At 36.9% G+C, this 69943-nt stretch overlaps 7 protein-coding genes and 1 long non-coding RNA gene across 11 annotated transcripts; 5 read left to right on the plus strand and 3 right to left on the minus strand.

Annotated features, from left to right (window-relative positions):
- Positions 1–352: 352 nt before the first annotated feature.
- Positions 353–15434, plus strand: LOC121259922 (histone-lysine N-methyltransferase ATXR7). 2 transcript variants are annotated; one of them, XM_041161732.1, is made up of 19 exons: positions 353–527; positions 649–837; positions 943–1504; positions 1685–1801; positions 2659–2982; positions 3066–3416; positions 3504–3818; positions 4014–4496; positions 4579–4984; positions 5078–5212; positions 5368–5789; positions 5901–6023; positions 6138–6218; positions 6617–6670; positions 6787–6938; positions 7216–7259; positions 7342–7396; positions 10969–11150; positions 12381–15434. In XM_041161732.1, the coding sequence occupies exons 2-16, from the start codon at positions 665–667 to the stop codon at positions 7235–7237; spliced, it is 3720 nt and encodes a 1239-aa protein (XP_041017666.1). In that variant the 5' UTR covers positions 353–527; positions 649–664; the 3' UTR covers positions 7238–7259; positions 7342–7396; positions 10969–11150; positions 12381–15434. The 2 variants fall into 2 exon arrangements, with proteins under 2 accessions (XP_041017666.1, XP_041017667.1); XM_041161733.1 differs by having other exon boundaries at positions 5078–5206.
- A 2287-nt stretch (positions 15435–17721) lies between these two features.
- LOC121259923 (uncharacterized protein At1g76660) lies at positions 17722–21879 on the plus strand. Its single transcript, XM_041161734.1, has 3 exons — positions 17722–18399; positions 19529–20705; positions 21418–21879. Exons 1-3 carry the CDS (start codon positions 18361–18363, stop codon positions 21630–21632), a joined length of 1431 nt encoding a protein of 476 aa, XP_041017668.1. The 5' UTR covers positions 17722–18360; the 3' UTR covers positions 21633–21879.
- Positions 21880–23484: 1605 nt separating this feature from the next.
- Positions 23485–28759, minus strand: LOC121259924 (histone deacetylase 19-like). Of its 3 annotated transcripts, XM_041161736.1 has the most exons (7): positions 28599–28759; positions 27356–27886; positions 25450–25890; positions 24556–24786; positions 24146–24216; positions 24006–24063; positions 23485–23846 (listed from the first exon to the last, which is right to left on the minus strand). In XM_041161736.1, exons 2-7 carry the CDS (start codon positions 27881–27883, stop codon positions 23751–23753), a joined length of 1425 nt encoding a protein of 474 aa, XP_041017670.1. In that variant the 5' UTR covers positions 27884–27886; positions 28599–28759; the 3' UTR covers positions 23485–23750. The 3 variants fall into 3 exon arrangements, with proteins under 3 accessions (XP_041017670.1, XP_041017672.1, XP_041017671.1); XM_041161738.1 differs by lacking the exon at positions 24556–24786; XM_041161737.1 differs by lacking the exons at positions 23485–23846; positions 24006–24063; positions 24146–24216 and adding an exon at positions 24223–24394 and having other exon boundaries at positions 24431–24786.
- Positions 28760–30348: 1589 nt separating this feature from the next.
- LOC121259925 lies at positions 30349–33450 on the minus strand. Its single transcript, XR_005939653.1, has 4 exons — positions 33319–33450; positions 31301–31399; positions 30855–31147; positions 30349–30432 (listed from the first exon to the last, which is right to left on the minus strand). It is a non-coding gene; the product is annotated as an uncharacterized LOC121259925 (long non-coding RNA).
- A 6781-nt stretch (positions 33451–40231) lies between these two features.
- LOC121259926 (putative calcium-binding protein CML19) lies at positions 40232–41279 on the plus strand. Its single transcript, XM_041161739.1, has one exon. It carries the CDS (start codon positions 40517–40519, stop codon positions 41099–41101), a length of 585 nt encoding a protein of 194 aa, XP_041017673.1. The 5' UTR covers positions 40232–40516; the 3' UTR covers positions 41102–41279.
- A 211-nt stretch (positions 41280–41490) lies between these two features.
- Positions 41491–46674, minus strand: LOC121259927 (UPF0047 protein YjbQ-like). The gene is made up of 7 exons (XM_041161740.1): positions 46287–46674; positions 45677–45737; positions 45492–45586; positions 45375–45408; positions 45198–45252; positions 45062–45104; positions 41491–41765 (listed from the first exon to the last, which is right to left on the minus strand). Exons 1-7 carry the CDS (start codon positions 46494–46496, stop codon positions 41694–41696), a joined length of 570 nt encoding a protein of 189 aa, XP_041017674.1. The 5' UTR covers positions 46497–46674; the 3' UTR covers positions 41491–41693.
- A 2695-nt stretch (positions 46675–49369) lies between these two features.
- Positions 49370–54750, plus strand: LOC121259930 (alkaline phosphatase D). The gene is made up of 9 exons (XM_041161747.1): positions 49370–49825; positions 50582–50809; positions 50975–51096; positions 51370–51430; positions 51683–51823; positions 52602–52709; positions 52941–53169; positions 53282–53533; positions 54413–54750. The coding sequence occupies exons 1-9, from the start codon at positions 49715–49717 to the stop codon at positions 54493–54495; spliced, it is 1335 nt and encodes a 444-aa protein (XP_041017681.1). The 5' UTR covers positions 49370–49714; the 3' UTR covers positions 54496–54750.
- Positions 54751–55074: 324 nt separating this feature from the next.
- On the plus strand, positions 55075–57579 carry LOC121259928 (protein LYK5). The gene has a single exon (XM_041161741.1). The coding sequence runs from the start codon at positions 55271–55273 to the stop codon at positions 57230–57232; it is 1962 nt and encodes a 653-aa protein (XP_041017675.1). The 5' UTR covers positions 55075–55270; the 3' UTR covers positions 57233–57579.
- Positions 57580–69943: the final 12364 nt, after the last annotated feature.

Genomic DNA, 69943 nt, shown 5'->3' on the forward strand with positions numbered 1-69943 from the left:
TTTTATTCTCCTTCTATTTGGGCTCAATGTTTCCAAGATCCGTACGAACCTAAGTAGAATATTGGGCCAAACATAAATAAATCCTTAAACTGGAATCTCAATAGTATTTTTAAATTTTTTTTTTTTGAAATCTCAATACTATTTGATTTCGTCGACTTAACTCAATAGCTTAGGAAAAAAAAAAAACTCAATAGCTTTTTAGATAAAGATGGATTGGGCACGAGTTTACGATCTTTTATATTCTATTTTCTGGGCCTAATGTTTCCAAGGCCCGTATAAATTAAGTAGGAAGTTAGGCCCAAACCCGAATGGAGAAATCGTTTTAACTAAAATCTTATTACTATTTGGAGAAGGAATGTAGTAGCCGGTAAAATATCTGAGCGTGAACGTTCGTTCTCTCTCCCCAAGCTCAAGCGATAGAGAAGAAGCAAACCTCTGTCGTCGCATCCTGATCAGTAATAACAATTCTTATAACCCTAGTCCTCGTTCTGGTTTTTCTCTGAAGATTTGTAGATCTAAGAGATCGGGTAAACTCTTTAATCTCTCTCAAATTTCTTAAATTTAAAGCCGGTAAATAGGGTTTCGTAGTAGATTAGAATCGGGATTGCCTTGTTTAGTGTCTCCTGTCCTCACTTCCTCTCGGTGCAGGTTATTTCCCGAGAACATGGTTTCCTCAACAGCCCTTCGTCATGAACTCGACCCTAATTTTTTCTGCAGAAAACGGCTGAAGGTTTCGGATTTCGAATACCAAGATCAAGATGCACATATATGTCTAGGAAATCATGTTGATACTGCCTCGTCCATGCAGCATGCTGCTGAAGGATGCTCTTCTCATGGGTATTATATGAATTACATGATGCCTTCGTAGTTCGTATTCCTACTTGTCACGCTTCTTTTGTATTCGATTCAATTGTTGTTATCATATTAACGAAGCTTCTTCAGGTGTGAGGACCCCAACCACGTTTCTTCATCTTGCTGCAATTTCGATGAAAAATGTACTTCATGTTCTACAACGGAGATGAGCTGCCAATCTAATGGCAATGGTGGCGAGATTCCGCAGTCATGTAATAGTGGGGGTACTTCATACCTGGAGAAGAGTTACTCTGCGTATGGTACACCTGCTTTTGTGAGTGGTTGGATGTATGTTAATGAACAAGGGCAAATGTGTGGTCCTTATATTAAGGAACAGTTATATGAGGGTTTATCTACTGGTTTCTTGCCTGATGAGCTTCATGTGTATCCTGTGGTAAATGGGGCATTGATAAACTCTGTACCGTTGAAGTATTTCAAGCAGTTTCCTGACCATATCGCCACTGGTTTTGCGTATCTGAGCTTGGGCATCCCAAGCACAACCACTCCAATGAATTGTATTACCTCTGGCCCTACTGTTTATTCGGAGTTGCAGTCAGTTTTCCAATTACCTGCCAACAGCAGTTATAACTCAAATCAGTCAAATCAGCTGACGTTAAACCTTGATGCAGTTAATTCTACATATCAGCTACCGGTAACCCTCCCCCCCACCCCTCCGGGGGTTTTCTTTTCAGCCATTTGTGTTTTGTTTTTTCTTTGAAGGCATTTGAGTTGGGTTCTACTTTATGAAGCACCTTTCGGAAAGTTGCCTACATAGTTTAACTTTTGTTTTTGTTTGTTTGTTTTTTTTTTTAATTTAAATTTTCTATTCCAGTCAGGAGATGAATCTTGTTGGTTGTATGCGGACGATGAGGGGAGGAAACATGGACCACATTCTCTTTTAGAACTACATTCTTGGCATCGCTATGGATATCTCCCAGACTCATTAATGGTAGAATGAATTTGTTTCATTATTTTGATAAAAAAAATTATTTGTTACGAGAATTGGGGAATGTATTCAGTTTAGAGGCCGTTTTTACAATATGTGGTGTTCTCTCTATTTGAATGGTTAATTATATTAACTAACTTGTTTGCGTGCATGATACTAATACCTATAAAGTGAATTAGAATCTCTCACTATTATACTTGTATTTTATTTGGAATAAAAGAAGCTTATTAAGATAAAGAGAAGCATGCTGGACCTCTCTGCCCAATTTGGGCTACAGGAATTTTCATTGAATATTGTCACCTGATTGCCTTGACTATTGGGACAAAGATAAACGTGCTAGAGCGCTCTCCCAATATGGGAACAAATATCCATCAACCCCTCCTATTTCAGTAAAGGAAATCACACTTTACCCCTTCCCCCCAACTACATAAGTTGCAATTATCCTCAATTATAACTTTTAAGATGATGAAAAATAGGTGACGTGGCATGATCTAAACATTGGATCTTAAAGGAGGCAAATTGCAAACGGAGAAATAGTTTATTTTTTTGGGCAGGGGTGTTAAAATGAAAACTTTCTTAGTTTCGTGGTCATATAGAATCAGTGGTGGTTTGAGGTGAGAAGGGGAATTTTCACTAAAGAAACTTCCTGCTCAGCTTAGGGGGGTTTGGGTCAGAAAATACGTTTGGACACATTACTCTGAAAATTCACTGATTGAAAAAAAAAAAATTGGACACATTACTCATTTTGTCGATGATTTCTATTTTGTTGTCAGTTATTGCCCATTGGGAAAATCTATTTCCCACTACCAGTAATCTTTGCTGCTTCTCACTATGGTACTTTGGTCAATTTCATTTTGCAGATTTATCATATGGAAAATAAGTTTAAACCCTTAAGGTTGCTATCTATTATGAACACATGGAATACTGGTGGCTATAATATTGGCTCCACATCTGTTTCCGAAAGCAACGAGACTGGCTCTTTGCAATGCTTCATTTCTGAAATTTCTGAAGGAGTATCTTCCCAACTGCACTCAAGCATTATGAAAGCAGCTCGTAGAGTTGTGTTAGACGAAATCATCAGCAATATTATTGGAGAGTTTGTTACTACAAGGAAAGCTGAAAGAAGACTGAAGCATGAATCAGTTAATCATGCTGCCCAAAGTTTCCCTTTGAAAAGCGCAACGGTAATTTATTCAATTGCTGAACAAGATACTGATGCTGCATTTTTTTTTCTTGCTCGATAATTTATTATGTTCTGCTTTGACAGTCTGAAATTTCTGGGGAAAGGAAGGATTGCGCTGCCTTTGCATGTGACGCTGCGGTCTCCACTACTATTGCTGACCAGACATGTATTAGTAAAATTTCAGCACAACCTCTCGCAAAAACTAGATCTGTTGGGAGCGTTGAAAATTTTTGGGGTTCTTACGCTGTTGTTTGTGGAATGCTCTTTGATTATTGCATGGAAGTCATGTGGAATGCTGTGTTTTATGATACTGTAGCAGAACACTCCTCTGCCTGGAGAAAGAGAAAACTTTGGTCAGGCTATCCGAAATTTAAGATACCTGGTGGTGAACTTGGGGATTGTGGAGAGAAGTCCGAAAGACTACCTGATGAAAAGGTAAGTTATTAGCATACTTGAGGTTCCTTTCTTATTTTCCTTGCACTGTTTTTGTTGTATATATTAAAATTTAAAATGGTTTTACAGTTGCTGCCCTGGAAAGAATCTGCTTGTGATGTTGATTGCCCTCCTGGTTTTGAAGTGGTGGCAATGGTTACAGATGATCATGCCCAGTCATCATCTACCATGTCCTCATTGGCTCTTGTGGGGGGAAATTCATTGGCAGAGAATAACCTGCTATACACTGACCATATGAATGCAAACATGACATCTGTTTTAGAATGTGTAGAACGTGAGCTTCATTTTTCTGCGAAGGAATCTTTGGAGGAGTATCTTGAAAGTCTTGTTGAGGAGGAATTGAGGAAATACTTCAACCCTGTTGAGAATGACAATCTGAATGAGGTAACTCAGAATGTATTTTTTTTTTCTTTATATTATTTGAAACAATACCCCCCCCCCCCTCTCCCAAAATCCAAAGAAAAAAAAACAACGCTATTAAAATTTTAGTTTCCAGTCATCTTCCTTATGTATATTTTGGTCATGAGAGTCGAGTCTGGTCATTTTTCCTTATGTGGAACAAACATGCTGTTGCTGCAGAATGATGTTGCTTCTCCTATTCAGTGCCCTCGTCCAAGCGACTATGATTCTTCACACATGGGTGATGAACTAAGAACTAGTGCAAATGAAACATCTGGCAATGATCCATCACAGGCAGCTAAACCCATGAATCAGTGTTTGTCTGAAAGTTGTATGTCTAATTTGTTGGCTAGTGTGTTTAAGGATTTGTGCACGGACATTGACAATATAGTTGATTATGAAGAAATGAACGAGCCACCAACCCCCGGATTTGAAGATAATCCAAAGATTCCTGCTCCATTGACTATTCATAAGTTTCGACCCTCAAGGTCAGATGAGTTTACCCCTATGATTGGAGATTATGTTGCAATGGCACTGTGCCGGCAGAAGTTGCATGGTGACGTTCTTAGAGAATGGAAATCCTTGTTCCTTGATGTTTGTCTTCATCAGTTTATTACATCGTGGCGTGCTTCAAAGAAACCCTATGAACCTGATGCCAATGAGGTACACAAATGTTGATCTAATATGTGTGTCTGTGTGCTGGAAGATCCATTTTTTCCAAACTAATGCTTATATTTTGTTTCAGGAAAGAGAATTTAATGCAAGTAAAGAACGTTCTGGAAATCCTCCTACTTTAGTTGGCAAGCACATTCATGAAGCAGGTACTCTGAATGTATCCCAGGCGATTGGTAACTATACATATTACCGCAAGAAAAAGTTGTCGAAGAAAAAATTGGGATCTGCTTCTTTCTGTCTGACTCCAACTAATATTGGAACAAGTAATCAATCTGTGGAAAAGTCTAGGAAACATGCTGCTGGTGATGTATCTAAGACTCTGGAAGTTCAAACTGCTGCCATTAGTACTAAAAGACTGGTACCAAATAAAAGACGGACGAAGTCAGTCCTTGTTAATGGTAGTTTGCCCAGTGATCGGTCATCGACCAAGAATGCAGGTAGCCAGAAAGAACTGAAGGTTGCTCATACAATTCAGAGTATGCCACCTCTATTTACTAGTTATTTGGTAGTCTCAATTTTCTGACTGTTACGAATATTGCTGATATCTGCACTGTTAACCGTTTTGTCAGATAACAAGGTCTCGAGAGATGCTGCTGTTAAACCTAGCAGGGATAGAGCTTCGTCCTTATCTAAGAATCATAATGATATTGAGAAGGTCGTTGAGAGCAACATCCATGATGTTGCAATTCGAAAAGAATGTAATGGTAATTGCTAAAAAAGGCTGAAGCGTTAAAGAGTTTTTTTTTTCAATTATTTCTATTCAGTTTTTATGTAACACAAGCATTTTTCATTTTAATAATATTGTTAGAAACACATGCATAATACTTGATCATATATGGATTTCTGTTCATGCGTGCAGCAACTAAAGTGTTAAATATAAAAAGAAAGCATATAACAGACAATGCGCCATCGTCACGTCCAACTAAGGTTTCAAAAGTAGCTGATGGTCCTTCCAAACAAGCAGCATGTGGAAAGTTTGCTGTGAAAAAGACGAAGTCCGCTAAATCAAGGGCACTAAAGACCTACCCTAGATCTGATGGTTGTGCTCGGTCATCAATCAATGGCTGGGAATGGCATAGATGGTCCCTGAGTGCAAGCCCTGCTGAAAGAGCTCGAGCGAGAGGTGTTCAGTTTATTCATTCCAAGTATTTTGGTTCTGAGATAAATGCTTCTCAGTGGTCAAATGTCAAGGGTCTTTCGGCAAGAACAAACAGGGTGAAGGTTCGCAATCTTCTCGCTGCTGTGGAGGGTGCTGACCTTTTGAAAGCTACTCAATTAAAGGTGGTTGGAGGCTTAATTGTCTTGGAATTTATTCTTTTGCTTTCTTTGAGCAATATAAAGTATCCATTGTTTACTTATCAAAAAAATAAAGTATCCATTGTTACTTTGCAGGCAAGGAAGAAGCGCCTACGTTTCCAACGGAGCAATATACATGATTGGGGTCTTGTTGCTCTAGAGCCAATTGAGGCAGATGACTTTGTCATTGAATATGTTGGAGAGCTAATTCGTCCCAGGGTAAATTTGACTTTATGTTTTCTATACCAATTGTCATTTTGTCTTTTCTCTATGGCATGTCTTGTGCAATTCTTAGATTATTTAGTTGTTAAACCGAGTTTCTTGGTTTTGCAGATATCTGATATACGGGAACGCCATTACGAGAAGATGGGAATTGGCAGCAGTTATCTTTTTAGACTTGACGATGGCTATGTGGTTAGTAGAGCAACGTTTAGTCTCTGTAGATCTTGCAAATTTGTTGCTTTATGGCCATGTTTAGGGTAATATATATAGATTCTGGTAAATTGAATTCCTCTGCATGTTTCTGAAACTATTAAGCTTTTAATTCCTCCCCTAACACCCCCCCCCCCCCCCCAAAAAAAAAAAGGGGGGAAAAAAAGAGAAAAAAAAAAGGCGAACCCCCTCTAGAACAGATGCAAAGATATACAGATAAAAAAAAAAAAAGGCACACTACCCTTTTCTTTTCTTCTCTTCAAAAGCTTCAAGAAATACACTCCTCAATGGCTGGGGCACATCATGTTCTGTTGGTATGTTTTAATAGGCTGGTTCATTGATAGCCTTTTTCTAATACCTTTTCTTTGAAATCTGTGTAGGTCGATGCTACAAAGCGTGGCGGAATTGCTAGATTTATAAACCATTCATGTGAGGTAGCTATATAAAATATATGCAAGTTAGTTTTATCAGATATTATGTGATTCCTTACAGAAAAAATATAATATGTGATTTCTTTGCCCTCATATTTTAAGTTATATATACCTTTCAGCCTAACTGCTACACCAAGGTTATAACTGTTGAAGGACAAAAAAAGATCTTCATTTATGCAAAACGGCATATAGCTGCTGGTGAAGAAATTACTTACAATTACAAGTTTCCTTTGGAGGAGAAAAAGATCCCCTGCCACTGCGGTTCTAGGAAGTATGATTAATGTTTCACTTGTGTTCATTACTTTGGCTCATTCTTGAAGGTCTTGGTTGCTACTGAGCAAGAGTTACTATAACTCAATAAAATCCTTGTTTTACTGATAAAAAAAGAGTTACCATAACTTTTATTTTTGGCAAAATAGATCTTGCAAGCTATAGTTGCTGATTCTAGCGAGACTTGAGAAAATCTATGAGTTGAAATTACTTCAGCTTACAATTCAAAGTTTTATCATTTTTGCTATGCTGCGTTAAAAAATATTCTCTTTGTACAGGTGTCGTGGATCATTGAATTAAGTTGTTTGAGTTGCCAATCCTGGTATGTTCTGTGGATAGTAGTTTCAACTGAGTTTTGTGCTAAAATCACTTTATAACACATCCATTTTTCAATGCTTTTGTAGGCCATTTTCGAGTTTTGCTTCTCATATTGTTGAGTTGGCCATGATCTTGCCATGGGTATGCTATTGTAGTCTCCAATTCATAATCATTTGAATTGCATCTTACTTTATTCTGTGCTGCTGCTTGCCATTCTAATGATCGGGCTATCTTTAGTTGAGAAAGTGTTTAGCACTAAAGATACAACTTTTATTCCAATGTTGAGCGCTTTTGATGTGGATGTATTTGGGCCTCTAGAGAACTCTTGATACTTATAATAATTGGACCATGTTGTAACGCCCCGGTACCGGATGGGTCGGAGAGTTACCAATTGTCACCTAAACTCTTATTTCATAGTACATATATAAACTCAAATTTCTTAATTACACATACAACTCATTGTTTCAAACCAACTACTACAATATAATTAATCTAAAAACACCACAAAGTCTTATAAATGTCATCCTCTCACATACCATATCATCAGAACACGACAAATTTATCGAATAACATTCTTTAATAACCATGACATCTTTTTGTGCTGAATCCTCTATACTTAAATAATCTCGCCCATGCTCCCTAAACTTGATCTTCAACTGAAATATTCAAATCATCTGAAAAATAGTGGAGATAAGAGGTGAGTTATTAACAACTCAGTAATCAGAGAACATATACTAGTATGTAAACTTAAGCATTTATAGAGTTCAGAATACAGAACAAAACATTTTTCCTTTCAGAATGCAGAAATCAAAACATGTTATCAAAAATATCTAAGCGAAAGTTCGAAATATTCATATTCAAAAATATCTTTTGGCATAACATAACTGAGCCTCATCATCATCATCATATCAGAATAGAGGTCATGTTTAACCCTCGTGGTAGGGTTGTGCATCTGCAGATAGCCAAGCTGAACATAAATCACTCGTCACCAAATGGTGTGCACTCAAATAGAGGCCACTAATATAACTCGTGGCAAGGCCGTATACCACTACCATACCAATGGCGTGGCAGGGCCGTATACCACTATTATACCCGAGGCAGAGACTTAATAGAACACTAACATAATCATATACAAAATCAGAAAGTCATGCCAAAGGTTTTTCAGATGCCACATCATATCAAAACAAAGTACTGAACATATTCAGATCATTTCACATATTCAAAAACAGATTCAGAATATCTTCACATCACATGTACAAATTTTAGATTTCATATTCGCTCTTTCAAAATGCCAAAATATTACTCATATCTACACCAGTCATGATATAAACTCTCTTTTATACCGATTTCATGAGTAATGCAAAATACATAACTGAGATTGTTTTCAAGTTTTCTATACAAAACATAACATGCATATTTTTCATAAATCAACTTCAGTTCATATCTTTTTCATGGAAAGTCTAGCATAGGAATCTCGCTTACTTAAACGGAAGATCGGATTCGGCCCTGTCCCTATAACCAGATCTAGGAGAGTATGGCGGGTCAAAAGGAAATCTGGGTTATTTGAAGTGGGGTCTACATCGGGTATTGACGTAGAGACATCAGTAACGGAATGTCATTTGCCTCGTGTAACACAGGATAGATCGATAGTCGATATTACACCCTTGGTCCCTGAAGAAACTATGGCTCCCTCGTCAGAGTTGCAGGAAAAAGGTGTACTGCCGAGGTCTGAAGGAGATGTAGGATCCGCTATCACCCCAGAGGTGAAGGGACTTGTTGTGACCCCAGAATCTCCAATGAGGACCCCGATACCATTGGAGAGAACCAATGGAGTTACTGGAGAACCAATGGGTTTGGTGTTGGTGCCTTGTGTAGAGGAATGTCTAGAGTCGGGAGTGCAGGTTGATGGGGATATTGTGGCTCCCCTGGTCTCTCTTCCTCCAATAGCGGATTGGATTCTGCCTAAAGTTAACGAGATTCAGTAGTTCGTGAGAATTTCACATGGAGGATGTGAAGACTAATTTAACGAACTAATTACTACGATCGAGGCAAGCGGCACACTTGAAACCAAATCAAGCTTCAAGAAAAGTAGGGAGTTACAGCGTCTCTTTTCGACAATCAACTACGACGCTAAGGGTGGTAGTTCAACTAGAGGGAAGTCTAAAGGGAGGGTATTGTGAAGACGAGAATCAAGGTGTTGGGGTTGGTGTTCGGGTAGAGTTTTAGTTCTACAGGAAACAAGGATTGGGGTCAGGTACGATGTACTTTGGGTTGGTTTTTTTTATAGGCATTTTGGGTCATTAGGGGCTTTTGGGTCATTTTGGACAAGATGTTTTCTTGTATACATTTAGTGTACTTGGTTTCTCCTTTTGATATATACAATATTTTTACTTATAAAAAAAAAGGAATCCCGCTTACTTGGATCGTCAAATTTTTATTTTTATTTTCCCACAATAGTGCCGAACGAAATCAATCGTCACCTATAAAATAGATACGTAATTTACTTAAATCTCTAATTAAACCCATACTTTGATATTTAAGCCTGAAATACTAAAATAACCTTTTTGCCTAAAATTTTAAAATTCTTGTAAGCCTCATATAAATCAACATTACTAAATATCTCTGACTAATGCATCAAAAATTTAAATTATTTTCCACCTTCAAACGCTTAATTTCTCCTGGTTTTATCAATCATATTGAAAAATATTACAACTTATCCCATAAATCTTTCAGCCAATTCCCACTTGGTCCATTAAAAGATTCTAACACAATTATCAAGTCCAATAAAATCTATACTCTGCCAAAATAAATTTTTGAGCCCGCAGTCTACTCCAAAATTACTAATTAAATACCAAGTGGACTTTTCATACATGTTAACCCAAAAGAAAAATTTTTTAGAACCTGCGATTAGCTTGGGCTTGGTGCTGGGCGTAGGTGTTACAATGTGCTGATTGGTAGCTGAATGCTCGTTTGAGGGCATATCCCAAGGCAGAGTTGTACTTTTGGTTTCATTTCAAGTATTATGACATACACTTGATGGAACTGGCTGGAATATTATCTGCTATAATGGGCAGAAAGTTTCCATGGCCATGTAGGCATCATGCAATATACTCTGTGGAGGGTCTGTTGGAATTTTATTGCTATAGAGGCCTAGAAGGTGTTTCTTGTGATGTTGACAAGTTGCTTTGGCCGCAAATTTTGGTTGACCTGACCATCTCTCAAGTCCTTTTTCAGATAAAATAGTTCTTAATGAAATTTCGAAGTAAAATTAGCATTGAAAAGTGAACTAAAATAAAAGATTAGAAAACTACTCATTCACAATGATTAAAATAGAATGTGCCACTTTGGGCCTTGGATGAACTGTGTGCTACCCATTTGAAATTGTAATATATTTCTTGTGTTTTTTTATGGTATTGAAATGAGTGATGATTGCAATGGTTTAAATTCTTTAGTCATTTTTTGTACAGGCAGTGGCATTCTCGATCCTTTGGGATGCAATTTTGTCGGTGCATCTAGAAATTTCTTTTAGTTTTTTACATGAAATATAGGGATCTATAGGGGAAAACCAGCTAATCTCCTTCCATATAGGCCTGAAATTTTTTTGTTGTGGTTGCAGAAGAGATTGTGTTGACTGTTATTGTTTTTTGTTGTGTTTATATCCAAGACATATTCTTGTGTTTAATCTTCTTTGTTTATCTTTATTTTATGTTTAGTTGGATGAGCGAACGTGGATTCAATGGGCATACAATTTTGTCGCTTGGCACTCTTGGAGGTGTTTCAATATTAGCCTGTCGTTGGTAGTTTCAAAATAACAAGATGATGAGTTGGAGCAGGGTCCTTTGGTAGGGTTTATTATCAGTTGTATGTTTCCAATCACCACGCTGTTTAACTGAAGGTGAATATTATATTTTTTTTTTCAAACTGCCTGTTTTTATAAGATGTACAATCTTTAAAATATGGGGTTATAATTAGTGTACATTCTGTTTCCTATTTTACAATGGGGTTGTAGTGTTCATATAAACTTGTCTGTCCACATAAATAAGTACTTCCCCTGTCCATATGTTTACTCCTAGTAGCAGGCCTGCCCCTGTTTTTGTACTCATTTTGTTTATCCCAATTAATTTATCGATTTCATACATTGAGCGGTTTGGGCACAATATTGTCTCTTCTGCTATGTGCTATAGTTCTCATCCGAATGAAGAACATGCCGGGTTGTTGTAACACCCCAATGGAAAGCCCAAACCACATGACCTATATTCCAAAATGACTAGTCAATGATACAATTGAAACCCCATTAGAACATTATAAAGAGCGAGAACTTCTCATTCCCAAGCAATGTGGGATCCCATACACCACCTACCTTATCCTTTATCATATGGGGTATCACAATCTCCCCCCTTAAACTCCCGACGTCCTCGTCAGGCGTGTCCATCGTAGGTGCACGGTTTAAGTTCCACATTTCTGGTTGCGATAGGCTCTGATACCATTTGTAATGCTCCAGTGGAAGGCTCAAACCACATGGTCTATACTCTAAAAGGATTAGTTAATGACACATTAAAACCCATTGGAACATTATAAAGAGCGAGAACTTCTCATTCTCAAGCATACACCACCTACCTTATCCTATTATCATATGGGTTATCACAAGCCCAATACTTTCAGTGCATTGTGTCATATGCTTGGTCTGCGACAGCAAGCCCATTGCTACTAGTGTGCTATAGCTGCGAGAGCGCTGCACCAATTTTGCAACAAGACTGGAAGGCCGACACTGTTAAATCTACCCACCTCCTAAACCTAGTTTTTGACACCTTTAACAGCTTACTTGCCAACTCTACCAAACAATTGCACCAGAAGCCAATGAGTGGTTTTTAGTATCTTCTAGTGGCATTTTGCAATAATCTCTATAGTTATTTCTTATTTGGCTTGCCATTGAGACATTATTTAAGATGACCACTCAACTTCTGTTGTCTATTGAAAACAATACCAATCCCCCCGATTGGGTGTCAATTCAATAATTGGTTTTGATTTCCAACATTTTCTCCCCCATGGATTGTACTTACCTTTTGTGCGTTTAAAAATATCAACTGCATGAGTCGGCATTGATGCAAAGGTTATGTTTTTTCAGGCTAAAAAGCTTATAGGTGTCAACGAAAGCTGGATAATGCGATTATGGTGATCACTATGGTTTAGACTTCTGCCTACTTGCGAAGATGAATTACTGACCCAATGTGCATTCTTGTAGATATCTCTCTGTTGCAGATGAGTTTCTTCCCTTAGAAACTGTAAATCAGTCTTTTGTTTCTTTACCACATGACATTTTGGAATATGGATTTTTTGTACAAACATGCATTATTCTTTGTTTTCCAATATAAAGAATATAGATTTATGTGGCAAATATTGGAAATGATACCAACGTCTCTGTTGGTGATTTTATAGTTGTAAGAATCTGTTCCCAGCAACTTAAAACCCTGTTTCAGAATTTCTTCCTTGTGTTGTATGATGAATAAGAAACCAAAAAAAGAAAAATTTAAGTAAACTGGAATTCGTTTCCTCTGTCCAATAGCTAGTGTTAAGTACTGGAATGGCTCTCAGGCGAGCCACCAATTATTTAATTTATCAGACGGCTTGCATTTTGAGCAGCTAATTGATTGCTGGAATTAGTCGTAATCTGTATGGAGGGCCCGATTCAAGTCTAGCTTTTGTTGAGATGATTTCCTATTAATGCCCTTCAATAAATTCCCATTTATGAAGCATGTTTATAAGTGAAAAATAAAAAATGAAAACGAGAGAGACTCGTTGAACTTGTTGCTGCTAGTTTCATGGGCTATACTCGTACTATATATGCCAGGTCATTTTTGTTATTTGAAAGAGTGGGTGGCTGAATTCAAGTGGAAATATATAGTTTTTTTTTTTTTTTTTTTTTATAAGTGGAAAGAGATAGTTTAGTTATATTTTGCAAAAAAACTCAATAATCTTTGATTGTTGTTGACAAAATCATGTAACTCCGAATCGCCAGTGGTGTTAAAGTGGTCAATGGTCATGCAACTCTAAACCCTTACTGGGGATGTAGGGTTAGTCTAGAGAAGCTACTTGGGAAAATATATTGTCGTGTGCTCTTTTTTCCATGCCAATTCTATAGATCCATGCGAGTTCCCAGACTTGCCCTTTTTTTTTTTTGTCCTAGTTGGGTTCTCTTTTCATTAATTCTTATGGTTGCAGGAGTAGATCAACTAGGAACGCCACTTAGCTGCTGGTCGGAGGTCTATTTATGTCCTCTGGTATGTTTCCTCCCCCACTTTATCATCACTCGTGCTATATATATTTCTTGCAACACCCAATTTTCTTGAATCGCATAAACAGTGAAGGTGGGGTCCGTAATGGGTATTTCCCAACTGGGCAATTGTCAAGCAAGATACCACGTTGAATGAGTTAAAACCAAGTGACGATCAAAACAAAAAGAATAATACTACTATGCCTCTTCAACTTGCCCCTCATTTTGACCACTCATGTATTTAATTTTTAAATTTTTTTTCTTAATGGTTAAGAAAACGACTATTAATGTATTGTTATTTTTTTAAAAAATGTTTAAACATGTTTAAAAATGTTTGAAATAAAAAGAAAAAAAGAAGAAAAAAAAGAAAATTGCAATTTGCACAATGGGGTACACCAAGTGGGCAAATTCAGGAGGCATAGTAGCACTACTCAAGTCTCAAACAAAAAAGATTGGCCATTTTTGCAGAGACATAGAAGGATATACATTGAACAGTATTTATTATGCCTTTGAAATACTGGTCCGGCGTGGCTATCTCAGACCAGCTCATTTTCCAGTCTGATTAACTGAAAAACATGATTTTTGTAAAAAGATAAAATAAAAAAGAACTAGCTTTGAAATTGAAACTACAGCCCCCTTTGATGTGATCCAAATTATAAGTCATGCTTGGGGGCACTGATGATTTTTTTATGGGGACTTGGTGAAAATCCCGAATGTATTTTCTAATTTTTAAATTGTTAGTCATGCTTTTAAATATACAAAACATATTTGTAATATTTTCTAATTTTTATTAACATACTAATTAAGATTCAAACTACACGGACGTTTACAAACATTCCAAGACATAGCTATGTAAGTAGATGAAAACAAAGTCGGAAATGGTGTCAAATTGGTTCGGTTCTTATCTTTGGACCACTCTTTAAGGTTGTTTTTGGAACTATCCTGTAATTGGGCTGTTGTGAGTTGCCCACCACAACCATTAGAAAACTAGGTGGCTGCAATAAGGAGATGCCCATTTTAGAAGATTGAAGGGAAGCATTCGTTGATGAGCTCTCATCTTTGTTGGTGAAGCATGAAGCTCGTGGACTGCAATAATAATGCATTTGGTGATGGTGTGTAAGATCCACGTGTGCCTGAGACGGCACGTGTGGTTCACGGGCCGGTTTGCAGGTCGAGGGTTGGTGGGATAGGAGGAGCATGACAGGAAGAAGCCATCTATCTAGGGGCTGACCGAGGGCTGTTGGACAAGATAGCCCTCTCTTCAACAACAAAAGAAAAAACGAAGCTATATTTTTTTCCCGTTTCAATTGGTTGGACTGGCTCCACAGCATGCACAAGATGGCTGTTTTATGCCCTTTTTTCGGTTCTTAGTATACTTCACACCTTGTCTTGCACCTTCCTTTACGTATTACATTAGGCGTGACTTTTCTCACATTGACTGAGCTTAAAGGTGAGTTTGAGTCAAAAAGCAAATAATTCGACGAGCCCAAAAAATACTTCCATGTTTCGGCCTATAAATGATTAGATTTTTAGGCCACCATTTCCACGTACATATGTTACTTTTTAACAGCATGCTGCATGTTGGTCGTGCTAATTACTTCACTCGTAATTGTCTCTGGCTAAGTTGATTGGGTGAAATGGCTACACTATGCAGGTTTTTAATCCTTGTACCGTTCAATCCTTAAATTCCTTTGTTCAAAGTGAGCATATAGATGTGATGTTCCTCAATTTTTCTTTGGCTTATTATTAGTAACTCCGCCTGTGTTCTTTTCAACCTGTTGCAATCACACAGCCGGTCCCAAGCCCGGATAAAGGAGGAGGGTTGTGAATTGTGATAGGTGGCGATCCATGAGAAAATTCTGTTCAAAGGATCAACAAGGCTTTAGAGTTCCCGGTTAGATAGATACATAAATTAGATTTTATAATACATGTTGAAGTATTTAATATTATGTTCGGACAAGAATCCTCTTCATTCGAGGTGGTCTGGTCATTTCATTTGTCAATATAGTGTGACTGTGAGTGATCATAATAATCCATGTTTTACACTAAATATCTACACAATTCATTTCACTTGAAATGGATAAGATCCTATTTTATGTTGCACGGAAGATTCATACGCATAGTAATAAATGCTATGGGATTCAGACAAAAAAAAAAAAAAAATGAGACGGTGATGAATTGAGTGTGTACTTCCAATGAAAGGAAGGGTTTTGATTTGTGTGTGGAATTATCCAGAGTCAATGTAAGTGGGCGGAAAGATAAACAAAATATCCCAAGAAGATGTACATTCGAAGCAGTAATTCCATGGTTGAACTAAAATTCCTTGAATAGGACTGGCTAATGTCGTGAACCTTAAGATATACCAGACAAGTAATGATTATTTCAGGCAATAATAAAAATGCACACATTGCTATCTCGTCCCTGTTCCTATCCTTGATGACGAAACGATGCTGACCCTCTCTCTCTCTCTCTCTCTCTCTGAGACATACACGTACACATACACGTGGGTTGCTAGAGGAAAAGCTATAATCTAAATGGCTGTCATCTTGAGCAATATCTAGTGGCGAGCTTTATTTTAAAGTTTCTCATATAAAAAAACCCAATAGATGTATCCAGCTTCTGCAGGCTGGCTCTAAAAACACCCCTATTTTTGGTTAAAGATGGAAGTGCTCGTGTATTAAACACGTAGCAAGCAGGGATGGGGGGAAGAGACCGAGGCTTGAAGCTTCGTGAAGAGCGAGTTAGTGTTTTCTTTCAAGTGGCAAAGGTAGTGAATTATCTTGTCTTGCATGCTGTCTTTATGTGGGTGTAATATCACGAGAGACAGAGAATTCACGGCTTAAGGTTGTAGTGCTCGACTTGTGTCGTCTTGCAACTAATTCCAAGATATGATAAAAGAGGCATGGTTAGAGCAAAGAGACATCATTCGACTAATCATGGATTAATGTTGTGTTATCAAGATATTTTGCACTTCTTTTACACCAATTTTTGCAAATGAATCGATCATTTGTATCATGAAATTATGTTTCAAAATAATATATATATATATATATATATATATATTTATACACTCTTGTGTTTGAATCTTTAGGCATTTTGCAAACTCAAAATACCCAATTCTCTTTATGTAACATTTCATTTTATTGCGAACTTGATGAAATTAATTGATAAAAGGTTGGATGGACAGAGTCACCCAAAGAAAGGGATTCCAGGGCCAGATGAAATTAAGAGGAAAGATGAGGGATCCAAGTGTAAACATTGTTATTCTTTTCTTCTTTCCGGACATGTCTTTATTTGTATGATCAAAAGCAGCCCAATCTTCATGCACGAGGTCTGACCGAAATAAAACGAGGGAAGATAAAGAAAAGGGTAAAAGGGCAAAAAAGAAAAAAAAAAAAAAGAAAAGAAAAGAAAAAAGAAGAAGAAGAAATACTTATTGCCACCATGCAATATAGCCTGATAAAAACAAATACAAGCTGTTTAAACCGAGAATAATTTGTTAATATGAATTTAGGAAGAATGCTAACGTAAACATGTACAATTATTTGTTAAAATTACAATGAAAAAATCTTCTCATCAGTCACTATTTATCACTCTATATCTTATGAAAAAATTATAAGTGTAGGATGTGAGAGTGAATAGTGACAGATGTATAGTAAATCAATTAATATCAAATAATTCTCAATCTAAAACTTATTGAATTATATTATGTATTTATAGCTTGTAATTTCATATTTTAAGGATGTTTATGGAAATTCAACTTATTTGTATCATCCAAAGAATGTTGTCATCTATAATGTATTAATGAGTAAAAATGTCAAATCTAAAGATAATATGCTGATCCAAAAATCTTAGATGTGATGCCCTAAAAAGTACAAACAGTTTGGAGATTTGGATTTAGGAGGATGGGGTCTTGAGTTGGGCAAGGTAATCCTTTTTTTTTTTTTTTTTATCAGTACGTATGAGTGAACAGAAGCAGGAAGAACATATAATAAAGGAGCATATCATCATCTTTCATGTTTCATCTTTCAGCTATCCAGCCGGTCCCACGAGCAGGCCACCACCACCACCACCTCCCTAAAAGCTCTAACTTTAATGTAATTGCAATGCAATGGAGTTTCTTTTCCCATTTTCTCTAACCCCTCTCTCCCCTCTCTCCCTTTCTTGCTTATAAATAAAGTAATCAAATGTCTCCATTTCCAGTTTTTCCAAACCCCTTAAATGCATATCGCCATGTTTCTGCATTATTTCAGATGAATAAATCTCACGATTTTGAAGGGGAAAAATAGGAAGAACTGCTTGTAGAGAGCATTGAGATTTCAGCTTGTATTGTGTGTGTGTGACAGTGTGTATGGGGTTGTCTCTCTGTCTCTCCTAACAGTAACCCCTAACACGATGGGGTCACTTTCTTTTCTTATCTCTCCCATCTCCATCACTTGAATCCTTTTCGCTTTTGTCTTTCCTTGTCCTGTAATTAGGACTACTTGGGAGTAATTAAGTAATTTACTTAACATCGTTTTCCTTTTTTTATTACTAGTACTATCATATCACTTATATAAATATATATTTTGATCCATCTTTCTCTCCCTCTTTTCTTTTCTTTTCGTTTCTTCTCTCTCTCACTCTCTCTCTCTCTCTCTCTCTCGCAAAATCTAAAATGGTGTCAGCTTCTGCTTAAGGAATGTGAGGATGGTTTCTAGGTGTTAGTTGCTGGAGCCTAACTGACAACAGTAGCATATGAGACCCATTATTAACTGTTAACCGAAGACGAAGAAGAAGAAGAACAGAAGGAAGAAGAAGATAACTTTCTCACTGCGCTCTCTATATATAATATATGGGTTCGGAGCAGAATAGATTCCCTCAGCAGGAACGGGTAATGTCTCTCTCTCGATTTCTTTTTGGACTTGGGTTTCCGTTCGTTCTTTTATTTTTGTTAGTATTGGACCCTCCGGGAGTTTGATTTGGTGTCAGATCTGGGTCGTTCTGAGCACAATTCCACACATTTTCGATTTCGTTTATGCATCCGCAAGTTCTTGCTCAGATCTGGGGTGGTAGCCATTTGAGTAATTAGAAAGGAAAAAAACTCTTAACTCCACTAATTGCTTATGTAATACTTCAATTTGCTAGTATTAGCTAAAGACCAAATGTACCAGTTACCCAAAGACTTTCAGGACCTGGATTACGTTTTGAAAGGCTTTACCTATGCTCATTTTAGTTTATCATACGAATGAATGCATAGGTTTCTCAGACTGGCTTTCAGATCTGACGAAAACTCTTCTTGGTTTTTACCCACGGTTGTACTCTTAAAGAGTCAAGATCAGGTCATCCTGGGTAACTTTGATTTCGTTTTTGTATTTTTACAAAATTTAATTAGTTTCTTTCTCTCAGTTCGATCTCCAAATTATACTCAGAACGTTTCATCTTCGAAAGGATGAATACAGCTGGCTGAATTGTGAAAAACCATGATCCCAGCTCTTCAGTGCGAGCATATTTTAAGTTATTATTAACTATTACAAAGCGTATTTTCACTTTTTTCCATTAAAATTTTAGCATGAAAATATTGCCCATCGATAGCTATGATATTGTTTTACAAGTTCTTTCTTCTTCGTTTGATTGGGTTTTGTTTTTTAAACTGCTGATTGTGGCATCAGTTTCCATTTCGGCTTGATGACTGGGATGAAGTTAGTGAAAATTATTCCTCCATTTCAAATCCATGGTTTTCGAAATATTCCTTACATAGGTTAATACACACTCATGCATGCAACACAAACACATGATTGATTGAAGCCAAGCTTTTTCTGTGAGGATGGCCTGATGAACAAAACGAATGCATATAGTTATGCTGGCTGATTTTTTAGCCAAATAGGAACCATTTATTTAGATGGAAAAAGTATTAATATCTTGTGCAAGCTAAATTCAGGCAGAAACTCACATCAAGACCAAATGCTTTTCCAATACAAATGTTAACGTGATTTTGACACGATGCTTCTGTCTGTTGACAGCGAAAGACATGGGGAGGATGTTTGGGTGCATTATCTTGTTTTGGCACGCAGAAAGGTGGAAAGCGCATTGTACCTGCATCTCGGATTCCTGAGGGGAATGCAGCAGCTACCCAGACAAATGGCCCTCAAGTAGGTGGGTTGACCAATCAAGCTACTGCACTAGCTCCATCTCTTCTTGCTCCGCCTTCATCACCAGCATCCTTTACAAATTCTGCACTCCCTTCAACGGCTCAATCGCCAAGCTGTTTCTTGTCATTATCTGCCAACTCACCTGGAGGTCCTTCATCCACAATGTTTGCCACTGGGCCATATGCTCATGAAACTCAGCTTGTTTCTCCTCCTGTTTTTTCAACCTTTACAACTGAGCCATCTACTGCTCCCCTCACTCCTCCCCCAGAGGCTCACCTTACTACTCCCTCATCCCCTGATGTGCCTTATGCTCAGATCCACATGGATCTGAAAAGCACTGAAAAAACTAAATACATCGCTGCGAACGATCTTCAAGCAACATATTCGCTCTATCCAGGAAGTCCAGCTAGTAGTCTCAGATCACCAATTTCAAGGACCTCAGGTGACTGTTTATCATCTTCTTTTCCTGAGCGGGACTTTGCCTCACAATGGGATCCTTCAATTTCTCCCCAAAATGGAAAATATTCAAGGAATGGTTCCAACAGGCAATTTGGGCATGAAACAAATGGTGTCTCCATGGCATCTCAAGATTCTAATTTCTTCTGCCCTGCTACTTTTGCCCAATTCTATCTGGATCATAATCCACCGTTTCCTCATACTGGTGGGAGATTAAGTGTGTCCAAGGAGTCGGATGTTTACTCCTCTAGTGGAAATGGACATCAGAACCGGCACAATAAAAGTCCCAAGCAAGATGTGGAAGAATTAGAAGCGTACAGAGCATCCTTTGGGTTCAGTGCAGATGAAATTATCACTACCCCTCAGTATGTGGAGATTTCTGATGTAATGGAGGACTCATTTACCATGACTCCTTTTACCTCTAATAATCCACCCATGGAAGAAGATATAGAACCTGCATCAGTAATTGAAGGACTGAAGGCTCAGAAAACGCAGACAAACTTGCTTAGTCCAAAAGGCCTTAAGTCAGGATCAAATACTGTTAATGACAGTGGATGCCGTGATGTGCCCGCTTACTGCAATGGTCATGGAGGTGAAGTTTCTGTGCTTAATTCAAACTTCACTATTGCTCCAGTGGTTGTCAAGAAATCATGGGAAGGAAAAAAAATTCTTATAGAACAACCAACTTTAATCAGAAATAATAATAATAATAATAATCTGTCCTAAGCTTTCACTCCTATGATTTCTTAGCAGTCAAGTAGAACATAACTGTTTTAAAATGTCAAGTACCTGTTTTATGCTGTTATTATGTTTACCTGAATTTATTTCTCATGCCTGAATCCCCCCTCCCCCCCCTACTCCCAAAAAAACAAAACATTTATCATGCGTTAGGCTTCATGCAAGAACTTTAAGCATTTTTTTTTTGGTACCTTCTCTGCAAATGATACAAACTTTTAATACTCCATCAAACCCACAGTCTTTGTCATGCTGGAGCTTATACCTATTACCTCATTCCATGAGCTTAACTTTTGGGACAAGTGGTGATTAAAATGACCACTTATCCCAAAAGGTTAAGCTTATGGGAAGAGGTAGATTTTATTATTTATATTATATCTTAATAATACCTTGCGTAGAAACTCGAGTATCTATGTTCTGTAACTGTTCGATTGTATCTGTGCATGTAGATCATTTTTCTCGTTAGGTGTCTTTGGCTCATTAGGGTGCATCTGAGCCCTATCTTTTTGTAAGATCTCTTCCTCTGTCTCCTGTCATACTGGCAATAATGTTACTTTCATATATGACAGATAACATATCGTGGAGAAAATCTGGGAATGTCTCTGGATCCAGCACGCCTGGTAATGATACTCTGACTGATGAAGAGGACATTTTTTCAAAGATGGAGTTATCCAAAAGCAATAGGAAGTACCATCTGGGTTTGTCTTGCTCTGATGCAGAAGTTGACTATAGGAGAGGAAGAAGCTTAAGAGAAGGCAGAGGAGATTTTGCATGGCGTGACTAAGAATTAGTGCAAAAGTAGATTGTCAGTTGGTTTCCCATGTGAATTAGTTTGCAGGTTTCTTTCGTCAAACACTATTGTTTCCCATGTGAATTAGATTTGTCAGTTGCTTCCCAGGTGATTGATCTTTTTCTGGTTGATGAATGTATATCTACGTTCCTATTTCCTGCTAAGGTACATAGGTGATGCATCTAATTATATGTATTGGGCGAATACTACTGCTTTATACTATGGAACAACTATTGCAACATCTGTTTTGATGTTTTCTGAAGCATTTTCTGTTCCATCTCCTGGGGATGCTACCTCGGTTCGTCTGTTTTTATTCAAATGGAGATGGGAAGCTTGAATGTGTATATCTGGTGGTTGCTTACCCTTGAGTGTCTTTTATACATCATGGTCATGTCATCACCATGATGCAATGTTTGGATTCAATTGCTCCACCTAAATTCACGTGAGCTATCAATTTGTCGGCATTTTTCATCTGATCCTAAACTTTTGCCATTTACATGTAGTGGTCGGTAGGGGGCTGCTGTTAAGATGTGAGAACGGTGCCTTTTTGGTGCCAAATCTGTGTTTATTTGGAGGACAAGTGATAAACGATGTCGTCTTGACCATCCACCACCTCTCTCTCTCTCTCTCTCTCTCTCTCTCTCTCTCTCTCTCTCTCTCTCTCTCTCTCATCACAGCTACTGGACACCACCCGGCCAGAAAGAGCCAACTACTTCTAACTGCCATAATGTTGTGCAATGCAAGTTTAGTCAGTGTGCACACGACAAAAGTGGTGATAATAGACCACAAAAGCATATTACACGATCCTAGTGAAGACGATAAACACGAATGAGTAATTCTACTCTTAAGCCCTTTTTGTCTCCAACACCACACACCCTGTGATGTGGACTTTCTTTCTTTTTTTTTTTTTCAAAACGTTCGTTTCACTTCTCCCAAAAACTCAAAATTTAGAATCATCACCTCCCCTCTGTGTTTTACCTGGACGCCCTCCACATCCAAAATCCCAAATCATTCAGGTGATCCATTCAACCCCGACTCCGAGATTCTCTTTCGCACTATACAGATTTATATTTTAGGTTTTTTTCAAATACAAAATTGCAACTTTTTATAGAAAGATTTGATTTTTTTTCTCTGGAAGGTGGAAGCTAGAAGTGGATTAAAATGAAATGTTGATGCTTGAAATGTTTTTGCGAAAGTTTCCCGGAAAGCTTGGGGTTTTGGAGATGGGTTTTCGTTTCTTGATTTCTAACTGGGTCTTGGGTGAGGACCTTTTGAGCTGACAGCGTCTATCGGTAATGTAGTTCTTGAGAAGAAATTGTTCTTGGTCTTCTTTCAATAGCTCGTGTAAGTGCTTTTGAGCCATCATTCAAAGTCTCTAACAACACTGGTTTTGCCAAAAGAATAAACTATATTATAAAGTTGATCCCAGGAGAGAGCTTGAAACTTTCGAGTGGGTATATATGAATTTCAAAAGCGTGGAAGATTGAAGAGGCTTTAATTGAAGTGGAAGTTCCAAAGAGAAGGGCGAAGGTGGATTTGGGCACGAATATACTGCAGAGAAAAGAGAGAGAACCTTGGAGTAAATGGGTCACCTGGATGATGAGGGCGCCTAGGTAGGAGGTGGGTAAAACGCAGAGGCCAGGGGAGGAGAAAAATAATAAAAAGAAGTCCATGAAAATTTCGGGTGTGGAGGGCGCCTCGATATGGGGTGGGTAAAAATAAAAATAACTCCACATCATCCTGGTGTTTGGTGTTGGAGACACAGAAGGCTTAAGAGTAGAATTACTCAAACACGAATAATTGATCAAAGAGGAGAAAATGTTGGCATCATCATATAGACCTATCATCAACAATATCATGGTCTATCCATTAAATACTACCCAAAACTGCTATAATGTACTGCTGCTACTCAAACTTTACAATCGTTGAAATATGCACAAAGATGGCTAGAACTAATAGCTCGTGCTTCCAATGGACCATTTCACGCTCATTCATAAATAAGTTTTCAAACACCCACATCATAGAAGCAGTGTATCAATGCCTTGAGTAAATCCACTATAACTACAAGTGAACATATATTGCACGTCAGAGAGGAATGCTGGACATCCTTGGTCATGAGTTCATCTCAGCGTGTTGATCGGATGGTTTGTTTGAGTTATTCTGCTCCACTTTGATGCGTGGCTCATCTATTGCCATCATATTAGTTGCCTGAAAATGAATAGTTAATTATTGCCACAAGTTGGGTGTTGACTCAAAGGTCTCTCCCAAATTAAAGACATTACATTGAAGCATGCATGCATCGTTACAATGAATTGTGAGAAAAAATTTGGTAATTACAGCGCAAAAAGATGATAGAGCTGGACATACTGAGTCTGTGCGTCCAGGTTCGATGTGTTCTCTCTTCACTTGACTTGGCAAAGGCTTACTGTATGACAGAGAAAGACAGTTGTTAGCAGCCACGAGACAGAGGAGGAGGAGAAGAAGATGATGAACAAGAAACTGAATACCAGTCGTCATCAGACTCCATGTCAGAATCAGGATCCCATCTTTTATCTCCGTCGTCTTGATCTTCATCCACCTGAATACAAAACACTTCCGGCCATTAACTTACATGCAAACTCTACATATACAGCAGTGAAGCCACCGTACACCAGGGTGGCCATGAACTCAAAGTTTGAAAAGTTTCACTACACGTCATATTCTTGTTAGGGTACAAACAGCCCAATTACTTCCCCCATCTACCTCCCAACGAAAAAATTATGATAAATTTTTGTTTTTGATAAGTAAAAAAATAATAATAATAATTAAACAAGGGCACAACAGTTACCAAAATAAAAACTCAGTACAATGAAGGAAAAGAAAAAAAATAAGAAAACTTCATAGCAATGTAATGATAATAAGAGATGCAAAGACAAACCTCTGGAAGCTCTGTATCAGGTGGTCGCTCTTGAAACTGGACACTTGGGGCATGTTGCAACGTTGATAGATAATCAAGAAGTTTTGCCCTAATCTCTTCCAGTAAGTGACGAGAGTTTTTGTTTTCCATGTTACTTGGAGCTACATGAAGATTATATTCTGGGCCAAAGTACTCATAATATTCATGCTGCGGCATCTTATCATCAAGTTCCATCCCAAGTGCAACACCTGTCTGCTCAACAGATAATATGATATATATATATATATAAGTGGAGAGGAGGTTAACAAAATATAAGCAAATAGTCTTATACAGCAAGCATATGACTTATTAATGTGGGTTGGAGACGTCAATATAAAATTTCTGCCTCTCATTCATTCAAATGTCAAGAATCTACATATTGAACTTCCACCCAAAGAGATCTGGAATGCAGCAGCAGCAAGACCAACTTACGGAACAAAACTGCCTATTCAAGAATGAAGCTTAAGGACAATCAAACCCCAAAAGCATGATTAATGCAACACTCAGAAAATAAAAAATTTGAACAAATTCAAATTTCCATTATATATTCCAATACGCTCCTCAGTGTTAGGATACTTGTAAATATACTGCAAAGTATTTCGTAACATTAGAATTAGACTATCATCTTGTGTACTTGGGTTTTGCCTATCTCTATTTATATAATATCGATTACTTATAAAAAAAAAAAAAAAACATTAGAATTAAACTAGTGTTTCCAAAATTATATGTCAGCCTGCAGCATTTTACGAAGTATCAGTTAAATGTGTTTATCATGCAGCAACCAAAACTAGACATCCAAAATTAAGCTTCTTCTATCAATCAGGTATAAAGGTTCATCTAAAGGACATTTAATAATTGCATCAAAACATAGATTACCTCATAACACCAGCAACGAGCAACATTTCGTATCGTATACCCACCTCCACCCAGCAATAGGAGCGGAACATTGAAAGATCTCATAAATCTGACACAGTCCGCATGGCCCTTAATTGATAGATTGAAACACCCTAATCTGTCACCAGATAGAGAGTCAGCACCACATTGTAGAACCACAGCACCAGGCCGAAAAACTTCCATCATTTTCCCTATTATTGGCCTAAACAAGGACTGGTAGCTCTCATCGTCAATGCCATCGTCAAGGGGTACATTGAGAGAATAATATTTCCCTTTGCCATATCCAATATCACGAATATCACCTGTACCAGGGAAATAGTCTCCAAATTTGTGAAATGAAACCGTCATGACCCTATCAGTTGTGTAAAAAGCCTCCTCCACACCGTCGCCATGGTGGATATCAATGTCCACATATAAAACACGCTGCATTGATATGAGAATGTGGAATTATATTCCAGACTACTTGGCAGAAATCAGTAGATAATATTTTGCATGCTAATAGAAAAATAAGTCATTGTTTGCGTTACAAATACGCAAAGGCCTTTTCAACTAGCTAAAACCTTAGAATCCAAGCAGCCAACTAAAGACAGCAAAACTAATGGTGATCGTGAAATTAAAATGATTGGTTTCAGCAGTCAATGGAAGTCACACAAGCGTTTACATATAAGCAGCATTTTATACCTTGTTCAATGAAACCACTTGTCAGTAATCAATTAGTTCAAGAACCACTTCATCTCAATCATAGCTGAAACAGAAATTTTGTAACTGGAATGACTGATTATGCAAAAGAAACCTCACGATTGATTAGGTCCTAGAACTGATTTCACACTACGACTCCATATCCAAAAGCAACTATAAGAATTGAGAATTTTGGTTTTTTTTAAACATTTGGAAGACATCCTGGAAGAGAGAAGAAAGAAAGAAAAATATTGCAATACAACTACTCAAATATCATTGTGAAGGCATCCTAGGGAATTGATTAACTTGCTAAAAAAAAACTGATCGCTCCACACCATGTAAACACACACTAGTGGACGGTACCTCAAGCATTCAGTCTCCTAATTATTATTATCATTATTATTACTATCGCTATTGTCGTTATTATTATTACAGTGATAATGATGATACTAGCAATGCTATCATTTTTGTTAATGAAACATAGTTAATCAAATGCAACATTGATGATAAATTCCTAGAAAAGGCTCATGATTTGTTGATTTTTTTCTTTTCCAAAAGTGGTAATGAAGGCCAAAGTAGATGGAGAGCAATTTAAAATTCTTGCAAAGCAATGGAAAAACACTGTACCATCATTAGTTGCGTATTAAGTGTGTAGTACACAATATTATATCAATTTACTCAGGCTTGATGACTAGGTTATAACATTCAACCCGGGAAAAAAAAGTTGCTCGCTCATCTCAAAATAGAAAAACAAAAAGGAATAGAAAGTACGACAGGGAAGCTGCAACAGGAAAAGAGCTCTGCAACTCTTCTAAAGTTATAATAACAATTGTGCTTTCAACCATGAATAACAACAATGACATAGATCAACAACAAACACAACTTAGATAAAAACATTTTTATGTGTGCTACATAAAAGCTACACATCTCAAAACATAACATAGAAAGCAACCTTCTTCCAGTTCTGTAGATAGAAACAGAAACAATGATAATAGTGACATGAGTTTTTGCCCCGATTATTTATGATTTCGCATCCAGACATTCGACAATTAATGCCAATGAGTAGCAGCTGAGACGAAATTTATCAAGTTTGTGAATTCAAGCCCCCACAAGGTGCCAAAGTAACTCACCAGTGAAAAAAATAAAGACTTGGTCCCATTTGCATGCACCAAAATAAACAATACTCCGTTAAATAGGAAAGTACACCAACCTCATGTACTTTGAGAAGCTCCAGAATTGCCAAGACGATATCGTTCACATAACAAAATCCAGAAGCCTCACACTTCTTGGCATGATGCAGCCCACCAGACCAGTTTATGGCAATATCAGAACCTCCTTGGTTCAGTTTGACAGCACCAGCAACTGAACCCCCAGCATAAGTTTGACAGAACGAGTAAAGACCATCAAAGACAGGACATTCTTCACCAACATTAAACCTCTTCAGCTGCCTCAGCTGATCTTGCTGAGTTTCTGGGGTGATAGCCCTAAGAAAGCTAACATAATCATCAGCATGAAACTTGCAAAGATCCCTATCTTTGGCAGGAGTGGGTTTCAGGACCTGCATATGCTGAAGCAAACCGTAGTGGGCTAAGAGAGCATGTGTCATTCGAATCCTATGTGGCTTCATTGGGTGACCTTGTCCATAGTAATAATTTCCAACTTCTGGGTCATAAAAATATGAAACTTTTCTCTTCACCCCGTCTGGCCCAGAAGGAAGGGAATTGCCTCCGCTTTCCATGATCTGAGAAGAGGTGAGTGATGAAGTCTAATCAAACGATGTGTATATAATAGAGAAAGTCCAAAGAAATAAACCAGAAAAAAAAAGGGATTCCAACTCTCCACTTAAGAAAACTAGCCGCAATCGGTTCCACTCAGAACCCTTCCTTTGGAATTGAGATGAATAGATGACAGAAAATAGATAAATTAAACAGATTTTAAAAGTAACGAGCAGGTCAGGCATTGAAGGTACGAAGCCAAGACTTAGAGTACATATTCCCCGACTCGCCTGATTATGAGAAACAGAATAAAGGCCTACAATACATCCTCATATGATATAAAGGTTGGCAATTACTCCGTGAAAGCGCATTCATGATTCATCACCTAATTAAGACTGAACTCTACAACCTAATCACTCGGATAGAAGACGAAGAAGAACACAAGTCGGTCTCAATGCACAAATAAAGCGGAAAACATGAGAAGATGTATGCTCAGAGTAAGACTAATTCACACAGAGAAGGAAAGTAGCACAATAATCTATAATCTACAGAGGAAATAAATAAGAAAAAAACCCAAAGTGCGTTAAATTAAACAAAAGGCGGAAGTGTTTATCGGACGCTTGAACGAAAAAGCAATTCTCGAGAAAACGTGCAAAAAAAAAAAAAAAATCAAGAACATTAGAGATTCAAAAACAAAAACAGCTTAAATGTAGTGGAGAATAAAACTCGTATACATACGAGCGCAAGCAGAGAGAGACCCTTAGCGCTGCCGACAAGGAAAGCGAAGACTCGAGAGATGCGTTCGACTTCGACCGCCGAGCCTCCGAGCCTCCTCACTACTTTTCTATTACTGCTGAGACAGAACGGTGGGAGACACTGGAAGTACTTGTTTAATAAGAATACTCTCTTAACAGGACTTTATATTATTTGGACCTTTTTTTTTTTTTTTTAAACAAATGCTTTATTTGGATTTATAAATGAGTTAAGATAATTTTAGATAAGTTGAATAAAATATTATTAAAATATTATTTTAAATATTATTATTTTTTTAAATTTTAAAAAAATTGAATTATTTATTATATTTTATATGAGAATTTAAAAAAATTGTAATGATAAGATAAGATAAGTTAATGCAAATTTCGAATACAAACGAGGGCTTAATTATATCCTATATAATAAATAAAATATCACTTATTATTTTTAAGTTAAATAATTATGATTTTATCACATCAACCTTTATCCTTCCCATAAGTTTTTTTTAGAAATACACTTAGAGCTAATTTAGTTACACAAAATCAAATTATCTCATCTAATTATTACAACTTTTTAAAACTTCTACACAAAATATAATAAATAATTTAATTTTTTTAAATTTCAAAATAAAATAATATTATAATAATATTTTATTCGACTTTTAACAAAACATTTCATTTCATCTTATCTAAACTGTATAACCAAACGAGGTCTTATATTTTACCAAATTTTGAAACCCCAATTTGTTTTGTCACTAATAGTTCAGGCAGTTGAAATGTCTAAGCTCTGGTATTGCTCATTTTGTTTGTTATTCAAATATTTCTTAAAAAACGTAATAATTAAAATATTTCATATTTTGCATTATAATGTAAAATTGAGAGAATCTTTATGTGAAGTGTGAATACAGAAGCACAGTGGGAAAAAAATAAAGAGTAATAATTTACACAAATCTCATGCAGTCTTTTTATAAAAAAATAAACTCTATCTTTAAAAATGCACTATCTTTTATTGTGAGGCCTACTTTTTTTACAAATGACTCATGGATTTATAGACTTGTATATAACATTACTTAAAAATAAATATTCAAGAAAAAAAACCAAAAAAATTTACAAATCAAAGATTTAGGGAAAAACATTATGGGACCTAAAGGTGTCAAACAAAAATTTAGAGAGAGAGAGAGATGTCTCGACTCTCGAGTCTTCTCCGCCGTTGATCTAGCCAAGAAATTGAGAAGACCAATTACAATAACACAAAAAGCTACACTGATTCCTTTTCTGATAATTACATAATATCACTAATATTGGAACAACATCAAATAGCTCTAGCCAAGAGTCTGATAGCATATGATCCAGTTCTCTAAATGCAAAACTTGGGTTAAAATCCCCCACCCTCTTTGTATATAAAAAAAAAAAAAAAAAAGCTCCGAACTTATAATAATAAATAGTATTAATAGAACTTGATGAATTAGGTTATCACTTTGGACTGTTTGAATCCCCGAAGTCCAAAGGCAATGAATTAGGTTATCATAGGTTCCCTCCATACCCATCTGAATGTTTTTTTTTTTTTTTTTATGGGAAGTAAATCTGACAAATGCTAAAAATGTGTTTGCCTCTTATTACCCAGCTCAAAAGGGGGCAGTTTCACACAATAATTTCATCATTATAGTATCTAAAGCTAACTATATTTCGAAAATTTGGTAAAGGTTTGATAATGTTACATATTCTAGACCAAAAATGACTGCACTAACGCACTCGGGGTTGTCTGTTACAATTTGAGCTGGCAAACGTTTGTCTGTCTGTTCCTTCATCACGTCAAGATGCTGCAAAAAGACTAGGCACAGCTGTCTATGATTACATTATTTTGTTACCGAGACCTTATTCACAGCATCTCATACTCTGTAAGGAAGCAAAAGATGGAACCCAGGAGCTTTTTCACAACAATTCTTTCAAACAAGGAATCTGATCTAGTGCTCATCATAATCATCATCTTGTCTTTTGCTTCAGGTCACAAGATGCCATTAAGGAAAGAAGACCATGGGATGCCAGGTTTTGGTGATCAGAATAAATAGAAGATACCCTGATCGATGATGTCCTACAAAATGGGCAAGCACTTCCTCATAAACATAAGCATACTGCTTCATGGGGTTATGATTATGATATAAAGAGAACTATAGGATTTGGGAGCTTAAAGCTAGTTATTGGAGATATAGAAATGCATTTTACAGAGAACTAAAAGTCATACCTTCGATGTTCAGTATATATTCCCTACAAGACAGCAAGACAGAAAGAAAGTGTGATCTAGGAAGCTCATGCTGTAGGCCGGGAAATTGTAGATAAAACACGTCCCATGGGAATAACTCCAGGAAAGCCTTCATGCGATTCATCCTCACTGGTAATTTCGTTAACAGCCTGAGACCCAGGAATCCCAACACATGAATATAAAGAATTATCATCTGCTTTCAACTGATCATAAGCAAGGCCTTCAATGCTGGCAGCTTCATATTGTGATATAAGATCTTTGATGCATGATATGTCCTGAGCAAACATCGTCATAAAAGGTAAATTCTAATTTCCATTGCAAAAAAGAATAATTATTTTTTACTTTCAACAGCAAAGTATCTACTTAATATCTATAGGTTGTTTCTTGATCGAGGATAGGTGATTGAATGTCAGATATTTCCACTTCACCTTCCTTGGAACAAAAGCCGCCTGCAAGTGGCCCAACAATCCAAGCCAATAGGCATTTGACTTAATTTCAGCTTCATATCTTAGAAGGATCAGTTTTGCCTGTAGATACAAAAGGAATTTAAGCAAAAATAGTATACTTTGCTATTCCCAGGACATTCTCTAGGACATATGATGTTGCCCAGATGACTAACACAAGAGGGGGGTGAATTGGGTTTGCTTTAAAAAATTAACAATTATAAATCAAATACACAATATAAAATGTGAACAGAATACTAAGCAACAATAAATATAAAGAGCAAGGTTAAGAGAAATGTAAACTCAGTATTTTAACGAGATTCAGTCTCACTGCCTACGTCATCGTCTTAAGCTACCCATTGAGGATTTACAAATTTACTATTCAACCTTCTTCAAGTAAAGATAACAACCTATTACACCTTTGAGTAGTACTGCTTCAAAGAATTCATGTAAAGCACCTTCTACACTTACAATCACCTTACGAGTGGTGATTCATTTATTCCCTGTATAGAACTCCTACTACACTCACAAGGGTTACACACATCTTTTTACTATTTATACAAGAGCTGATAGTAGGTAGGTTATTAGAGTACACTCTTCAATGAATGAAATGAAAACAATACAACGCAAACTATAGCTCTCTCAAAATGAACAAGTGTTAAGGCATATGAGTCTTCATTCTCAAATTTAAAAAGATTCAAATGACAAAAAGGAAAATCATTCATTTTTCAAAAATTTCAAACAGAAGTTTCTCCTTTTGTAATTGTCAAAGACAATATCATTCATTTTTCAAAATTTTGAAACAAAAATTTTACCTTTTGCATATGTCAAAAAGAGCATAAATCACTTTACAAAATTTTCAAAACCAAAAGCTTCTACTTTTTGCATATGTCAAAAAGAGTATGAATCATTTTTCAAACTTTCAAACATATTATACACATGTGAAAAATGACAATCAATAATCTTTCAAATTTCCAAATTTCAAACTTTTAAACCTATCATGCACATGTGAAAAATAAAAATTAATGTTTCATGATAAAAGATTCTTGGAGCCTTAAACCTTTTTCGAATTTTGAAAGAGATGTACAAAAATATTCTAAGTGCTTCACTTGTAACCTTGTTCCCTTGTTTGCTCATGCTTGATTTGTTGATGTCCTTGACTCCATTTTGTGAACAACTTGAAACTCCTTTACACTTGAATTCCTTTGTTATCATCAAAATCCATAAATAAATATAGAGTTATATGATGCGTGAAACCTTGGGTTCAACACATGATCATAGCAGTTTTGGGTTTTTTTTTTCTTTTGTGGCGGGGGTGGGGGGGGGGGGGGGGGGGGGGGGGGGGGGGGGGGGGGGGGGGGGGGGGGGGGGGGGGGGGGACTAATGTAGGAAGTTAGGAACCACCAAGCCAACCTTGGGAAGGGGAATATATTTTAAAACTTGAAAAGGTTCATTATAGCTGGAAATAATCATGTTTCTTCAATTGGAGTTTGTTACCTAAATAAAGCAATCAAATTAAGTAATATGAAGATTTCCAATAGCAACTAACCCTATCCAACTTCCTTTGGGTAACCTTGTTGTTGTGCAAACCTTTGAGAACACTCTTGCATGCATCAACTTTATGTACATGGATATTTAGTGCAGCCAAACTAATAAATCGGTTGAAATGACAAGAAACCATTTTGTGTAACTCTATTGAAATTGAATTCACACCTTGCCTGGAGTTGATGTTACTGATATTACATACCACCCCAATTTTAGTCTATCAAACAGATTCAACTCAAATGACACATTATATGTCAGTCCAAAGGAATCCCAGATGTTTGTAAAAAACCTGTATAAAGCACATGGCTTCAAACTTCCAGTAATTATAACTAGAAAAATCCTGACAATCAGTAAAGGGCTGGAACATCTTCAATCATCACAGAAATCTAAATTGGATGTTATTATGGTAAATAGACAGAAATTTTAATGGCAATGTATGCTTCTGCAGGAAGAACTACCTTGAATTGGTGATCTCAGTCAGCAGCCCCATAGTGATGCCAAAGAAAAGCAATTGACCACGAAGTTTTCTTTGCAGATTGTTCTGGACATCCTTCTCCTCCATGTGCATTTCTTCCAATTTTGATTGTGCCACTAAATAAAGCATTATTTGACCAAATCAAGTGAGCCCCATGTCAAACTTATGCTCATCAAAATCAGGTATTATCTTATCTTGCCCTATCTTTACATGTAAGCTTTTTAGGTCTGGATAAACCATACAGTCCATACCTATTTTGTGGTACATTATTTGGTAAAATAGGATAATGCAATCCATCTTTCAGCTTTCGTGGATACAACTTTGGGTGAAGCGGAAGTTCAGAACTTAAGATACATCTAAATCTTGTTTCTCAAGAACATCTTACCAGGCCTTACTTGCTGCATGTGGCTCATCTGAACCAAAAATTGCTTGTGGAAAATGACCGTGCTTCACCGAAAAATAAAAGGAGTAAAAGAAGTTAGACAAAGTCTAGAGAGCACCACCACCAAGGGTGGTGGCTCAATGATCCTTGGGTTACTCCCAAGTGGTTTGGCATGTGCTAGGTCTAGGTTTTGAATCCAACTATGGACTCACCTTAGATGATTAGTATTAGCTGCCTAACAATTTATTGAATTCTCTAGTGGAGCAGAAGTCTAAGCTATGGCTCAATCCCAACTTTAGGGAGCGCCTGCAGCTTCCCTCATTCTAGGCCCCTCCTATCCAGTTCTCAGCAGGTAGGGTGCTACTATAGTTACGTCCAGGTAAGGAAGCCACCTCTAGTTAACCCCTCCTGCCCTTTTATGAGGAGAAAAAAAAAACATCTTGAGAGCATTAGGAATGAAAATTGAATTTTATCAGTCAATCATCTTATATACAAACCTTTCTTGTTTACTAGTAATTTACACGCAACCCAATAAGTTATAAACACAACCTCATACAAAGCTCTGTTCTTACAAGCCTTTTAAGACACAACAAATAAAAGAGTCAATATATGATTAAACATGAAAAAGTTTTTGTTCAGAAGAAGTTTAATGACCCATGAAACCCCTTGAAACTATTATAAACCACAAGATATTTTCTCTGCTAGGCAATGTGGATTTCTAGATAATATGTGATAACTTGGACTAGGTATAGAAGGGTGCCGAATGAGGCTTGAGCCATATCCACCTTAGTAATGACCTGACGAGGACGTTATAGATCTAAGGGGAGAGATTTTAATAACTTGGCTAAATAACAAAAAGGTAGTGAATGAGATCCCATATATGCAGGGTGAGAAAGTTCAAGTAAATTATAATGATTTCAAGGGGTTCTAATTGTAACATTGATCGGTCCTTTCGGAATACAAGCCTAGATATAACTTGGCCTTTCCTTGGTTCGTTACATGAAGCCTGTTCACAATCTAGACTATGCACTCAAATGCAGACACACCCCACCCCCAATTCAAGATAACTAAAAGAATGATCCTTGTAATTCATGCAAATATCTCAACAGAACCGGAAAAGAACCCAGCAAAAACAAATAAAAAACCATGCTTCAAGCTTCAGATTGTTCATAATTAATGGTAAAGATGGGGGATTAATCAAGACAACAAGAACAAGAAACTGGCCCAGGACTGAGCAAAAGGCATGTCATACCATCAGATTACAGGTTATACAGTTTTTTTTTTCCAGACGACAAAATGAGACTACTACAACTTTATGAGCCGAACCAGAAACTTAGATGGTAATTATTTTGATAGGTACTTCTAGTATCAAAATAAATTATTTTTCCAGTAAACTTTAAACTTTGATAACTCAATGACTGAAGCAACTTGGTGCAACCCTGGTCGGGGGTCAAAGGTCACTTTCACTTGAGTATCCTCAATGGATTAGCTAAAGTTAAAGGGCATTTTTTATGAATGTCAGAGAAATTTAACTTTTGGCTATTCCATTTACATAAATCTCTACATTGAAATAGCTATTTTTTCATTACATAACAATAAAATAATGTAAGATTAATTTGGTTTTAGTTATTCACATCAAATCTCCACATTGGATTATCTATTTATTCATTATATAGTAATGAGTAATTAATAATTTCAAAAATATTTAATTTTTTTAATTATTAATTTATTTAATTTTATCATATTTTACTATTCTACCTATTATATATTAATTAATAATCATATTCTAATTAAATTAATATATCACTAACTCAAATTAATATATCAATTGTGATAAAATATGTGATAGAAATAAAGGGAGAGAGAAATAATTGATAAAATATGAATTTGATGTATACATTCAAATTTAGAAAAACTTTTGAAAGTTGCTGTAACTAAATTCCAATTATTTGAAATTTAGCTAATCCATTGTGAGCATATTTTGCTCTCTGATAGCTAAATACTCAATGGATTTAGCTTTTAGGTAATCCATTGAGGATACTTTTAGGCTGGTTTGGTTACACAAAACCAAACTATCTCATCTTATCTTATCTCATCTCATATAATCATTACAATTTTTCCAAACTCTCACACAAAATATAATAAACAATTCAACTTTTTCAAATCTCAAAACAAAAATAATATTAAAAAATTATATTATACTTTCAACAAAACATCTCATCTCATCTGAAGTGCGTAACCAAACGAGGCTATATTCTTTCACCAATTTTTTTATTTTGGGTGTGGGGGGCCCAATCGGAAAACCAACATGAAGGTTTCTTTTGAGTGAATCAGTGATTGTTCAGAAGGTTTAAGGAAAAAAAATATGTATTTAGTCATCAATGCAGTATCAAACTGGTATTCATGATATCTACTCTATAAAATCCTTTCTAAAACAATAATTATTTTCTCAAGTTAATATTACGCGATGCATAATTATTAAAACCAGAAGCTCCCTGATCGATTACATGTGGAAATTCATAAAAACCAGTGGAGGGTGGGAAAAGAAAACACTTGATTGCGCATGCTCACATACCAATATCAGATAAGAAGTGGATGATATATGAACTAAAACGAAAGGAACTTGATGTGGCATACTCACACCTGCTTGGATATATGAAAAGCAGATTTTTCAAGAAAGGCAGAATTCTGTCCAGAAAAATGTGCGTCGGTCTCTAGTTCACAGTATAGAAGTATGATGTTTCCAAGTGTTATGCTTCTTTCTGTGAAACCCAAATCTTCCATTACCAAGTTCATAGGGGAACCTTTCGTCCGGAAGAGAAAGGAAAAAAGCAATTGAAAACGAAATATTATTTTAAGCAGTAATACATGTGGAAAGCACAACAGAAGCAATAATTGCCAATTAAATACGTCTATGATGGCTAGCTACAAAATTTTGTATAATGGGGATTTAACAATGTTGAAAAGTAACGTGAGAGTGAAGCAGATGAACCCTGATGCATTCAAATTAGACAAACCGGAAAAGAATTTCAAGAACAAAAAATATAATATTGCCTTGTCCAGGTGGGAGGAAATACGGAAAGATGATGGCTCTGGAGGAGTCAGGAAAAGAAGAAGAACGGCGAGGCAGAGAGAGGACTGAATTATTACCCCCGTCTCAACAAAAGTACTGAAAGCAAATCTGAAAACACACTGATCGAAGAAGCATCTCCCATCCCGATCCGTAAGGACCTTCGGGTATGGAGCCAGCGTCCGGAGAGAGACCACGCCGTGCTCATACGTTACGTATCAACGGAAACGACGCCCTCTATCGATCGCGAACCGCCACTTCTCGACTCGGCTGGGGTTCTAAAGTAGATCATCCGTTATATATGTATTAACCACGGAACCCTCCTACCAGGCCGAACGAAAGGAGCTTCTCTCTTTCGAAGGCCACCACGGATGTATTTGGGGTACGCTGCTTCTCGACACAAAGCTTAACGCTGCCACTGCCAGACTGAACGAGGCTGCAAGCTTTGAAACTTTATTTTAGGGATTTTGGGTATACGGCTTCTATATGCTTTTACGTGAAAATATAGCCGTAGCGCACAAAAACGATTGGTTGGTTAATTTGGACATACATGGGTCAGGGAAAGCCGTCTTGATAGAGTAGAAAATATTAATAAGCTTGTAATTAGTCTACAATTTTATTCAAAATAAAGCGTAGTTATGTAAAATTGTAATTTTAATATTTTTTTAAATGTCACAATTACATTGATTGATTTAAATTGAAGAATTTTATCCAAAAAAAAAAATTGAAGAATATAATAATTATAAAATAATTGTAGTTTTATTATTATCCGATAGAGTAATCTGCACTAAAAATTTTTATCGAAAATACTATCTCGCAAAATTTATAAATAAATAGTTGTGGTACCTCATATTATATATATTTTTTATATATAGAAGATTTAATATATCGTCCTTTTGTAATATTTATTTGTGAATCTAGCATTTCTCAATTTGCATGATTAAGAAAATTAGAAATATAATGGAAATTTTGCAAAAATCAATTCGTTGAATCTGGCTATCGATGATATTGTTAATTTGGAAATGAATCTTCCAATATCAATAGGAAAAAAAAAACTAAAACGTATGCAATACAATTCAATCTTTTAAAATAATGTACGAGTTTTTAAACATATATAATACGGAATCTCCAAATCTAATACGGAATCTGAATACAGAGTGATCGCCCATACAACAATTGAAATTCAATAGATAACCTCACTTCTTCGTGAAATTGGCCTCGACATCTTCGGCTCCAACACTCTGTAACATAGGTGTTAATGACTAACAAGTCAAAACGGGATAAAGAAAAATTTCAGCCTACTAAAATAGTCTTAGATTAGATGAGATGATTTGAGATCCACGATGATGGTCTGGAGTGGTAATAGGATGCTCGTATATCGATAACAATAAATAGAAAATAAAATTAAAATTAAAAGCACACAAATTTATTTAGTTTAGCACATAACTTTCGTTTACGGATCATTTTGAAGGTAAATATACTATAATATAATATAAATATTTATAATCTTTCATGATTTCTTTTTACGACAGAGGTTGAAAACTTCTTTTCTAGAGGAGAAGATCTCATGGAGTTCTTATTTTGAAGTTGAAAATTGGTGCTCCATCTTCTCGTAAAATCCACCCAGTCTCATCTTTCATATCTCATCTTTCATCTCTTACGTGTCTTACATGCTTTTCTTATCATTTATACTTTTTATAACTTTTTCCTTCTTCACTTCCCCTGATCTTCTCTTGTCTTCCATGCATATCTATCATTTCTATCCCTTTCTCCTCCTCTATCCTCTCTCTTTTCATCGGACATTTTTTTTTAATTCCCTCGTTATCTCATAATGGTGGCCCTTTAATAGACTGGATCTATTATAATAGCGGCCCTTTAATAGGAACTACAGAACTACGTGTACGTACCTTACCGCAAACTCCATTTTTCCATACGGTAGTTTGTGATCTAAGTTGCTTCTCGTGCATTGAATGTGAAGTTCATTTCGCAAAGCATCTATCATCTGCTGCTTGCCTCTCTTCGTGACAATCTCAATGTCTGTAAAACTACCGTTGAGATTGCGGGGGACCTATTGATCAGACAATTGAAGATAGATTTAGACCTAATTTGAATATTGAGAATATTTCAGGCATTACTTTATTATTATTCATAATTTTATTATTATTTTTTTACTATTATTTATAAAATATCTAAAAATATCTCACGACCTAAACGTAATCTATAAAATAAGAATAAGTACAAGAATAATGATATTTCAAAGTGGTTTAGATTCAGAGATGAGTTGATATGGTTTGTAAATAGTAAAATAAAAATTAAATTATTGATTATATTTTGTGTAAAAATTTAAAAAAATTATTTTAAGATTTGAAAAAATTAAATTATTTATTATACTTTATATAAAAATTTAAAAAAATTATAATAATAAGATAAAAAAATTGATATAGATTTTAAATTCAAACGATGGTGAATATAGAGCTACATATGAGCAGAATATCTTCACGGCAAATTATATAATAATAAAGATCAAAGTGATAAAGAAAATGATATTATAGCTGAAATTATGACCAGGACTAGTTATGAACTAGAGTCCTGGTCATCTGTAAAAACTATTTCACATTATAAATGCAATTGCAACTGTCCAAAAACAAACGTACGGTTTCCTTTTCTTTCATTTTAAAAAATTTCTTTATTTATAAATTTACGTATCAATCTGTATATTAATATTGTTATATTTATATTTTAAATTTAAATTAATATTATTTTTAATAAAATTTATTTTTTAATCAATTATATTCAATAAATATATATATTAATGTACAAAATACTTATAATTAAATTTTTCCTTTTACTTAAAAGACCCCACCGAGGAGTCCTGTTCCTTGTACTTTTTTACGTACTGTTGTGACTTGTGATTATTCCCCATTCTTTTTTCCAAGGCCACTCTAATGTCTCCGTCTCACCAGAATGTGATCTCTGAATCATGTCATATCTCACTCTTACGCACGTACGGAACCGTCCCTGTCGTTTCTGATGGGTTTTCAGCAAAGATGCCACGTGTAGCAAAGTGGCATCGTTGTCGTCAAAAACATCCCATGCCGTCCGCAACCTTGAATTATTTTCCAATACAATACTAAAATGAAATACACAAATCACTGACCTTTTTTTTTTTTTTTTCCCCCCCAAAAGATAATCCCCAACGATGCAACGGCTGTTCTGTCGCCACGTCTACAATTATGATAAAGTCGTCCCGAACAAGTCAAAAGGAAGGATTGAGAGAGGAAACTCCTGAAGTGCCCAGAGGGAAATTAAAAGGTATTTCTTTTCCTCCGTGAGCAGGCCGAAGCTTCCCTCACGCGCTCCCGTCACCGCTGGATATTAAAAAATAATTGGCAAGTCGGCCGAAGATCACGACATAGGGCGGCGAGTCGAGCTAATTAAAACCGTGTTCTGATGTGTGGCTGACAACCATATCCATCCCATAACTCGTTAAGACATCAACCTACGTTACACATGACATCTTTGCATGCTCTCTTCTTTGTTGTTTTATTCAATTATTCCTTGGACTTCCTGTTTTCGTTTTGCGTTCCCAACTTCCCATTTATCTCTCTATATATAGCAAGGCCAACTTCCATTCATTCAACTAAATTTTCACAAGTTCAGGTGTACGTACAAAGTACAGAAAGTCGAGTTATCTAGTTTGTTCCAGCAAATAGCACTTGAAGGTTCATCATGAAAACTAAACACGATGCAGCTTCTGCTTCTTCTTCTCCTTCTTCCCCTTCTCCTTCGATGGATGAGAAGTCTTCGAAATCAGTTTTGGGAAGATTACGTCGCAAACTATCTTCAAGAAAGACGGATAAACGTTCTATTTCATCAACTGATTCCGAGACGAGCAAATACTGCAGCGAGCTTCAAAGGGTGTTCGAGTACTTTGACGAGGATGGGGATGGTAAAATATCTCCTGCCGAATTGCAAACCTGCGTGAGCACCGTGGGGGGGAATATGTCCATGGATGAGGCAGAAGTAGTAGTAACTTCGTCTGATTTGAACGGGGATGGGCAGCTGGACTTCGAGGAATTCCAGAAGCTATTGGAGGCAAGCGGAGAAGAGGAGAAGAACGACGCGCTTAAAGGGGCTTTCGCCATGTATGAGATGGAAGGGTCCGGGTGCATCACTCCCACGAGCTTGAAGAGGATGCTAAGCCGACTTGGTGACTCCAAGTCCGTTGACGATTGCAAAACTATGATCCGAACGTTTGATCTCAATGGCGACGGCGTTCTCAACTTTGAAGAGTTCAGAATTATGATGCGCTAAATCCAACCCCGTCGATCTTGATCAGCAAGAATATTTTATTTTTCCTCTTGACTGTTTTCATTTCATTCATTCTTTTGTACACATTTGTCGATGCCGCCGGACTTCCTCGGTCTTGTAAAATAATCTGCTCATGTTGGTTTGAATTCGTTAATGGAACGTGTGATCATCACTGCTTCTTTATATATAATCTCTCTTTTTCCTCTGATCTTCAAAAATATTGAACAAAACTTTTCAACCATGAAGGCTGAGAAGTATATAAATTTCTCACTCATTTATATAAACCTTACCGTCTATATATCTAGCCTTGGGTCCCCAAGTATATATATCTTCATACTTAACGTCCGCTAAAAAGGAAAATTAAAATATACTTGGATATAAAGAAACAGAAATCTCTGAAGTTTGGAGCCTTATTTTCCATAATAGTCTGAATCACTAGCATTACTCAGATGTCATATTCAATGAGCTTTATCACTTTAAAACCAAGTAACATGGTAGGCACATCGCTAAGATCCTATTACCAACATGTCAGACGGACATGTTTACATGCACATGAGGAAAAGTAAAGAAACAGGAATCTCTCAAGTTTAGAGGCTTATATCCCGTTGAGGGTAACCACAACCTTGCGTGGAGTAGCGTTGTCGCGGTGCTCACAGAGCCATATCCCCTGAAGCATAATAGCAGAAGGAACTATAACATACTCTGATATAGTTATATATAATATTGCAGGAAAAAATAGAATGGCTTATAGAGGTAATAATAGATGTTTTTGTAAGGAAGTAAAACAGTGGTAATTTGAGCAAGGAAAAGATGAAGAGCAGATCAATGGAAGAAAAGTTTCGTCTCCATTTACTGTCTAAGTTTGTTACCGTACAAGTCTGTGCTCTCGAGCATATATACAGAGAACCTTTCAACAAACTAACAACCTATACCCCATCAACAATAGTCAAGAAATACTTTGAGGCATCATGGGCAATGGTGGAACAAGGGCACCATAAGTCACAATGAATGAGCTCAAAAATTCTTGATGAAGAGTGTGAACTATCAGGAAAAGGTAAACGATGAAGTTTAGCTATGGGGCAAATTGTGCAAGATTTTTCATTAATAGATGAAAGTTGCTTGTGTACAAGAGAATCTGAAATTAACTGTAATCAAGGAAATGATAAATGGCCTAGGCGACAATGCCATAGGTGAGTATTAGAAACAGAGTTTGCAATGTAAGTAAAACAATTGAAATTGTTGTTTTTGCTGTATGAGTTTGTTGAGAGGAAAGTAGATAGAGTTGAGGGGAGAACTTCTTTGCGAATGAGGTGGTACAAGCCATGCTTGAGCTCACCCTTCCCAATCGTTATCCATGAGTGCAGGTCCTGAATAAAACAGTGAGTGGAAAAGAAGAGCAAACAACAATTGAGAGTAGAAGTTAGTTTGTTTGCCGAAATAAGGTTGAAGGAAAAGGATGCACACAGAGAACATCATGTAAAACGATAGAGGTCGTTAACTGAATTGTTCCAATGTGTGTAACAGGGGCGGAATTGCCAATAGGCAATTTCACAAAATAATTAACCGTGGATGTGATGGAGGTAAAAAAGTTGGTGCTGTAGACCATGTGATCTGTAGCACCTGTGTCTAGTATCCAATTGATGGAAGATGTATTTGCGAATTTGTGTGTGTGTGTTGACAAAGAAATGAATGTACCAAACATTTTGGAACATGATGCTGTATGAAGAGAGGAGTGAGGTGGATTTCTGGAGTGAATGGCAGAAGCCGCAATTGGAGAATCCTGAGGTTGGATCAATGCCATTAGTTGCTGATATTGTTGCTTAGTCAAACCAAATTTGTCATCACTGTTGTCTTCAGAGTTATTAGCAAATGAAAGAGAAGTCTGATTTGCAAGGAAGCCAGAGTTCTGCTGCTGCTTGGTATGATATTTGTGGCCAGATGGATATCCATTGAGTTTGTAACATTTCTCAATGGTGTGGCCAGTCAAGTTACAATGTGAGGAGACTGGAGGCTCAGCATTGCCAGCCTTGAAACAGGTATCGAAGGTGTGACCAGTGATTTTACAATGGCTGCAATATGGACGATCTTTTTTGAAGGATTGGTTTGGTTTAGAGATAAATTTGGAAGGTTTCTTGACTGCCATAGCCATGGTTTCGGGGGATGGGGTGTGGGAGGTCATTTGATGGTGTCGTTCCTGCTGTTGGATGAGAGAAAATACTTTGGGGACAGGGGGAATCGGATCCATAAGCATGATCTGGTCTCGGATGGGAGAATAAGAGTCGTTGAGACCCATTAAAAATTGCAGCACAATCTCTTTGATATCTATCCAGCAAAGTTTTCATAGTACCACAATTGCAAGGGGGAATGGGATCGTATACAGAGAGCTCATCCCAGAGAGCTTTCAATTTGCCATAGTAAATACTTACCGGATCGTGGTCTTGAAGCAGAGCAGCTAGAGCCTTCTTGAGTTGGTAAATACGGGGACCATTTTGTTGGGAAAATCGTTCTTGAAGATCCAGCCAGATTTCTTGAGCATCATCAACAAAGAGAACGCTGGGCTGGAGAGAAGGACTGATGGAGTTTTGGAGCCAAGAAACTATCATGTCGTTACAGCGCTCCCAAAGTGCAAGTAAATGGTCTGTCGGTTGGGATGGTTTTAGGAGTGAGCCGGTGATAAAACCGAGTTTGTTTTTCGCACGAAGAACACGATGCATTGAGCGAGACCATGTGGCGTAATTGTATGTGGTAAGAAGGTCAGCGACAAGGGTTAGGGCTGGGTTATCACCATGGTCAAGGCGGTATGGGTTCGCCGGATCACTAAGATTAAGGTATGGAGATGATGTGTTTGATTTTGGGTTTGAGTGAACTTCAGAAGAATCGGAGCTAGGAGTTGCCATTGAAAGTGCTCTCCCTGGCTCACCGATACCATGTAAGGAAGTAAAACAGTGGTAATTTGAGCAAGGAAAAGATGAAGAGCAGATCAATGGAAGAAAAGTTTCGTCTCCATTTACTGTCTAAGTTTGTTACTGTACAAGTCTGTGCTCTCGAGCATATATACAGAGAACCTTTCAACAAACTAACAACCTATAAGGCTCACACTATGCCAGCTAATTAATGTGTACAAAAAGAATAAAAGAATTATAAAAGCATACGACAATAAAATGAAAGAAACTGAATGTATGAAACGACTTGCAGTTTTAGTCTTGGTCTATATCTGTTAACAGTTTTAGACATGATCTAAAGTACTTATGCACGCGCTACATGATTTATGTGAGGATATGCGGGATTGAAACAGCTCACTCGACACCTCTTGGTTACTTGGGGGAGGAGGTGGTGGTGCCAGATAGTCCAAGGAGTCGAAGACTATTGGCATGACCTGCAGTATTTTGGTGATGTTTTATCCCTGCCCACATTTTATGATCTTTCTAATATAGATTTTTCCAATAGACTGAAAAACAAGTCGCATCTTTACACTTGATAAAGTTAAGCCCTACAAAACTGGGTCCAGAAAAAGGCCAACTCTAACATTACACCATCAAGGCCATTTATCTTCTGTGCGTATTTGAGCAAATATTTTCAGTTTTTTCTTTTTTTGTATTCATAAAAAAAAATAAAAAAGAAAAAAAAAATTCAGTTTTTTCATCTATATCTTAGACTGTGTTATGTTATCCTTATCGAAAGACTACGGCTTGTGCATGGGATGTCTTGCTACAATTCTCTTTCTAACCTTCTTTATTCATTAGCCAAGCATGAGAGGATTGGAACTGATTCCCCAATCATGTCTCTTTAATATTTTCAGTTCACTTTTTCTTCTTTCCTTTGACTTTACCTAATAAAAATCAAACTCGTGTGTCCTAGAGCAACTAATTTTCCAGAAACATACTGTTATCAAAAGCATCCATGTGAAAATTCTCCTGATCATTTATAACTTCCATAGAAATTTTAGTGACTAGTGTCATATACCTGCCAGGTTCCCATGTTAAGCTGTCCATTTGTGATTGGAACCCTGCATAAGAATTAAGACCGATTGATTAGAAAGTAGACTATAAAACTTCGGAGTAAATGAACAGTTCTAACTACAAATCTAAAATCATCGCACGTCAGGGTGCAGCCAAACATTGACGATTTGATATGTGCCGGCATGTCATCCGGGCCTGCAGAAGTTACACAACTCAAAATCAACAGGGAGAAGTGAAAAAAAAAAAAAAAAAGAAGAAGACAGTATTCATGGACTTAGAAATCAGAACCAAAATAACACGAATGAAAGCCTACAAACCTTCAATGGTATGCCTCCAAGGTGCAGATCTTCCCTAAAAAAAGATACCCAAAACCACATAAGGTCTCATAGATGGCGTAGAATGCTTGCATGAAATACTAAACTACACAAACAGACCTCCGGGACTATCCTGTTGAGAAATGTCTCGGTATCATCTCGAACGTCAGAGTCGTAATTCTCATTGATGGTAAGAGAAGCGCTTGTATGCTGTACTGAAAATTTTAAAATAAAAGATAATTCCAATAAACAAATCCACACTGAACAAGAAGGGACAATTATGAGATGGTTCTCGTACTACTTACAGAAGAGATGAGCAAGGCCACACTTAAATTCTAACAGATCTTGAGCAATTTCCTTCTTTATCTGATATTTCAAGAAAAATCGTCACCGGTATTGGAAGTAATATAAAAGATAAATCATTAAATCATCCAGTCTGAGTAGGATGATGGGGGTGATGTTTTATTATTTTCCCTCTGGAGGGCTGCTTTCAATTTGAACTAGAAACTGTGGCAAGCGTGTTTGATGGTTGTAGAATTCAAAAAAATATTTGATTTTTGAAAATCTCTGTCTCGGATAAATTTCACATCAAGTGATGATAGGCTGTTCGATTATCTTGAGGTTTCCAGGTCAAGGTAACAAATTCGGCGATACTAAACACCAATACGTTCGACTAATGCCGAAATTCAGTCCCCAGCAGCAGAAGAAATGAAATTCATAAACAGAAATTGGATGCAAGGTGGTTATGCTTATTGGGTGTTTAATGCTTGCTTCCATATACCGAAACACAGACAGACCCTTCTCAAAAACGACAAAAAGAACCGGCGGAGTATCAAAGATTATTCACTGCTACATATACAAAATTGCTAAGATAAATTTGGGGGACGAATCTGGATGGTGATATGATTATGGTACCTTAGGAGTGATAAGATGACAGCCCCTCTTCTGGGGAGGTAGGGTTATGGTCTTCTGAGCCCACTTAGGAGCAGCCCCAGCCGCCGCCGCCGCCTCCGCCATCGAACTGGGATCGTTTGCAGTGCTCGGTGTCGGACTTGTGTACAAAGACCTCACGCGAAGTGGAGCAAAGGTAGGCTTCGCAGGCGAGAACATGAAGGATGTTTGCATGGTTGCAAGCCCACCGAACTCCAACCAAGCCCAAGAATGTTCCAGGCGTGGGGTGTGGATCAGGATTGCACGGGGCAAAAGACATTCCACGCCTCCTATTAGTTGCTTTTTGAAATCTATTAGTTGCTTTTGTTGTGTGGTTTACTTCTTGCTGGCATTCCAACCTTGCATTTTTTTTAGGGGATTCAGATTTTTTATGATTTTATGATATAAACACTTATTATAATTTAGAGATATATAAATGTAATATGCATATTTCAGCAGCTTGGGAGCCTCTGAATTTAGTGATTCAACCTGTCTGTGTGCTGCCGGAAGATGTTCAAAATGCAAGACATCTATCATTCTCCACTGCAAAAACACGAAAGAAAACATTATAAAAATCGTGTTAGGCCCTAAATGGGTAAGTTGACAAAAAAAAAATGGGAGTTGATGTGTTGGATTTAGAGAGAGAAGAAAAAATATAATAGTTTTGTTTGGTGGAGAATTTAGAATACTTGTAATGCTAGATACAATTTTACAAGTTATACGCACTCTTTTTTTTAAAAAAAGTAGAGTATATTATTAAAAAAATATTTTTTTACGTAAATTTCAAATTTACTCACTTTTTTTAAATGGAGCGTATAGAGACTGTACAGTCTAAGACTACAAATATAATTTCTTTTAAAATAGAGAGATGGGGATAGAATTATATGGATTGAAAAATAAATAAATACATGAAATGAATTTCACGATAATATAGTTGTTTGAGTGAATTGCTTGGACAACATTAATAGTGTCCTCGCCAGACCCACTTCACATGTCTATCTCTAGACTTTAAAATTTGACTAAAAACTAGTTTAAAAAAAGTTTGGTTAAGAACTTAATGAATGGACATTTATGCGGATTATATAAACTGATCCCATCATGCATCATATGCAAGTTATAAATCACACTAGAAAAAATATATAGCTTAAATAACATAAGAATACTTAATTTGTTTCTTAATAATTTTGCTCAAAGTAAATGTTTGAGAAAAATCTTTATTCAACATACTTGTGATTAACTCCTCATTGCATTTAATATAATTGTTTGGCATAAAAGAACAACTTAGGAACTTATTTTGATCTTGTTAAAATAAACAAAGTACCCTATCTTTGTTTGCAGAAAATAGCCACTTTACACAGATACCAGAATGTAAAGCTTTTATCTTTTTCCTCAGCAAAATGCAAAATTAAAGTCCCGTTTGGTTTCATAGATGGCCCAAACCCATCTCTTATCATCCAAACACTATTAAGACATAAAACACTCTTTAATTTCAAAATTTCAAAATTTATAATTTTTTTATCTAATTATTACCTATATATTACAACTTTTCTAAACTTCTAAATATAGCACAAAAAATAATTCAATTTTTTTAAATGTCAAAACAAAAATAATATTATAACTTTATAATATTTTTATTCAAATTTTTCTCTCATATTTTTCAATATTTTAACTTAAATCATTTTATTATTATTTATAAATCATCTTATTATTATTAACATATTTATAACCTAATCCTATTTTAATCTCATCCGTATAATTAAATGAAGCTTATTGTTGGTACTTTTTAATTAATAGTATTTATTAATAACTTTTTGATTTTATCATTACCGTTTGTACGTTGCTTTACGTTTGAATCTTTTTCTCCTTAATTTTATCAGTTAATTTCTTAGCGGTTTTTACTTTTAGGCCTTCAGAGATGCTCATCTCATCTTATATAATTATTATAATTTTTTTAGACTCTCATATAAAATATAATAAATAATTTAATTTTTTCAAATCTCAAAATAAAAATAATATTAAAAAATAATATTCTAATAATATTTTACTCAATTTTTAAATTTTATCTTATTTCATCTTATTTATGTAACCAAATAAAACTTTAAATTGGTTGCCTTTTATACTCTTGATGGCTATTTTTTTTTTAAATGTCTGATAACATCTCTAAGACAAGGTCATTCGGATCTATTCTTACAGAATAAATTTTGATTTCGTGCACTACACTTTCAAAAATTTTCTTACATAAAACTGATTTTTATTTTTATTTATTATTTAGAAAACCGAATCATACGTAATTAGCCGTTTGGCATTCATTGCTCAGTTACCGAATGAAAAAAGTTTTTAATTATTTATTTATTTTTCATTTTAATTGTTTAATTATTGATGGAGTTGGCGTCCGTCCAGTATCTATTTTTCATTCCAGTGTATTTTTCCGTACAATATAGAGAAAAATCAGTATAAGGAAAGACTAGATAATTTAGAGTACTTTTAGATAAAAGAAATGTTTTTTGAATTGAGTTTTGAGCTCAACCAGTTATGTAAAATAAATTTGAGATATATGACGATTAATTTAATTATTATATCTTGAAAGAGTCTAGTAAAGAGAAATTAGTTTCGTATAAAGGTTAATTTTATTATAATTTTTATTATATTATTATGTATTCTATCAATACTAATTACTGCAGACATTTTATGGATCGAATTGGAGTCCTTTGATAAATATTTTTGACTTTTTCCGAAGAGAGTTGGAGCTAATTTTAGTTCTCATACAATACAAGGACAAAATAAAAATAAAAACAAAATCTCACTTTTTTGTCGGTGTGAAAGTGACAACCTTTGTTTCTCAAGTGCTTTATAAGAATGGTGAGCTACATGATTTAAATCGAATTTAATCTGCTAGTCTCTAATTTAAAATTAAATAATCATAATTAATAAAAATAATAATAATATGATTTTAAGCTTTTTTTTAATCATAATGTAAAATATCTAAATTTTGAAAAAAATATATAGAAATACGATATAATAACTATTGAGTGACAAACCAGAGGCAGAGAGATCGGATAAAGTGTAATTAAGCAATAATATAATATAAATGGATGGTAATGAAAAATGAAGGTAGTTGGCGTACATCTCACGTACAAAGCAGGAAATTGATGGCAATGGAAAGTGATCCGAGCAGCCACTCTTGCTTGTAGAGAAGAATTTCATCTCGGACTTTGAAATTATTAGAGGTCATCCTCGTGGGCATGGCGATAGGGAAAGCGTAAGTGAAATTTGAAAGAGAAGCGTGTGTGGCAAGGACGCTTCAGAACTGTACAGTCCTTTCCCAGAGCTTGTGGTTCTTTTGACTTTGTGAGAATATTCTTAATTTGAAAGGCATCGATGGGCAGTGGAGGGTGGTGGCGGTGGTGGGTTTGATGATCATAGGAGCGGTGGTGGCGGTAGCGAGCAGCGGTTCGCAAAGGAAAGAAGTCCTTCTGGTTTCTCGTATTGCTTTCGGGTCATGCTCCGACCAAAGCGATCCTCAGGTTTTCTTTCTTTAATTCTTTCCACTTTCCTTGCGTAATCAAGCCTTTTTATTTACCAGTAGAGCGTGTTTTGTTTTTCCCGTCGTGACTCGTGAACTTGTTTGTTTGATTGCTAATCGTTTTCTCAGCCTGATTCTATTCCGTGCGCCATACCTGCAAAAAGTATACTTCACCAAACGCAAGGTGGACAAATAGGGTTCCCTGAAAAAACAGTCGTACAGTAATAGTCTACTGTCTGCTAATAATATACCTGTGCCTATTTTTTTGCATTATTTGGTAAATCTGTTTGTTTGATGAGATAAGGTAAATTAAAATTAAAATTAAAAATTGAATAAAATATTATTAGAATATATTTTTTTAATATTTTTTTTTGTTTTGAAATTTGAAAATGTTGAATTATTTATTTTATTTTGTATAAAAATTTGAAAAAATTGTAATGGTTAAATGAAATGAGAGGAAATGTTTTGAAAACAAATTAGGAAATTTATTCGTCCGTAGATAAGGCCTATGCGTCCCTCGGAACTGTTTGTCAGAATCAGTGACATTGCTGCTTACTGTTGCTTGTATTGAGGCGCCATTATAATTAAATGTTTCATCCTTTAGGTTGTGCTTCTTGGATTAAAGATGGACTTGTTGGCACAGATTAGACAATTTAACCACGGAAACGATTTATCCACGCTAGGTGTCTGAAACAGCGACTATTTTGCAATTGGATTTTCAACCGTGACAACTCGAGTCTTGTGTTTTTGAATGCAGCCTATCTGGGATGCAATAATCAAATATGATCCTCAAGTCTTTATTTGGCTTGGCGATAACATTTATGGAGACAATAAGCGCCCTTTTAAACTGTTTGGAAAGGAAAGAACAATCGGACCCTGGAAGAATGCTCCAAGATTTGTTCCTAACTCCAGGCAGGAAATGGAGTTAAGATTCAAGAAAGCTAAGACTAATCCAGGCTATTCTCGTCTTCGAGAGAAAACTAAGGTGTCTCAGTCAACCCATTCTCATAATATTGTATCATGAGCTTGGTCATTAAGAATAATCATATCCTTGACAAGTTTCTGCATGAACGTTGCAGAACTTGTGCTCTATTAATAATTCTATTCTTTCATATTATTCTGCCTAAGTGGTAATATTTTCATATTGTAGATAATCGGCACATGGGATGACCATGATTATGGATTAAATGATGCAGGAAAAGAGTTTTCTGCGAAAATATCTAACCAAGAACTTCTCCTTGATTTTTTAGAAGAGCCTCAGGATAGTCCACGGTGAGGATATTTCTCTTCGTTTGATCATCTTTGGTTTTGTATATTATTATACTTTGTCAATGCAAAAAAGAAAAAAGGAAGACAACAATAGCTTTTCTCCTCAATGTATTGGTTAAGATTTTGGTTCTATCCTTGATGAAATTTTATCAAAATTAGATTAACTTGAACTCAGTCTAAGCAGCAGTTTTAATGTTGATTCAAATGGACAATTTAAGTCCATTAGTTGGAGGGTTGGTGCTATTAGGAAAACTCACCATGGCTTCAATGTTACAGGCGCAAGCAGGCTGGTGTGTATGCATCATATACATTTGGCCCTTTGGGTAGACAAATAAAGGTACCCAAGTGAATGCTTTCAATTATTTCTATAATACTTTCTTTTACATATAATTTGAATGGTCTGCTGGATCAGATTTGTTAATTTTCTCAATTGATATTCTTTTTGGTACCATCAATAAATAATCAGCATGGTTTTTTGCGCGTGACTTCCATTCGCCGAACATACCCACCAATAAGATAACAACCAACTTATAATGTAACCGAATTCTTTCAGTAATCTTGTTCTGATTCTCCTGTGAGAACTTGTCAGGTTATCCTCTTAGACACTAGATACCACAGAGATCCTCTGTCAAGTGATGGTACCATTTTGGGGAATTTGCAGTGGACATGGCTAGAAAAAGAGCTGAATGGTCCAGCATCAGCCATTACTATAATTGGATCTTCTATTCAGGTATATCTGAATTTGATTCCCTACATATTATGAGGTTTTATGTCTGAGTGGTTACATGTTAACTGTTTATTTTTTTAAGTGGTGCTGTTGGTCATCAAGTCATACGACTTGTGTTTTCTCGTTTTCAATGTTTGGATTGGTTAAGAAATTATTAAGGTCACTTTACAATGTATTCTTGTAATGCTCGAATATTCTTGTGCCCATTCTATAGAATGCAGAAGTCAAAGGAAACTTTGGCCTCTCTCTCTCTCTCTCTCTCTCTCTCTCTCTCTGTATACATGTTTGTGTGTGTGTGTGTAGTGTGAAGGGGTTTTCTGTTCTTAATAAATTGAAGCTAAAAAATTGTTCTTAAATAGTAGAATTGATACCATATTGCCAATTTAGAAGACTATAAGTTCAGATTGTCTTGGTCCAGCAGTCTTTTGGCTTCTTGAACTATAATTTCAATTTACAGTAATAGAGCAAAACCTTATTCAGTAGTGCAATAAGTTCTCAGTCAAGGGGAAGCCTTTTCAGATATAATGAATATAAATTTTTGTACATGACATGGTGATAGTCTGAGTCTGATATTTTATAAGCTATCCTCTGTATGGTATTTTATAATTTTTTTTGCATTGCTGATTTGTTTGGCACTAAATAATTTGTGCCTGGTAATGCCATTTACACAAAAGATCTCTTCTTGGATAAGTCATTCTACTTTTTGGATCTGTCAACTACATTTCTGTTAGCAAGGTATTTACTTTGTTAGACCTGGCATCATCTTTTCCATACAATTCAGGTTATATCAAATCTTTCAGCAACCACTGGCCCGTTGATTTCTTCCGAGTCTTGGGGACGTTTCCCAAAGGAGAGAGATCGCCTTTTCAAATTGATAGCAGACAGTAAGGTGATAATCTTTCATCCATGCTCGTCCATCTGAACTGAACTACACGTAGTTGTGTTTTTATGTTACTCGGCAATATCAGCCGATGTGTTTGACAAAGTTTTCTCATTCTACCTTCTTTGTTGCTCTAAATTTTTACTTGCCTTGTGTTTTATCTCTTTCTATTGGTATGATAATGGAGGATGCTTAACTGCACAATAACCTTCCATATCACAAACCCTTCTTCTTCTGTAGAGAGATCGAGTCTTCTTCATTAGCGGTGATGTTCATTTTGGAGAAATTGCACGGTATGACTGTGCTACTGGATATCCCCTATATGACATTACATCAAGTGGGCTCACAAAATCAATAGAGGAGGCAGTCCCACCACCATTTCATTTCATAGTGAGGTTTGTGGCAAGCTTGACACCCACTACAATGAGAGTCATGAATCAGAATTGCAGATTTAGTTCATGCACATATGGTATGCAACTACAATGCGAATCATATGCATTAAATATAAATATGGATTTTCTGTTGAGGAAATATGATTAGCTCTTTGAAAGTTTAACCTTTAAACTGTGGATTATTTTTAGGTCAACCAAATTTTGGAGCAATTGAGATAGACTGGGATGCAACTCCAGTGACCTTGAAAATTGAAGTTAAGGATATCAATGGGTTAACTGTGACTGGCGTCAAGATGTCATTATTGGAACTGCAAGCTGGAAGTAGAAACAACGTTGCCACCATGAAAACAGGGGAATATTGGAGGCATTGTTCCCCTGAAGTTACTCTACCATGGCTTGTCAGATATCGCCTGGCTATTCTGTTCTACAGTGCTGTAGCTAGTATGTCACTTCTGTTAATTTCATCATCTTTTTTAATGCCTACTTCAAGGAAAATGCTTACCAACACCATCTCATTGCTGCATGAAGGCCCTTTTAATGCTTATTACATGGGATGCTTGCAAAATCTCTTTACAGTAGTTAAAGATGATGTGAAGCACTTGTTAGTTCTCAATAAATATTTTCATTAGGAAAGGAAATGAAGGACCATAGTACCCAAGAGATATACAAAAGAGCTAATTATGTATGAAAGCACCAACTTATAGGCACCATCTAGTAGTGCACAAGTTAGTTCAATTTAATCAAATCATGTACATCTGCCGCTCTTTGATATATCTGTAAAATGACCAGCTCAGTTAAAGAAGTTATAGAGAATTGTAAGTTAGGAAAGACCTCCTGGTGGAACAAGAGCTTCTAAAGTATTTTTTTAGGGAAATTCTACGTGTCCCTCAAATCCTAAGCATTGTTTTCAACGTAAATGGCTCTTGAGTTTTGCAAACTTAGCATTTAGCATTTCTCACTTGTGACTCTGTGAGACACTAGATGTAACTCTTAAAATGATTTTGTTACTTGCTCAATTGATTCAATCGGTTCGAATATATAATTTTTCCTAAATTCATTGACTAACATTTATAATAAAAGTTAACGTGACAAAATCTGAACTTTTATAACTTGAAAATAAAAAGTTTGGATTTAAGCAAGTGTCTGGAGGATCTATATTCCCTCGTAATGACATTATACAATGAAGAAATGAATGTTTCCTGTTCCTGGCAAGTGTTCACTAGGTTTATCTCTGAGGTGGCATGGAATTCAGTTCATAATATTCAATTACATCTTATGATTCTCATACTGATGTTTTTAGGTTTTTGATTTTTGTTGCAGTCTTGCTTCTAGCTTTGATAGGATTCACATATGCAGCTGTATTGATCAGCAGGCGATGTCTCGGCAAATGCAAGTTTGATTGACTGTCTGTCTGTCTGTCAGGGTATTTGTTTAGTTCTAAGTTTACATATTTTCGCTCCCCAGAAACAAGTTTCCACTTACTGAAAGGTTTCTTTGAAGGCTTTTCTGCTAGATTTATAAACTTGTGTTTTATTGGATTGTATTATTCTCTGGGCTGGTTTATGGAAACCAAACCACTGTAAAAAGGGCTTTCAGGTAGACGCGATTTGTACAGCAGCAGTGCGCCAGTAAATGGGCAAAATTCTGGCATCAATTCATTTTCATCTTAATTCCGTCCCTCTACTCACACTGTGCACGCACTCGGGTATGTAAAATGTAATATATTTATTCATTAAAAAAAGAATAAGTTTGAAGCAGGCTTTGCGACCCAAACTTTGACGGGCTGCGAAGACTACACGCAGTTACGTGCCTCTCACGTCTACGTATTTTTATTTTTATTCTTTCTTTTACTTACATAATCCCTGATTGAGAGTGGCAGGACTGGAACTTGGACAGAACGCGTCGATCCAACTAATCACGCGTTGAATTCCTCTTGGTCTCCTTTTTAAACATTATTTTTTTCAAAAACATATTGACCGATGCAAACGCATTTGAAAAGATAGGACTGACTAATAATAGAGACACGGTCCAAGAGCCCTAAAGTCTAACTTCGCTGCTTTCCTCCCCAGTCCGGGCACTGCCCTCTCTCTCTCTCTCTCTCTCTCTCTCTGACTCTGTTATGTTCATCCCTCATCCAGCAACCAGAACAGGATCGTAGTCCTTTCCGGCGTTATCTGAATGGAGACCTCTAGATTACTATACTTAATTTGTTCCCTTTTCGTGGTTGTGTTTCTCCGGACATCCCATATCTCCGTGGAAGCCCAACAAACGTATCTGGCCAACAAGCAGCTCGATTGCTACAACGACGTAAATTACACGGATGGCTACTCCTGCAACAGCGTCCAATCCTCCTGCCAAGCCTACCTCACCTTCCGATCCAATCCTCCTTACAATTCGCCGGCCGACATCGGCTTGCTCTTGGGCTCCGAACCCTCCCTCATCGCCGAGGCCAACGAAATCTCCAACTTCGACACCATTTCCACCGACACCCAGATCCTTATCCCGGCCAATTGCTCTTGTTCGGGTCCTTACTACCAGTACAACACCTCTTATCAGTTGAGCAGACGGGACGAGACCTACTTCTCCGTCGCCAACAACACCTACCAGGGGCTGACTACCTGCCAGGCCATGATGGCCCAGAACTCATACGATTCCCGCAATCTCACGGTGGGCTTGAATCTAAAGGTGCCGCTCAGGTGTGCTTGCCCGACTTTCAACCAGACGGCGGCTGGGATCGAGTACTTGCTCACTTATATGGTCGCCTCGGGCGATAGCGTTTCTGCTATTTCTGAACTTTTCGGCGTGGATCTGCAGAGCGTACTGCACGCGAACGACCTTTCTGAGGAGAGCATTATATTCCCCTTCACACCCCTTCTTATTCCTCTTAAGCGCAAGCCCAGTAGAATTCGGAGAACAGCCCCTCCACCCCCTTCACCGCCCCCCCCGTCGCCCACCCCTGCCGCCCCTGGTTCTGGGAAATCCAACAAACGGTGGGTATTCGTGGGTGTTGGCATTGGAGCTGCTGCTTTGCTTGTCCTCTCCGCTTTTCTGCTTTGGTTCTTCTGTGGCGGTCAGTCTCACAAGAAGGCACCCCAGCCACTCCCAACTTTGGCACCACCTATAAAGAAGCCCCCACAGTCTTCCTATGAAAATTCATGGACTATTTCTACAGAAGGTGTTCGTTATGCTATCGAATCCTTGACCGTATATAAGTTTGATGAATTAGAAAAGGCCACTGGGTTTTTCAGGGAAGCTAACAGAATCAAGGGCTCTGTCTACCGGGGATCCTTTAAGGGTGATGATGCTGCTGTTAAGGTCATGAAAGGGGACGTTTCGAGCGAGATCAACTTGTTGACGCGCATCAACCACAGTAACATCATCAGGCTATCTGGTTTCTGTGTACACGGAGGGAACACTTACCTTGTTTACGAGCATGCAGAAAATGGATCTCTCAGCGATTGGCTTCAATCAAACAAGCTTCAAAATCATTCCCCTTTAACATGGAAGCAGAGGGTTCAGGTTGCCTATGATGTGGCCGATGCTCTCAACTACCTCCATAACTATGCCAACCCTCCCTACATCCACAAGAACTTGAAGACCAGTAACATTCTTTTGGTTTCCAATTTCAGAGCCAAAGTTTCCAATTTTGGACTGGCAAGAACAATGGAGAATCAAGACGACGGAGGACTCCAACTGACCAGACATGTGGTCGGTACTCAGGGTTACATGGCGCCGGAGTACATCGAGAACGGAGTGATTACTCCTAAGCTAGATGTGTTCGCGTTTGGGGTTGTGGTATTGGAGCTCTTATCCGGAAGAGAAGCCACTGCTGCCGACAAGGATGGAGGGGATCGTGAGGAATTACTATTTGCATCCATAAGACTGGTTCTTGAAGGAGACAATGTCAGAGATAAACTGCGAGAATTTGTTGATCCTTCTCTTGGGCATGAGTACCCTCTGGATTTAGCCTTCTCCATAGCCCAGCTTGCTAAAAGCTGTGTTGCGCATGACCTCAATTCTCGCCCGGCCATGTCAGAAGTTTTCGCGACTCTGTCCAAGATTCTATCGTCGTCATTGGACTGGGATCCATCTGACGAGCTCGAACGTTCCACATCAATTGGTCAAATTCATGTCAGATAGATGGCAATTGGCATGGCATATGCTCTTGCGCTCCAGACTGAGATGCATAAAGCCCTGCTGTAATCCTGTTGGGTAATCCCATAATTAATTTACTGATCATGATGCATACATAATAATGGAACGTAGTATTTGTTCTCTCTCCCTGGTTTCCAGCTTAGGATGCGGTTCTACTCAAGTATATGAATGTGAATATCATGTTCTTAATGCTTCAAAAAAGTTTTAATCAGATTATTCTATTTTATATCTCATGTCCCTCCTTCCCCTTCCAAATAGTTCAGTGAGATGCAACTGGGTAGACAATTGTATCATGCAGAGAATATTATTATTATTATTAATTTTTTGTTTTTTCCGTTTTTGATGCATGCTTATGCTCCAGCCATTTACACAGTGCCTCTCATTCACGGAACAAGAGAGCATCAATTTGCATCTTCTCCATTCAGATTTTTGAGTTTTGAAAATCTATGGTCCCGCTTTAGATTATTTTCATAATTAAGTAAAAACTTTCAAATAAATAAGGCTTTGCTGCTTGATAAACAGGCCCGAATCACGTTTGCATAGGAATTTCAAGAACCAAGAAATAATTTTTTTACTATTATGATAAGCATGGCCAGGAAAAAAAATTCAGATAATAAAACGGTAGCTAAGTAGATTTTATTATAAAAAATAAATAAAACTTTTACTTATAGTATAGTGAGTTTTGCATATTCTTTGCGCAGAGTGCAGATGTGATTGGCTGCATTCTTTTTTTAATAAAAAATAAATGTTGAGTTCCGTCATATTAGTGGAGTGAATAAGAAATACGCAAAAGTAATTGTAAGTATAAAATTCTAAAACAAAATATATAACAAGTATAGTAGCGCATAAATACTAGACAAAAAAGGCCAAATTGGTCAGCACAGAAACATATGCACTAAGAATCTAAATGGGTAAAAGTTAATAAAGCAACTGAGTAAATGTTACAAATGCCCAATATTTCCGCAATGACAAAATCTAACTCTGATTCAGCTGGTGCTACAGTAGAATACCATTACATAATTTACAGTATGATTACATAATCTGCAGAATATCAGATTTTAGTAAACATAAATTCATCTAATTTTAAAGATTGATGAGGCCAATGCCAATGCTTCGAAGCACCCTCTGTTGCATGCAAAGATAGCCAATCAAGAGAGTTTCAATCAGAGGGTGAATTGGGTAAGTTAGTACCCTACCATTTCCAAATCATGTTATAAGCTTCTGCAAAGCCTTCCAATATCTGATAGAAGAAGGGATTGTATGGATTGCCGAAGAACCCATCTCTCAGTACTCTGACAGGACTCAATGTTGGATGAAGAGTTGGATACAGATTTCGATTGTCTTGCAAGCAAATGCACGCGATGTCTCATCACTGTGAAAACACAAAGCATACCAGAAAATCAAATTACAAGATATCTATTGATTGCATGGATAATTGGATCTTCTGAAATATTATTTCCTATATATTATGAGGTTTGATGTCTGAGTGGTTACATGTCATCTGTTCTTTTTTTTTTTTTTTTTTTTTCAATGTAGCTGTTGGTGATTAAAATATACGATGTGTGTTGTCTTGTTTTCCATGTTATGATTGATTAAGGAATTATTGAGATCAGTTTACAAGGAATTATTGGATATTCTTGTATGCATTCCGTAGAATGCAGAAGTCAAAGGAAACTTTGGCCCTAATCCCTCTCTCTCATGCATTGTGAATCATATGCATCAAACATGTTCTTACCACTTCCCCTTTTAGTTAAATTTGTTGGTCACCAAGGTTGGTCTGAGAGCATTGTCTGTTTTCAATCAATCGAAGTTAAAAGGTTTTTATGAAATAGTAGGATTGATGCCATCTTTTGTTGCCAATTAAGAGTACAAGGGTTATGTTTGGAGATGAATTACGGTATTGCATGAGCATGTATAGATATAGTCAGTGTCTTTAGATGCAGTAGTTTGATGGTTATTTGGGCTCAAACTTCATTCAGGTGTTGGTGTCTTTTGAGTCCAATTCGGTCTGGGAGAGTCCTATTTATAGTCAATTTCTGTTCTACTGGGTCTATCCCATTCAAAGCTGCTAAGATTTCAATAAAATCATGAATAGTTATTATTAGCATTTTGCTATTATGGTATACCATATTACGGTACTTGTTGCGTGTTCAATTGCTAAGACACGTAACAATAGGCTTTGATTTTCTAGGCCCAGCAGTTAAGTTTTTGTTTATTTTCGTATATGAGATAAGATGAGTTGATATTAAAGTTAAAAGTTAAATAAAATATTATTAAAATATATATTTTTAATATTAATTTTATTTTAGGATTTGAAAAAATTGTATTATTTATTTTATTTTATATAAAAATTTAGAAAAGTTATAATGATTAGATAAGATGAAATAAAATGAGTTAAGATAAATTATGAAAACAAATGAGACATAGGTAGGTTTGGATAATGAGAATACTTAAGAAATATTGTGAATAGTAGTGAGTAGAGATTAGAGTGGGTTTGTGGGTCTCATTGAGAGTGGTTTGAATTGTTTGGAAGAATGAACTACGTTGAGTTGTTAACTTTTAAATAGATTGTAAGGGCAATGCTACTCTGCCGCCCAGCATTTACCGCTGGGCGTACCGCCCAGTCTGTTTTATTTTTTTATTTTTTTGCTTTTTTCTTTTCATATTTTTTTAATACATTTAAATATTTTTAAAAAATAAAAAAAAAATACACCAATACACTTAAAAACACTTCCTTAATCACTAAGTAAAAAAAAAAAAAATTTTGCCAAGCGGTCGAAAGGAGCGGTCAAGTTGGGGCGGCATACTAGTGTTTTCCATGTAATAAATGTGTGTCCCATCCCATCAATGATAGAATTTATTAATAATGATGGTGAAATGATGATTTTATTTATATATTGTTTAAATAAGTAGAATTATTATGAGAAATTAGTGCCAAAATCTTTTAAAAATAATTTTGCACACAATTTTTTTATGCAAAATTATTTTTAAAAACATTTTATTTAAATCGAAATTAATCTAAAAATCAATTTTTGGCTATATATTTTTTTTAAAACACGCAGATATATTCTTTAGCATTTTTTCAACACTCCAAGACTTATTTAATTAAATCCATTCGAAATTATAATAAGAATTAGAAAAAAAAAGGTTTGTTTCATCCAAAATTATCCGAGAACTATTAAAATTATTTAATTTGAAACTTGTAAAAAGATCAAATTGTTTTCATTTTTTAACACAAGATCCTATGCTCTCCCTATTATAATTTTTTTTGTTGCTAGTACGCTCATACAAGCAATAAAAGCTAATTTTTTTAATGGGTAGAATCAAGATTAAGCCTTGAATGTCCCTTGAATCATGGGCTTACATTCTAGGCTCATCCTATAACCTCTCCAATTCCTAATGACAACTCACGCCAACACCTGCAGTTGCTTGTTTATCACTTTTCTCGACCTGGTGCTAACATTGACTTGGGCAGATTGCCAGTGATACAACCTGGAAGTGTATGTTCGAGCGCAAGGAGTGTGACTAAAAAAACTACCTCCAAGTGTCTTGGTAGAAGCAATTTGAACAGTAGCATTCAATGGCAATTGCTTTACTCATACTGTAGGGAATAAATCCCAGTGACGTGCGCGTTGAAATCACAATTGAGAGTCATTCAAACGAACCAACCACTCACCGAATTCCTTGTCTCTCTATAGACGGAAGCGCAATCGAAAACTCAAACGCAATCGAAAAGTAAAATGCAATCGAAGAATCAGGTAGCCCGAAAAGTCCAACTTCGCAGCCTCCCCTGACCCGAATTGGGATCCCCTCTCCCACCCATCCGCTCATTCGTTCACCATGCACTGCCCTCGTCACCAGAATGGAGACGTCTCGTCTAAACTAATATCGATTTGTTCCCTTTTTCTGGTTGCATTACTTCGGTGGACACCCCATCTCTCCTCCGTAGAAGCCCAACAAACGTACAAGGAAAATAAGCAGCTCAATTGCGACAACGACCTCAACTACACGGATGGCTATACGTGCAACGGCGTTGAATCCTCGTGCCAAGCCTATCTCACCTTCCGATCTAATACTCCTTTCAATTCTCCGGCTGCTATCGGCTTGCTCTTGGGCTCCGAGCCCACCCTTATTGCCGAGGCCAACAATATATCTAACTTTGAGATCATTTCCACTGACACCCAGATCCTTATTCCGGTCAATTGCTCATGTTCCAGACCTTATTACCAGCACAAAACCTCCTACAAGTCGAGCAGTCGGTTAGAGACCTACTTCACCGTGGCCAACAACACCTACCAGGGACTGACTACTTGTCATGCCTTGATGGCCCAGAAACCTTACGTCGACAGCAATCTCACGGTGGGCCAGAATCTGGAGGTACCGCTTAGGTGTGCTTGCCCGACTTCCAACCAGTCGGTGGCTGGGGTCAAGTATCTGCTCACTTATATGGTCATCTCGGATGATTCCTTATCTTCTATTGCCCAACTATTCGGTGTGGAGCAACAAATCATCCTGCTCGCGAACGAGCTGTTCTTGAATAGCACTATATTCCCTTTCACACCCATTCTTGTTCCCTTTAACAGCAAGCCCAGTAGAATTCAGAGAGCATCCTCTCTGCCCTTATTACCACCTCCCCAGTCGCCCAATCAAACATACGTGGCCAACAAACAGCTCGATTGCAAAAACAACGTCAGCTACGCGTATGGCTATACGTGCAACGGCGTCAAATCCTCTTGCCAAGCCTATCTCACCTTCCGATCCATTCCCCCTTACAATTCTCCTGCCGCCATCGGCTTGCTCTTGGGCTCCGAACCCTCCCTCATTGCCGAGGCCAACAACATATCCAACTTCGCTACCATTTCCACTGACACCCGGATTCTTATACCGGTCAATTGCTCTTGTTCCGGACATTACTACCAGTACAACACCTCCTACAAGTTGAGCAGTTCCGAGACCTACTTCACCGTGTCCAACAACACCTACCAGGGCCTGACCACCTGCCAAGCCATGATGGCCCAAAACCCATACGGCGAGCTCGATCTCCCGACGGGGATAAATCTGAACGTGCCACTTAGGTGTGGCTGCCCGACTTCCAACCAGACGGCGGTTGGGGTCAATTACTTCATCACTTATATGGTCACTTGGGGTGATAGCATTCATGCTCTTGCCCAACTATTCGGTGTGGAGCAGCAGAGCATACTGGACGCGAACCAGCTGTCTGGGGATAGTCTCATATTCCCTTTCACACCCATTCTTATTCCCCTCAAGGGCATGCCCAGCAAAATTGGGAGAGTCACCACCACATCCAACAGAAGGCCAGTATTCGTGGGTGTTGACATGGGAGCCACGAGTGTGACCAGCATTTTTTGTATCGGAGCATAGTCAACCCAAATAAAGGTCTTAATTTTATTCAGAGAATTTTCTTTTCGAAACTTACATTTTGCTACAGACATGCATGAATAGAATTTTAGACAGACATCTTCTTCAAATTATGATCCACTACCCAATCTGTCATAAACTGGTTGGTACCTATCATCCATTCTTGTACACATATAGTTTTTATAACTTTCATGGTACGTAGGAATTATTTGTTATATATATAGTTCCATGCACAACTCTGATTATATAGACATAATTATTTATTGTTGGCCCAAATCTTATGCGCGAGTTGAGGTAAACTTTTTACGGGTTGTCTCGTTTGATAATCAATCATAAATCACGAACGAATCGAATTGAGTTGAACATAAGTTTAATCGAGCCGATTCCAAATAATTGTAGACTAGTGAATAGTAACTGATGAGAAGAATTTTTTTTATTTACCGCCAACACAATCAAGTGATATTTATCCCTATAATTGCTGATCAAAATAACACTGATAATATCCCATTGCTCTATTTTTAACGTTTCAGGCCATACAATCGTTCATAACAAATTACTGTAAAATGAAAATTGGAAAGGTTCCACTAATAAACACGTGCTCAACCAAGAATAATGGACATATATTTATGTACAAAGAAGTTGATGGCGAAAGTTCTGTAGTTTTCTCATTCTAATTTCTTCTGTACAGCTTAACATCTTACGCTTGCTTGCTCAAAAGAAAAAAACAAACCCTTATCATTTTCCCTCAAATCCTAAGCATTGTTTTCAACGTAAATGGCTCTCAAGTTTTGTGAACTTGTCATTTATCACTTGTGACTCAGTGAGACACTAAGATGTAACTTTTAAAATGATTTTGTTACTTGCTCAATTGATTCAATCGGTTCGAATATATAATTTTTCCTAAATTCATTGACTAACATTTATAATAAAAGTTAAAGTGACAAAATCTGAACTTTTATAACTTGAAAATAAAAAGTTTGGATTTAAGCAAGTGTCTGGAGGATCTATATTCCCTCGTAATGACATTATACAATGAAGAAATGAATGTTTCCTGTTCCTGGCAAGTGTTCACTAGGTTTATCTCTGAGATGGCATGGAATTCAGTTCATAATATTCAATTACATCTTATGATTCTCATACTGATGCTTTTAGGTTTTTGATTTTTGTTGCAGTCTTGCTTCTAGCTTTGATAGGATTACATATGCAGCTGTATTGATCAGCAGGCGATGTCTCGGCAAATGAAAGTTTGATTGACTGTCTGTCTGTCAGGGTATTTGTTTAGTTCTAAGTTTACATATTTTCGCTCCCCAGAAACAAGTTTCCACTTACTGAAAGGTTTCTTTGAAGGCTTTTCTGCTAGATTTATAAACTTGTGTTTTATTGGATGTATTATTCCCTGGGCTGGTTTATGGAAACCAAACCGCCGTAAAAAGGGCTTTCAGGTTGACGCGATTTGTACAGCAGCAGTGCCAGTAAATGGGCAAAATTCTGGCGTCAATTCATTTGCATCTTAATTCCCTCCCTCTGCTCACACTGTAGGGAATAAACACCCCCCACTCGAAGAATACGCGATGTGCGGGTTTGAAATCATGCACGCACTCGAAGAGGTTTGAGGCAGGCTTTGCGACCCAAGCTTTGACGGGCTGTGAAGACTACGCAGTTAAGATGGGAAGTGACAGTTACCCCAAATCATATGTAAAAGTCACGTGCCTCTTGCGTCTACGTATTTTTATTCTTTCTTTTACTTAATCCCTGATTGAGAGTGGCAGGACTGGAACTTGGACATAACGATCGATCCAACTAATCACGCGTTGAATTCCTCTTGGTCTCCTTTTAAAACATTAGTTTTTATAAAAACATATTGACAGGTGCAAACGCATTTGAAAAGATAGGACCAGAGCACTGGCGGCGGTTTCGGTAAAACGAAGAAATGGTACTGGGCGTTAAAACGCTAGCATTTGATTCGGTAAGGTATAAAACTCAAATTTTGAATTACAGGAAATTTATTTTCGTTTTCACATTTAAAGACTTACTATTCATCTATCTCATTATTTTATTACAAAATACAACAGATTATTAGTTTGGATTTGAAAATTAGTTTGTAAAATATGTTTATTAGATAATTAAGTTAAAAAAATAGTTGAGAAATAATAATTTAAATATCAAATTAACTTATTAATATACATATAATTATTATAATTGTAAAATATGAAAAAATAAAATAAAAAAAGTTATTATTAAAAAAAATATTATATTATATTTTGATGAATTCTAATAATTAATTTAACGTGAGATTATAGATAAGAAGATTTTAAATTTATGAAAAATATATATTTTTATTAAATTTTGTAGATAACTTTGAGGAAGCAATGCTAATCTTCATAGAGAGACATGGTCCGAGAGCCCAAAAGTCTAACTTTGCTGCCCTCCTCCCCAGTCCAGGCACTGCCTTCTCTCTCTCTCTCTGACTTTGAGTCTGACTCTGTTATGTTTAGAGGTGGGCAGCGGGGCCCCACCCCCGCTGCCCCGCCTCGCCTCCGTTAGGCGGGCGGATCACCCTGCCCGTCGCCACCCGCCCGCATCTGGGGCAACATCCGGGGCGGGGGCGGGCTGGGGTGACCCCCGCCCCGTATATACCCCGCCCCGCCCCGCCCCGCCCCGGATATATATATAATTATAATTATATATAATTATATTATATACGTTATTTACATATATATTTAAAAAAAAAAAAAAACCCAGGCATGAAACGACTTCGTTTCATGCCTGGGTTTAAAATTTCCAGACTTAAAACTGAAACCCAGCCCCCATTTCTCGCCTCTGCCCCCCGATTTCTTCTTCTCCCTCGCAGCCTCGCTCACTCTCAGTCGCTCTCGCCTCTCTCTCTCTCTGAGTTACTTCTCTCAGCCGCCGCCCGGTCCGTCTATCTGCATCGCCATCCCCGTCGCACGACTCGGACTCGGACTCGCACCCGGTTCCTCTCTCTTCATCTCCGAAGGTAAGAAACCCAAATTCGACACTTTAATTTTTTTGTGATTTACATATTTAATGGAGATTGGAGGAAGGATGGGGTTTATCGGAGATGGAGGATGGGATTTTGTGAATTGTGTGTTGTGGAGTTTAGATTGTGCATGTGGTTTGAACTTTGAAATTTTGAATGACTCCCGTGACCCGTGAATTGTGTGCTGTGAATTGTTTTTTTTTTGTTTGCATTATATAATGTGTGTAAATCACTTAATTTCAATATTATTGTGTCTAATTAATTCGGATTGGAGCCCTAAATTAATTTAGGGTTTTCAATCTTTAAAATTGCTATGCACTAGGGGTTTAAAAAATTAATTTAGGGGTTTAAAAACAGAATTTCATGTTCCCTACCAAATTAAACAAAAAAAAAAAAGCACTAGGGTATTTCAAAATTCAATATAATGAATTAAGATGAAATATATATATATATATATATATATATGAAATTATGAATGTCAAGTGGTACTTTTTTTTATTCTACTTTTTTTTTTTATGTTCATTATAATTTATATAGTTGCTATGCTTATAGTCTTTCAAGTTATAAATATATATATATATATATATATATATATATATATTATGAATGTCAAATTCATTTGAACACAAAAGAGAATTTGCATAAACATGTCGTTTTAGTAAAAAGAAAGCATTTAGGGTGACAAGACAAATCCCTCAACAAATTTGGAACATTCATACTAACACAATAATTATGGTGCATGCCCATTATCGATATGGACATCCATCCTTTTGTAAAGCGACCATAATCATTATTATCCATTCATATCAACATCTCATCCCTTGTTTTGAGTTGATTTTTAGACGTTTCATTTTTTTTGTATTGTATTTAATTTCTTTATTTAATTTAATATGCTCGGATGTGATCATTTTTCTTAATATGTTGGTTCAAATTTGTCTGTTTTGAGTTCGGGGAAATAATTAAAATAATACAATAAAAAATAACTAAAACCACTACAAGTCTTTTTATAACTTGAATAATTCATATGTCTTTTTAATGCTTAAAATTTATGACTTTAAATTTTTTACAATTGTTTGATGAATTATATGGTCTAATTTTTTATTCTACTTTTTTTTATGTTCATTATATATTTGCTATATTTTCTATAATTTCAGATTTGTTGTTTGCTTGAGTTGATGGATATGCCAGCAGATTCTAGTGCGAGCTCTCCTTTCCAGGTCGAGGGCACCCCTACCCCTACCCCTACCCCTACACCTACACCTACACCTACCCCTCCTACTCAAACCCCTACCCCTAGCCCTACGGCATCTTGCCCAGCCCCCAAGCCCAGCAAGAAACCTGCTTCAATAGTTTGGAGTCATTTCACCAAACTAGAGGGTGGTGACTCAAGTAACCCCAAGCCAAGTGTAACTATTGTGGGAAAATTTATAGATGTCACTATAGAAAACATGGTACCTCACAATTAAAGGTGCACTTAGAAGAGCAATGCAAAAAAAGTCCAATATTAAGATCATTACAAGACAAAAAAACAATCTAGGCTAGAAATTGGACTTTAAAAAATGGCGGATGAGACTAGTAGGGGTGCAACTTTAAGGGGGTATACTAAGTATGATCCCGATGAGTGTAAAAGACACCTAGCTCGTATGGTCATAATGGACGAGCTACCTTTTCAAATTATTGATGGGAAATGGTTCCAAGCGTATTCTCACTACTTGGAACCAAGGTTTAATATTCCTTCTCGCCACATGGTGGCAAAAGATGTAAAAAAACATTATTACATTGAAAAGGAGAAGTTGAGGGGTCAATTGGCGGATCAATTTGTTTGTCTCACCACTGACACTTGGACATCGATCCAAAATTTTAATTATATGTCTTTGACTGTGCATTTTATTGATTGTCATTGGACATTGCAAAAGAAAATTATAAAATTTTGTAAAATCACCTATCATAAGGGTGAGACAATTGGAAAGGCCTTGGAGGCCGCAATAAAGGAGTGGGGGTTGACCCGAGTGGTTACAGTCACAGTTGATAATGCCTCGTCTAACGATGTTGCATTGGGACATCTAAAGACCTATCTTAGAGAGGCAAAGACACTCATGGGTGGTGAGTGTTTGCATGTGAGATGTGCGGCACATATTCTGAATCTGATTGTCATTGATGGTTTGAGGGATCTTCATGACTCGATTGCTCGGGTTAGGACTGCTGTGAGATGGGTGAGATCTTCTCCTTCGAGGTTGGACAAATTCAAGGTTGCTGCGAGATCTGCAGGCCTAACATCTAAGAGGGGCCTTTGTACTGATATGCCTACACGATGGAACTCAACATTTCTGATGTTGGAGGCGGCCCAAGAATATAAGCTGGCATTTACATTATTGGGTGACGAAAACATCCAATATGTTAAATATTTTGATGATCACGGGAGATTGGGGAAACCCGTAGAGGATGATTGGGAAATTGTAACTAATTTTGTAGAGTTTTTGAGGCTTTTTTACGATGTCACCACGAGGCTATCTGGAACTTTGTATCCTACATCCAATGTTGTATGTCAGCAAATATGTAGGGTAAAAGAAGAATTAGATGACATGGTCGCGGGTGGTCACATTAGGATGCGGGAGATGTCATTGATTATGAGGACAAAGTATGACAAGTATTGGGGAGATTTAACGAAGGCTAATATTTTGTTATATGTAGCTGTCGTCTTTGACCCAAGGTATAAGTTGGATGGCATGATATTTGGATTGGGCCTTGCGTACGGGCAAGTATGGGCAGAGCTTATTGCAGCAAGGGTTCGGGAAACCCTTACTAGATTATTTGATGAGTTTTCCACCCTGCGGGTGGTAATATTGCGGCACCTACACCTACCCCCTCAGCCTCAGGCTCACAGTTTCCTGAAGTCGAGGTTGGGAAAAGACTCAGATTGGAGTAGGGTGAGAGGTATGAGCAGACCCCCTTCCTTCGGAGTTCTGTAGAGGCTCAGCCAGATATAGACAGATACTTAGCAGTAGAGATTCTACCATTTTCACGAGATTTCGATATATTAAGTTGGTGGAAGGTGAATGCCGTGAAGTATCCCATCCTTGGAGAGATAGCCCGCACACTTTTGTCCATCCCTGTTAGCACAGTAGCCTCAGAGTCGGCCCTTAGCACGGGAGGACGTGTATTAGATTCATTTCGGAGTTCATTAGCTCCTGCCACTGTGGAGGCTTTGATTTGCACGCAGAATTGGATCAAGGGAACTCCAATTCATGTTCCGGATGTTCTTGAGTATGAGAAGACCGACGTCGAGGAGGATAGTGATGATCAGTCTGGATCTGGTATTTATTTTAATTTCATTTTCTAATTTCTTATTTTCATTTATTTATTTTCATTTAATTGGTATTCATTAATTTGATTTCAAATTTAATACTTATAGTGATACATGAGACGACGTCTACGGCTACCTCCGATGCAGTATGACTTTGTATTGGACCCACCATTGTCATGGTTTGCACAATTTCTTCCATAATTGTTTTTTACATTTAAAATTTTGTTTCATCTTTATAACTTTTTAATTCTAATTTGTTTTATTTTTAACTTATTAATATTTCAGGTTTTATAACTTATTGACTTTTATGATCTTGATTTTCAGTCTCACAGCAATCGACATAACTCACCACTCAGTGAACTCACCGCTACGGCTCCACCCCAAAATCAAATTGATCAAATTGAAAAATTATGATTTTGTTAATGTATAATTAATTGTAATGTTGCTATAATAGTTAATTGTACAATTTGTAATATTTATTTCTTTTAGAGGAGTTTGTAATAGTGTAATAGTTTATTAGTTCTCTTAATTTGTATAATTGTAAACAAAATATTTTAGCGTAGTGCCTTACTGCCTTAGTGATGATTACTACTTAATTAGTTAATAACGTAATAGTTCAATCTATGATTCTATATATATATATTTTCCTATTTTTAAATCTATATACTTTTTAATCTAAATAATGAGTTCAAATGGCCCAAAAACGAATTATGGGCCCAAAGTGGCCCAAAAACCGATTCTGGGCCATTTAGGGCCCAGAAAAATGTACTGGGCCAAAGGCCCAGTATGGGGTGCGGGGGGTGCAGACGGGTGGGGGTCCACCCCGCACCCCGGCCCAAAGGACAGGGGGACCCCGCCCCGCCATGTGGGGGCGGGGTCCGGGGAGAAATTCCCCACCCCCGCATATGCAGGGCGGGGGGTGGGGGAGGGGTGGCCCCGCCCCGTAGAGGGCGGGTATCACCCCTAGTTATGTTCATCCCTCATCAAACAACCAGAACAGGATCGTAATCCT

This window comes from Juglans microcarpa x Juglans regia, chromosome 4D (assembly GCF_004785595.1).
Source record: "Juglans microcarpa x Juglans regia isolate MS1-56 chromosome 4D, Jm3101_v1.0, whole genome shotgun sequence".
In the NCBI taxonomy this organism is placed as follows: domain Eukaryota; kingdom Viridiplantae; phylum Streptophyta; class Magnoliopsida; order Fagales; family Juglandaceae; genus Juglans; species Juglans microcarpa x Juglans regia.

Excerpts from the sequence above, each read along its gene's own strand:
- LOC121259922 (XM_041161732.1), top strand. The coding sequence starts at position 665 with ATGGTTTCCTCAACAGCCCTTCGTCATGAACTCGACCCTAATTTTTTC. Across the intron at positions 2,983-3,065 it reads TCCCTTTGAAAAGCGCAACG|TCTGAAATTTCTGGGGAAAG; the intron begins GTAATTTATTCA and ends CTGCTTTGACAG. Across the intron at positions 5,790-5,900 it reads TGAAAGCTACTCAATTAAAG|GCAAGGAAGAAGCGCCTACG; the intron begins GTGGTTGGAGGC and ends GTTACTTTGCAG.
- LOC121259923 (XM_041161734.1), top strand. The coding sequence starts at position 18,361 with ATGGGTTCGGAGCAGAATAGATTCCCTCAGCAGGAACGG. Across the intron at positions 18,400-19,528 it reads GATTCCCTCAGCAGGAACGG|CGAAAGACATGGGGAGGATG; the intron begins GTAATGTCTCTC and ends GTCTGTTGACAG. Across the intron at positions 20,706-21,417 it reads TTACTGCAATGGTCATGGAG|ATAACATATCGTGGAGAAAA; the intron begins GTGAAGTTTCTG and ends CATATATGACAG.
- LOC121259924 (XM_041161736.1), bottom strand. The coding sequence starts at position 27,883 with ATGGAAAGCGGAGGCAATTCCCTTCCTTCTGGGCCAGACGGGGTGAAG. Across the intron at positions 25,891-27,355 it reads AGCTTCTCAAAGTACATGAG|CGTGTTTTATATGTGGACAT; the intron begins GTTGGTGTACTT and ends ATATCAATGCAG. Across the intron at positions 24,217-24,555 it reads CTGATACAGAGCTTCCAGAG|GTGGATGAAGATCAAGACGA; the intron begins GTTTGTCTTTGC and ends TTTTGTATTCAG.
- LOC121259926 (XM_041161739.1), top strand. The coding sequence starts at position 40,517 with ATGAAAACTAAACACGATGCAGCTTCTGCTTCTTCTTCTCCTTCTTCC.
- LOC121259927 (XM_041161740.1), bottom strand. The coding sequence starts at position 46,496 with ATGCAAACATCCTTCATGTTCTCGCCTGCGAAGCCTACCTTTGCTCCA. Across the intron at positions 45,253-45,374 it reads TTGGAGGCATACCATTGAAG|GCCCGGATGACATGCCGGCA; the intron begins GTTTGTAGGCTT and ends TAACTTCTGCAG. Across the intron at positions 41,766-45,061 it reads TTAACATGGGAACCTGGCAG|GGGATATGGCTCTGTGAGCA; the intron begins GTATATGACACT and ends ATTATGCTTCAG.
- LOC121259930 (XM_041161747.1), top strand. The coding sequence starts at position 49,715 with ATGATCATAGGAGCGGTGGTGGCGGTAGCGAGCAGCGGTTCGCAAAGG. Across the intron at positions 51,824-52,601 it reads TAATTGGATCTTCTATTCAG|GTTATATCAAATCTTTCAGC; the intron begins GTATATCTGAAT and ends CATACAATTCAG. Across the intron at positions 53,534-54,412 it reads GTTCTACAGTGCTGTAGCTA|TCTTGCTTCTAGCTTTGATA; the intron begins GTATGTCACTTC and ends TTTTTGTTGCAG.
- LOC121259928 (XM_041161741.1), top strand. The coding sequence starts at position 55,271 with ATGGAGACCTCTAGATTACTATACTTAATTTGTTCCCTTTTCGTGGTT.